Genomic DNA, 65,000 nt, shown 5'->3' with positions numbered 1-65,000 from the left:
CTGCAGCAGCATCATCTGCAGCAGCATCATCTGCAGCAGCATCATCTGCAGCAGCATCATCTGCAGCAGCATCATCTGCAGCAGCATCATCTGCAGCAGCATCATCTGCAGCAGCATCATCTGCAGCAGCATCATCTGCAGCAGCATCATCTGCAGCAGCATCATCTGCAGCAGCATCATCTGCAGCAGCATCATCTGCAGCAGCATCATCTGCAGCAGCATCATCTGCAGCAGCATCATCTGCAGCAGCATCATCTGCAGCAGCATCATCTGCAGCAGCATCATCTGCAGCAGCATCATCTGCAGCAGCATCATCTGCAGCAGCATCATCTGCAGCAGCATCATCTGCAGCAGCATCATCTGCAGCAGCATCATCTGCAGCAGCATCATCTGCAGCAGCATCATCTGCAGCAGCATCATCTGCAGCAGCATCATCTGCAGCAGCATCATCTGCAGCAGCATCATCTGCAGCAGCATCATCTGCAGCAGCATCATCTGCAGCAGCATCATCTGCAGCAGCATCATCTGCAGCAGCATCATCTGCAGCAGCATCATCTGCAGCAGCATCATCTGCAGCAGCATCATCTGCAGCAGCATCATCTGCAGCAGCATCATCTGCAGCAGCATCATCTGCAGCAGCATCATCTGCAGCAGCATCATCTGCAGCAGCATCATCTGCAGCAGCATCATCTGCAGCAGCATCATCTGCAGCAGCATCATCTGCAGCAGCATCATCTGCAGCAGCATCATCTGCAGCAGCATCATCTGCAGCAGCATCATCTGCAGCAGCATCATCTGCAGCAGCATCATCTGCAGCAGCATCATCTGCAGCAGCATCATCTGCAGCAGCATCATCTGCAGCAGCATCATCTGCAGCAGCATCATCTGCAGCAGCATCATCTGCAGCAGCATCATCTGCAGCAGCATCATCTGCAGCAGCATCATCTGCAGCAGCATCATCTGCAGCAGCATCATCTGCAGCAGCATCATCTGCAGCAGCATCATCTGCAGCAGCATCATCTGCAGCAGCATCATCTGCAGCAGCATCATCTGCAGCAGCATCATCTGCAGCAGCATCATCTGCAGCAGCATCATCTGCAGCAGCATCATCTGCAGCAGCATCATCTGCAGCAGCATCATCTGCAGCAGCATCATCTGCAGCAGCATCATCTGCAGCAGCATCATCTGCAGCAGCATCATCTGCAGCAGCATCATCTGCAGCAGCATCATCTGCAGCAGCATCATCTGCAGCAGCATCATCTGCAGCAGCATCATCTGCAGCAGCATCATCTGCAGCAGCATCATCTGCAGCAGCATCATCTGCAGCAGCATCATCTGCAGCAGCATCATCTGCAGCAGCATCATCTGCAGCAGCATCATCTGCAGCAGCATCATCTGCAGCAGCATCATCTGCAGCAGCATCATCTGCAGCAGCATCATCTGCAGCAGCATCATCTGCAGCAGCATCATCTGCAGCAGCATCATCTGCAGCAGCATCATCTGCAGCAGCATCATCTGCAGCAGCATCATCTGCAGCAGCATCATCTGCAGCAGCATCATCTGCAGCAGCATCATCTGCAGCAGCATCATCTGCAGCAGCATCATCTGCAGCAGCATCATCTGCAGCAGCATCATCTGCAGCAGCATCATCTGCAGCAGCATCATCTGCAGCAGCATCATCTGCAGCAGCATCATCTGCAGCAGCATCATCTGCAGCAGCATCATCTGCAGCAGCATCATCTGCAGCAGCATCATCTGCAGCAGCATCATCTGCAGCAGCATCATCTGCAGCAGCATCATCTGCAGCAGCATCATCTGCAGCAGCATCATCTGCAGCAGCATCATCTGCAGCAGCATCATCTGCAGCAGCATCATCTGCAGCAGCATCATCTGCAGCAGCATCATCTGCAGCAGCATCATCTGCAGCAGCATCATCTGCAGCAGCATCATCTGCAGCAGCATCATCTGCAGCAGCATCATCTGCAGCAGCATCATCTGCAGCAGCATCATCTGCAGCAGCATCATCTGCAGCAGCATCATCTGCAGCAGCATCATCTGCAGCAGCATCATCTGCAGCAGCATCATCTGCAGCAGCATCATCTGCAGCAGCATCATCTGCAGCAGCATCATCTGCAGCAGCATCATCTGCAGCAGCATCATCTGCAGCAGCATCATCTGCAGCAGCATCATCTGCAGCAGCATCATCTGCAGCAGCATCATCTGCAGCAGCATCATCTGCAGCAGCATCATCTGCAGCAGCATCATCTGCAGCAGCATCATCTGCAGCAGCATCATCTGCAGCAGCATCATCTGCAGCAGCATCATCTGCAGCAGCATCATCTGCAGCAGCATCATCTGCAGCAGCATCATCTGCAGCAGCATCATCTGCAGCAGCATCATCTGCAGCAGCATCATCTGCAGCAGCATCATCTGCAGCAGCATCATCTGCAGCAGCATCATCTGCAGCAGCATCATCTGCAGCAGCATCATCTGCAGCAGCATCATCTGCAGCAGCATCATCTGCAGCAGCATCATCTGCAGCAGCATCATCTGCAGCAGCATCATCTGCAGCAGCATCATCTGCAGCAGCATCATCTGCAGCAGCATCATCTGCAGCAGCATCATCTGCAGCAGCATCATCTGCAGCAGCATCATCTGCAGCAGCATCATCTGCAGCAGCATCATCTGCAGCAGCATCATCTGCAGCAGCATCATCTGCAGCAGCATCATCTGCAGCAGCATCATCTGCAGCAGCATCATCTGCAGCAGCATCATCTGCAGCAGCATCATCTGCAGCAGCATCATCTGCAGCAGCATCATCTGCAGCAGCATCATCTGCAGCAGCATCATCTGCAGCAGCATCATCTGCAGCAGCATCATCTGCAGCAGCATCATCTGCAGCAGCATCATCTGCAGCAGCATCATCTGCAGCAGCATCATCTGCAGCAGCATCATCTGCAGCAGCATCATCTGCAGCAGCATCATCTGCAGCAGCATCATCTGCAGCAGCATCATCTGCAGCAGCATCATCTGCAGCAGCATCATCTGCAGCAGCATCATCTGCAGCAGCATCATCTGCAGCAGCATCATCTGCAGCAGCATCATCTGCAGCAGCATCATCTGCAGCAGCATCATCTGCAGCAGCATCATCTGCAGCAGCATCATCTGCAGCAGCATCATCTGCAGCAGCATCATCTGCAGCAGCATCATCTGCAGCAGCATCATCTGCAGCAGCATCATCTGCAGCAGCATCATCTGCAGCAGCATCATCTGCAGCAGCATCATCTGCAGCAGCATCATCTGCAGCAGCATCATCTGCAGCAGCATCATCTGCAGCAGCATCATCTGCAGCAGCATCATCTGCAGCAGCATCATCTGCAGCAGCATCATCTGCAGCAGCATCATCTGCAGCAGCATCATCTGCAGCAGCATCATCTGCAGCAGCATCATCTGCAGCAGCATCATCTGCAGCAGCATCATCTGCAGCAGCATCATCTGCAGCAGCATCATCTGCAGCAGCATCATCTGCAGCAGCATCATCTGCAGCAGCATCATCTGCAGCAGCATCATCTGCAGCAGCATCATCTGCAGCAGCATCATCTGCAGCAGCATCATCTGCAGCAGCATCATCTGCAGCAGCATCATCTGCAGCAGCATCATCTGCAGCAGCATCATCTGCAGCAGCATCATCTGCAGCAGCATCATCTGCAGCAGCATCATCTGCAGCAGCATCATCTGCAGCAGCATCATCTGCAGCAGCATCATCTGCAGCAGCATCATCTGCAGCAGCATCATCTGCAGCAGCATCATCTGCAGCAGCATCATCTGCAGCAGCATCATCTGCAGCAGCATCATCTGCAGCAGCATCATCTGCAGCAGCATCATCTGCAGCAGCATCATCTGCAGCAGCATCATCTGCAGCAGCATCATCTGCAGCAGCATCATCTGCAGCAGCATCATCTGCAGCAGCATCATCTGCAGCAGCATCATCTGCAGCAGCATCATCTGCAGCAGCATCATCTGCAGCAGCATCATCTGCAGCAGCATCATCTGCAGCAGCATCATCTGCAGCAGCATCATCTGCAGCAGCATCATCTGCAGCAGCATCATCTGCAGCAGCATCATCTGCAGCAGCATCATCTGCAGCAGCATCATCTGCAGCAGCATCATCTGCAGCAGCATCATCTGCAGCAGCATCATCTGCAGCAGCATCATCTGCAGCAGCATCATCTGCAGCAGCATCATCTGCAGCAGCATCATCTGCAGCAGCATCATCTGCAGCACATCACTGCAGCAGCATCATCTGCAGCAGCATCATCTGCAGCAGCATCATCTGCAGCAGCATCATCTGCAGCAGCATCATCTGCAGCAGCATCATCTGCAGCAGCATCATCTGCAGCAGCATCATCTGCAGCAGCATCATCTGCAGCAGCATCATCTGCAGCAGCATCATCTGCAGCAGCATCATCTGCAGCAGCATCATCTGCAGCAGCATCATCTGCAGCAGCATCATCTGCAGCAGCATCATCTGCAGCAGCATCATCTGCAGCAGCATCATCTGCAGCAGCATCATCTGCAGCAGCATCATCTGCAGCAGCATCATCTGCAGCAGCATCATCTGCAGCAGCATCTGCAGCAGCAGCTGCAGAATCAGCAGCTGCAGAATCAGCAGCTGCAGAATCAGCAGCTGCAGAATCAGCAGCTGCAGAATCAGCAGCTGCAGAATCAGCAGCTGCAGAATCAGCAGCTGCAGAATCAGCAGCTGCAGAATCAGCAGCTGCAGAATCAGCAGCTGCAGAATCAGCAGCTGCAGAATCAGCAGCTGCAGAATCAGCAGCTGCAGAATCAGCAGCTGCAGAATCAGCAGCTGCAGAATCAGCAGCTGCAGAATCAGCAGCTGCAGAATCAGCAGCTGCAGAATCAGCAGCTGCAGAATCAGCAGCTGCAGAATCAGCAGCTGCAGAATCAGCAGCTGCAGAATCAGCAGCTGCAGAATCAGCAGCTGCAGAATCAGCAGCTGCAGAATCAGCAGAAGCTGCAGAATCAGCAGCTGCAGAATCAGCAGCTGCAGAATCAGCAGCTGCAGAATCAGCAGCTGCAGAATCAGCAGCTGCAGAATCAGCAGCTGCAGAATCAGCAGCTGCAGAATCAGCAGCTGCAGAATCAGCAGCTGCAGAATCAGCAGCTGCAGAATCAGCAGCTGCAGAATCAGCAGCTGCAGAATCAGCAGCTGCAGAATCAGCAGCTGCAGAATCAGCAGCTGCAGAATCAGCAGCTGCAGAATCAGCAGCTGCAGAATCAGCAGCTGCAGAATCAGCAGCTGCAGAATCAGCAGCTGCAGAATCAGCAGCTGCAGAATCAGCAGCTGCAGAATCAGCAGCTGCAGAATCAGCAGCTGCAGAATCAGCAGCTGCAGAATCAGCAGCTGCAGAATCAGCAGCTGCAGAATCAGCAGCTGCAGAATCAGCAGCTGCAGAATCAGCAGCTGCAGAATCAGCAGCTGCAGAATCAGCAGCTGCAGAATCAGCAGCTGCAGAATCAGCAGCTGCAGAATCAGCAGCTGCAGAATCAGCAGCTGCAGAATCAGCAGCTGCAGAATCAGCAGCTGCAGAATCAGCAGCTGCAGAATCAGCAGCTGCAGAATCAGCAGCTGCAGAATCAGCAGCTGCAGAATCAGCAGCTGCAGAATCAGCAGCTGCAGAATCAGCAGCTGCAGAATCAGCAGCTGCAGAATCAGCAGCTGCAGAATCAGCAGCTGCAGAATCAGCAGCTGCAGAATCAGCAGCTGCAGAATCAGCAGCTGCAGAATCAGCAGCTGCAGAATCAGCAGCTGCAGAATCAGCAGCTGCAGAATCAGCAGCTGCAGAATCAGCAGCTGCAGAATCAGCAGCTGCAGAATCAGCAGCTGCAGAATCAGCAGCTGCAGAATCAGCAGCTGCAGAATCAGCAGCTGCAGAATCAGCAGCTGCAGAATCAGCAGCTGCAGAATCAGCAGCTGCAGAATCAGCAGCTGCAGAATCAGCAGCTGCAGAATCAGCAGCTGCAGAATCAGCAGCTGCAGAATCAGCAGCTGCAGAATCAGCAGCTGCAGAATCAGCAGCTGCAGAATCAGCAGCTGCAGAATCAGCAGCTGCAGAATCAGCAGCTGCAGAATCAGCAGCTGCAGAATCAGCAGCTGCAGAATCAGCAGCTGCAGAATCAGCAGCTGCAGAATCAGCAGCTGCAGAATCAGCAGCTGCAGAATCAGCAGCTGCAGAATCAGCAGCTGCAGAATCAGCAGCTGCAGAATCAGCAGCTGCAGAATCAGCAGCTGCAGAATCAGCAGCTGCAGAATCAGCAGCTGCAGAATCAGCAGCTGCAGAATCAGCAGCTGCAGAATCAGCAGCTGCAGAATCAGCAGCTGCAGAATCAGCAGCTGCAGAATCAGCAGCTGCAGAATCAGCAGCTGCAGAATCAGCAGCTGCAGAATCAGCAGCTGCAGAATCAGCAGCTGCAGAATCAGCAGCTGCAGAATCAGCAGCTGCAGAATCAGCAGCTGCAGAATCAGCAGCTGCAGAATCAGCAGCTGCAGAATCAGCAGCTGCAGAATCAGCAGCTGCAGAATCAGCAGCTGCAGAATCAGCAGCTGCAGAATCAGCAGCTGCAGAATCAGCAGCTGCAGAATCAGCAGCTGCAGAATCAGCAGCTGCAGAATCAGCAGCTGCAGAATCAGCAGCTGCAGAATCAGCAGCTGCAGAATCAGCAGCTGCAGAATCAGCAGCTGCAGAATCAGCAGCTGCAGAATCAGCAGCTGCAGAATCAGCAGCTGCAGAATCAGCAGCTGCAGAATCAGCAGCTGCAGAATCAGCAGCTGCAGAATCAGCAGCTGCAGAATCAGCAGCTGCAGAATCAGCAGCTGCAGAATCAGCAGCTGCAGAATCAGCAGCTGCAGAATCAGCAGCTGCAGAATCAGCAGCTGCAGAATCAGCAGCTGCAGAATCAGCAGCTGCAGAATCAGCAGCTGCAGAATCAGCAGCTGCAGAATCAGCAGCTGCAGAATCAGCAGCTGCAGAATCAGCAGCTGCAGAATCAGCAGCTGCAGAATCAGCAGCTGCAGAATCAGCAGCTGCAGAATCAGCAGCTGCAGAATCAGCAGCTGCAGAATCAGCAGCTGCAGAATCAGCAGCTGCAGAATCAGCAGCTGCAGAATCAGCAGCTGCAGAATCAGCAGCTGCAGAATCAGCAGCTGCAGAATCAGCAGCTGCAGAATCAGCAGCTGCAGAATCAGCAGCTGCAGAATCAGCAGCTGCAGAATCAGCAGCTGCAGAATCAGCAGCTGCAGAATCAGCAGCTGCAGAATCAGCAGCTGCAGAATCAGCAGCTGCAGAATCAGCAGCTGCAGAATCAGCAGCTGCAGAATCAGCAGCTGCAGAATCAGCAGCTGCAGAATCAGCAGCTGCAGAATCAGCAGCTGCAGAATCAGCAGCTGCAGAATCAGCAGCTGCAGAATCAGCAGCTGCAGAATCAGCAGCTGCAGAATCAGCAGCTGCAGAATCAGCAGCTGCAGAATCAGCAGCTGCAGAATCAGCAGCTGCAGAATCAGCAGCTGCAGAATCAGCAGCTGCAGAATCAGCAGCTGCAGAATCAGCAGCTGCAGAATCAGCAGCTGCAGAATCAGCAGCTGCAGAATCAGCAGCTGCAGAATCAGCAGCTGCAGAATCAGCAGCTGCAGAATCAGCAGCTGCAGAATCAGCAGCTGCAGAATCAGCAGCTGCAGAATCAGCAGCTGCAGAATCAGCAGCTGCAGAATCAGCAGCTGCAGAATCAGCAGCTGCAGAATCAGCAGCTGCAGAATCAGCAGCTGCAGAATCAGCAGCTGCAGAATCAGCAGCTGCAGAATCAGCAGCTGCAGAATCAGCAGCTGCAGAATCAGCAGCTGCAGAATCAGCAGCTGCAGAATCAGCAGCTGCAGAATCAGCAGCTGCAGAATCAGCAGCTGCAGAATCAGCAGCTGCAGAATCAGCAGCTGCAGAATCAGCAGCTGCAGAATCAGCAGCTGCAGAATCAGCAGCTGCAGAATCAGCAGCTGCAGAATCAGCAGCTGCAGAATCAGCAGCTGCAGAATCAGCAGCTGCAGAATCAGCAGCTGCAGAATCAGCAGCTGCAGAATCAGCAGCTGCAGAATCAGCAGCTGCAGAATCAGCAGCTGCAGAATCAGCAGCTGCAGAATCAGCAGCTGCAGAATCAGCAGCTGCAGAATCAGCAGCTGCAGAATCAGCAGCTGCAGAATCAGCAGCTGCAGAATCAGCAGCTGCAGAATCAGCAGCTGCAGAATCAGCAGCTGCAGAATCAGCAGCTGCAGAATCAGCAGCTGCAGAATCAGCAGCTGCAGAATCAGCAGCTGCAGAATCAGCAGCTGCAGAATCAGCAGCTGCAGAATCAGCAGCTGCAGAATCAGCAGCTGCAGAATCAGCAGCTGCAGAATCAGCAGCTGCAGAATCAGCAGCTGCAGAATCAGCAGCTGCAGAATCAGCAGCTGCAGAATCAGCAGCTGCAGAATCAGCAGCTGCAGAATCAGCAGCTGCAGAATCAGCAGCTGCAGAATCAGCAGCTGCAGAATCAGCAGCTGCAGAATCAGCAGCTGCAGAATCAGCAGCTGCAGAATCAGCAGCTGCAGAATCAGCAGCTGCAGAATCAGCAGCTGCAGAATCAGCAGCTGCAGAATCAGCAGCTGCAGAATCAGCAGCTGCAGAATCAGCAGCTGCAGAATCAGCAGCTGCAGAATCAGCAGCTGCAGAATCAGCAGCTGCAGAATCAGCAGCTGCAGAATCAGCAGCTGCAGAATCAGCAGCTGCAGAATCAGCAGCTGCAGAATCAGCAGCTGCAGAATCAGCAGCTGCAGAATCAGCAGCTGCAGAATCAGCAGCTGCAGAATCAGCAGCTGCAGAATCAGCAGCTGCAGAATCAGCAGCTGCAGAATCAGCAGCTGCAGAATCAGCAGCTGCAGAATCAGCAGCTGCAGAATCAGCAGCTGCAGAATCAGCAGCTGCAGAATCAGCAGCTGCAGAATCAGCAGCTGCAGAATCAGCAGCTGCAGAATCAGCAGCTGCAGAATCAGCAGCTGCAGAATCAGCAGCTGCAGAATCAGCAGCTGCAGAATCAGCAGCTGCAGAATCAGCAGCTGCAGAATCAGCAGCTGCAGAATCAGCAGCTGCAGAATCAGCAGCTGCAGAATCAGCAGCTGCAGAATCAGCAGCTGCAGAATCAGCAGCTGCAGAATCAGCAGCTGCAGAATCAGCAGCTGCAGAATCAGCAGCTGCAGAATCAGCAGCTGCAGAATCAGCAGCTGCAGAATCAGCAGCTGCAGAATCAGCAGCTGCAGAATCAGCAGCTGCAGAATCAGCAGCTGCAGAATCAGCAGCTGCAGAATCAGCAGCTGCAGAATCAGCAGCTGCAGAATCAGCAGCTGCAGAATCAGCAGCTGCAGAATCAGCAGCTGCAGAATCAGCAGCTGCAGAATCAGCAGCTGCAGAATCAGCAGCTGCAGAATCAGCAGCTGCAGAATCAGCAGCTGCAGAATCAGCAGCTGCAGAATCAGCAGCTGCAGAATCAGCAGCTGCAGAATCAGCAGCTGCAGAATCAGCAGCTGCAGAATCAGCAGCTGCAGAATCAGCAGCTGCAGAATCAGCAGCTGCAGAATCAGCAGCTGCAGAATCAGCAGCTGCAGAATCAGCAGCTGCAGAATCAGCAGCTGCAGAATCAGCAGCTGCAGAATCAGCAGCTGCAGAATCAGCAGCTGCAGAATCAGCAGCTGCAGAATCAGCAGCTGCAGAATCAGCAGCTGCAGAATCAGCAGCTGCAGAATCAGCAGCTGCAGAATCAGCAGCTGCAGAATCAGCAGCTGCAGAATCAGCAGCTGCAGAATCAGCAGCTGCAGAATCAGCAGCTGCAGAATCAGCAGCTGCAGAATCAGCAGCTGCAGAATCAGCAGCTGCAGAATCAGCAGCTGCAGAATCAGCAGCTGCAGAATCAGCAGCTGCAGAATCAGCAGCTGCAGAATCAGCAGCTGCAGAATCAGCAGCTGCAGAATCAGCAGCTGCAGAATCAGCAGCTGCAGAATCAGCAGCTGCAGAATCAGCAGCTGCAGAATCAGCAGCTGCAGAATCAGCAGCTGCAGAATCAGCAGCTGCAGAATCAGCAGCTGCAGAATCAGCAGCTGCAGAATCAGCAGCTGCAGAATCAGCAGCTGCAGAATCAGCAGCTGCAGAATCAGCAGCTGCAGAATCAGCAGCTGCAGAATCAGCAGCTGCAGAATCAGCAGCTGCAGAATCAGCAGCTGCAGAATCAGCAGCTGCAGAATCAGCAGCTGCAGAATCAGCAGCTGCAGAATCAGCAGCTGCAGAATCAGCAGCTGCAGAATCAGCAGCTGCAGAATCAGCAGCTGCAGAATCAGCAGCTGCAGAATCAGCAGCTGCAGAATCAGCAGCTGCAGAATCAGCAGCTGCAGAATCAGCAGCTGCAGAATCAGCAGCTGCAGAATCAGCAGCTGCAGAATCAGCAGCTGCAGAATCAGCAGCTGCAGAATCAGCAGCTGCAGAATCAGCAGCTGCAGAATCAGCAGCTGCAGAATCAGCAGCTGCAGAATCAGCAGCTGCAGAATCAGCAGCTGCAGAATCAGCAGCTGCAGAATCAGCAGCTGCAGAATCAGCAGCTGCAGAATCAGCAGCTGCAGAATCAGCAGCTGCAGAATCAGCAGCTGCAGAATCAGCAGCTGCAGAATCAGCAGCTGCAGAATCAGCAGCTGCAGAATCAGCAGCTGCAGAATCAGCAGCTGCAGAATCAGCAGCTGCAGAATCAGCAGCTGCAGAATCAGCAGCTGCAGAATCAGCAGCTGCAGAATCAGCAGCTGCAGAATCAGCAGCTGCAGAATCAGCAGCTGCAGAATCAGCAGCTGCAGAATCAGCAGCTGCAGAATCAGCAGCTGCAGAATCAGCAGCTGCAGAATCAGCAGCTGCAGAATCAGCAGCTGCAGAATCAGCAGCTGCAGAATCAGCAGCTGCAGAATCAGCAGCTGCAGAATCAGCAGCTGCAGAATCAGCAGCTGCAGAATCAGCAGCTGCAGAATCAGCAGCTGCAGAATCAGCAGCTGCAGAATCAGCAGCTGCAGAATCAGCAGCTGCAGAATCAGCAGCTGCATCAGTATCAGCTGCTACACCTGCTGCATTAGCAGCTGATGCTGCGATATTAAATTAGAATTTGGCGCCAATCGTGGCTTCACGCGCTCTCAGCCAATCAGAGCTCGACGGCAAATACCTCCGTTTCAACACTTGGGAGCAGCCGCCACCACCACCACCACCCCATTCATTGCAGCGATCGAAACGTGGCGAGTTTTACCCGTAGCTCGTGAGCACTTGCTTGTTCACGATGACGATGAGGAACGAGCAGAGGCCGTAGAACACGGCGGCGAGCAGCCGCGACACCCAGTGCCGCTCGGTGCTCGGAGTCGTCATGTCGACGGCAGCCTCGCCTAGGAAACCCCGCGGGAAGCCTGAGTTAGGCCTCCGGCTGAGGCGATCTCTCGCGCGGTCCCGGCGTTGTTTTTTAATTTCGTTGACTTCGTTACGAATCCATCGCTCCGAGTCTTGAGAAGGCGGGCATGTTTGGTATTATGCGGAAAGGATAGGTTTCTAAGGCCGTCAAGTCGCGTACACGGACAAAAACAAGATCGACGCTGTTTGCGGAGAACGCGAAGCTATTAGTAGTGCGAGACGTGGCCCCTTTAAAAACTTCGGGGGCGGGGAATCGATTCGATGGTTATCGATTACTGTACAAAGCGAAACTCATCGATTTTCGCGTTAAGATTCGTACATCGATCGATTCGGCGATTCTGTTGCTCGATTTTCCCTTCACGAATTGTTTCTTGACAAGTTGAAACCTCTCAAAGTTAAATATGAAGCCCTACGTGTTAAACTTTTAAATTAAATCTTGATAACTTTGTAACGTGAATTTGTACAAGGAAATCAAATAGCTTCACGTGCTTTGGTGAAAGTATTTCCTTGTCCCGACTCCCCTTCTGGTGTGCACTTACTTTCTCCATGCCAACTTGGTGTAGCTGTCCAACGTTGCTAAATTATTTAGCACGATTGTACAATCTTGATTTGAAGCTTTCGTGACTGCTTGTGTTGCGATCGAAACGTCGTGATTTATTTTATTTTAGACCTACGTGACTTTACCGAAAGAACCAAAGAGTACGATTGTACATGTTATGGCTTTGCTGTCCAACACAATTGTGTGCTGTACTAGTAACGAATTGGCATTAATTCTAGAGATTTGAAGCTTTCGTGACTGCAAGGATTCATACTCTTATGCTTTTTCGGTAAAGTCACGTAGGTAAAAAATAAAATTAATAGAAGTAATAATAGAAATAAAATAATAAATCACGTTTCGGAGGCAACACAAGTCTCCGTCATCAGGTGGGACCGTCACAGCAAAAATTACTGATTTTATTCCTACAATTACTACCAGCGAATTACTTCTCTTGGAGCCCCGTTGTCTTGCACATGACGACGTTGACCAATTTCTCTTGTAGCCCCGCCCACCACCCCCACGTGCCATTCCCTGGTTACCACATTCAGATAAGCCCCTCCCCCCTTAACTTGTATTTAAGGGCTGGTCTTTTGGAATTTTCCTCACTTGATGCAGTAATCTTAGCTGTGACGGTCCCACCTGATGACGGAGACTTGTGTTGCCTCCGAAACGTCGTGATTTATTATTTTATTTCTATTATTATTATTACTTCTATTAATTGAATTTTTTACCTACGTGACTTTACCGAAAAAGCCTAAGAGCACGAATTGGCATGTTTAACGATACATTTATGTATCATGTGACCTCCTTTGCCAGTGTCAAAACATGAGAATAGGGTTTCCCCTTTTTTCTGGCAACAAAACAGGTGTTAAGATGTTAAAATACCAAACTGAAACCTTCTGCAAAGAATCATGTCTGTATTAACCACAGATTACTTGTGGTGAAAATACAAACAAAAAACATGCTCTGACACAAGTATCCGTGGTTATTGCAGACATGATTCCTTGAAAAAGGTTTCAGTTTAGTGTTTTAACATCTTAACACAGCTGTTTTGTTGCCAGAAAAAATAGGGGAAAACCTATTCTTATATTTTGGTATTGGCAAAGGAGGTCCCATGATGGAGCTGCTCACCCCGAGCTCTCAATGCCCTGATAGTGGCATTGTCTTTGTGCTGTTCGCCTTTTGGCGTCGTCCTCTGGTCTAACACCGTTTGAGACGAGGCTCTAAAGAAAGCTGTCTCTGGTGTGGACCAATCAGTTTCAAAGACAATGCACATACTGTCAGAGTATGTTTTTTGTTTGTATTTTCACAAGTATCCGTGGTTATTGCAGACATGATTCCTTGAAAAATGTTTCAGTTTGGTGTTTTAGCATCTAAATACCTGTTTTGTTGCCAGAAAAAAAGTGAAAACCGATACATTTATATATGTACGCGATCTAACCCAAAAAGCCTGTATCATGAGCGTGGTTAATGTATGTACATATATTCAGCAGTGGCTATATCATTACATGCTGCTGATACCGATGAAGATAATACATACCGTGTCAACCCATACGGTGTACCCGTGTTCTTGTACAGGGAAATTGAGTTTTCAGGTCCACATGGCGTACAGCCGTTTCAATAGGGACACCTTTTTTTGTCTGTTTGTGTTTCTCCCTTATGATGGGACTTTGAAGGATGAAAGTTGAGATTTATAAGGTCAAGGGGTGACCAATATGATCTGAATTAGTCTGTAATAAGGTAGGCGCTGATAAGGGGTTGACAGGTATGATACTACACAAGTTGGAGTCGCAGGGATAACAGTATAGGAGACATACTCTTAGGTTTTTTTCAGGAAAAGTCACGTAGGTAAAAAATAAAATTAAAAATAATAAAATAATAGAAATAAAATAATACAAATCGTGATTTTTTTACCTACGTGACTTTACCGAAAAAACCTAAGAGTATGAATCCTTGCAATCACGAAAGCTTCAAATCTAGAATTAAAGTATAGGAGACATTCAAAATGCAGTAGTGTCTTGTGAAAAAATAAATTACACTACTCCCACCTGTATATTCCTATGTTAATTTGGTGACGTCAAGGTTTCACCTTTGGATGTGGGTTTGCTATCATTCTCAGCAAGGTGCTCCCTCTGCGAAAATGGTATAAACCAATACTGTACTGACCCCGGCCATGGGAATGTGGAACGCAAACACTGGCTCAGGCGCTGCAAAAGGAAATGAGTGCTACACCAACTCTCGCTTGAGTCGACACGCCCTGACTTTGACAACGTTTACAGTTCATCTTGAAGGAAATAAATTTTATTTCCATGAAATGTTCAATGTAAATTTTGACGTGGGGCGACCGTTGATGATCTGTAAACTGGAAATCTGTGAAAGAGCTTTACAACTCATCGGATTCCACCAGTATGAATCAATATTCTGATCATCGTCCTTTCTTCAAAACATGGAGGGAAAGGATCAGGATGCTGTGTCAGGAAAAGTGTGGTGTTACTTTCAACAAGTCCAAAAGATAAATACAACTACATTTGCTTTTATAATGCGATATGCACACACAGCATCGTAGGGCTTGTCAGAATACAGTACATATAACTCCTGAAAAGGAACATTTCTCATTGAACTGCAGCTCAAAAATAGGCTAAATGAATCAAAAGAGTATTTACATGTAATTAAAAAAAAATTTCTTACTCTTGATGTGACTTGTAATAGAGTTACAGAGGCCGGGAACATGGCATCCGAAGGTCCTTGCCCGCTCCTAAATGTAGACGACTTTTAGGAACTAACAAAAGTCCAACATTTACTGAGCTGAAGATGCGATTACGAGCATAAGGTGTCAGCAGTTCACGTCAATACAGATTTGATGAAAGTGTGGACTACAAAATGGTAAATCTTTACCGCACACAGGGATTACCCGCCTCTTTATAAAGGCGGCGAAAAGACAATCAAACCAATTAACGTTTCACAAAATATACAGGGTTCGCCTTTATTAGCCACACACAAATACAGCAATTTTTTTTCAATAATCTGTTTTTGATAAATTACTTTTACACTATACACAGTGGTACCGTAATATTGTTTCCTGTACACTTCCGAGGCGAGACGAAACGCGTCCTCTTTCCTACTCGCACATCAAATAATTTACAGGTGACCTATCATCTTAAAAGAGCGTTTCCTGTCAACAGTGGCACGGGGACTCATCGTCGTCAGAAACATCAGCAGTCATTCGTCACCGACATGTAGCAGACCGCCGCACAGCAGGTCGCAATAACCAACTCGGGTGAGATTCTCGTGGTTAATCTAAAAAAAAAATTTCACTTTCGGTGTTTTGCTTTCACGCAATCAGCGGCCGCAGATTCACAACTTGTTGACATTTCCAGATCGCGCATCCCCCCCAGATAATAAAATGTTACCGACGGTGATGGAGACGCGAGTGTGCATTCCCCCGCCATTCTACCCCCCCCACATCCCGAAAGTTTTAACGACAGGCGTTTCAGTTGGATGAATGTTGTAAGTGAACAACTGCCTAGGCTGGATGGTCTCTCTTTCAATAGAGATCGTGAAACAGCAGATGGGCACCTGCCTGGTTAAAAAGTGTACAATTCCCGTCCACGTGTGAAAAGGTGGTAAAATATGGTCAAGGCGCAGCCCTGCAATCGCTTGCTCACGCCACTGCTGGCGGATGGGGCCTCCACTAGGAGCTCGACAGAGCGCCCCGCCGCATCAGACTTACTCCACGCAGGGTCAGGCGTCTTGGAAGAGCTGCGAGTTCCCACACTTTACCCCACCGCACTCAACCTGCCGATCGACTCGTTAACAATTGGCACAACTTACGTCATCGAAACGCACGTGTACAGTACACTCGTTTTCTTTTCCTCTCAGGATAACCGGCTACACGAGATTACCATTTCTCGTAAATGGATTGCAAGGTCAACTCCATACAAGCGCTAAAAGGGACTGCGTTGACAGTGACAGACAAGCAATTAGTTTTTTTTCTGTGTTTAAATTCACGGTATTCATCATCAACACCTCATCCCTCGCCCAGCGGCAGCTGATTCGCCGCTTGTGGCAGAAGCCCGCGGTTCGAATCGAGCGGCAGCCCCGATTATGACTGTGCGCGGAATAATCTTAATGCCCCGCTTAACGTCATCGACAAGAGTGGGGCTTCCATTGGGATTGTACGGCGTAGCGATCATTGCCCCTGACTGGCAAAGTGATGCCCCAAGGTCACTCTTGCAAAAAAGACGCATGCTGGTCCCTTGAGTTATCACTTGCGGGAAAAAAACTAAACTATTCATCATCAGACATGATCAATTGACTGCCGGGTGAAGAACTCTCCCCTGAAGCCAATTACCGTTTAACGTTTGCCGTTATTAGTTTGCGCGGCGAATGTGGCGATGATTTTACTTGTGTTCATGTAAGCCATTTTCGTCTCATATTTATCAAACTGCCAAAATAAATTGTCCGAAAACAATTGTTTTGGTGTAAGAAAAAGTGCCTCCGTACATCCAATAATCCAACGAATGCCATTGACACGGAACATTCTGTTTTAAATGGTGACTGCTACAGGAGTTGGTATTTGCACGCACGCATTTTCTTCTTCTTCATATCTACCCTGACCTTGATGCCAACCTTTTGCTGTCTATTGTGAATCCTAACAATATACACTTTATATTGCGCGTGTGACGTGTGTTCGCTTCCCAGGACAAAAACAGAACCCCCCCACCAGAATAAAACGTAATTTTAAAATATAATTAGGTGCATGACATTAACGAAAACAAAGCGCCATCGACTGTGATAATAATTAAGAGCAAGGTTCATGAGGAGCGTTCAAGAAGATAAAAAGACTAATCGGAGCAATTCAGAAAAGGCAAAACGTGTGGATCGAGCACATTCCCAAGAGGCGGGAGGTGGATGAAGACAGTTCTTGAACGAATGATGTTGGTAAAGATGCCAAGAGGCACAAACAGTAAAATGCTGCTTGGCGATTGATAGAAGGATGGAGCCACTGGGGGAGCCCCCTCCCTCCCCCTCCTCAAGAGTGAAGTGGAGATGAAAGCTCAAGACTGGCCAAGATTGAGGGAGCTTGAGCCAAACACCTGCGCAATTGGGCAGCGGCTTAAAAGGAATTCGAAACTGTGGTCCAGTGTCATGGAATGCAACGAAACGTCGAACAGAGCGAGCGTCCACGCGGAGGCCTTCCAAACACGGAATGTAACGCCCGTACGCACGCGTGTAAACACTGCAACGTTGTGCAAAAAGAAAAAAAAAACAACCTGCCCCCCCTCCCCTCCCCACAAGTAAATAGCCACCAGTCCCGGGAGAACAAAAACTCCCAACTGATGTTGTGAAATGAAGTGGAAGGGACACGCTCAGAGGCAAAACGTGCGCATGTGCGCAAAAGCACTCACCCTACATATAAAAAAACAACAAAAAAAGCCCGTATAGCCTTACCAGACTGTTGGGGCAAGTGCTGTTAGCGAGCACCTATGAAGGCCGGTACGGTATACGAGGGGGTGGATGGCCAACACCACGCCCGGCCGCCTTTGTCTCTCTAGTGGCGATGTTTCACACTGCACTAGATACTCATTTGATGCCGAGTCGACCTAGGGGAGGCCCAGGACGAGTTCAAATAATCACCGGTGTTGGCGGGAATCGAATCCGGGTGGCCCGGGTTCGTAGCACAGCGTAGCGCTAACCGCTACACTACCGCTCTCCACATATACACACACACATGCAGAGATATGAAAACAAATATATTCTATATCACGCCAAAGGACAACTTGGAGATCGGTCCTGTGGACCATTTCATTCCACTTGAACTGTCAGTCTATTATCCAGAGACGTCAATAGAACATAAGCCAGCCCCATATCTTGTCTGGGTACTCCATATGAAACCAGTCTCTCAGTCTGTTGTCTACAAATCCAACCATTGACCAGTCTAAAGCCCAGAGAACCCATTCAAGATCAGTGTCAGTTTTGTTTTGTACAGATACTCCGCCTATTATCTAGAAAACCCATCAGAGACCAGTGTTTAATCTAGAAACCCCACCAGACACCAGTAAGGTCTATATTTTGGATACTCTGTCAGAGACCAGTCTCGAGACCCAATCAACAACATTCTAATGGCAACAGAAAAAACGATTTATCAAACATGATTAAGTAGCACCCGACGCAATTTCATTTCTTCGCGGAAATAACCACTTTACAATCACGTGATGCCGACTTCCCAAAATAACATCCATTGCTCCGGCCCCCTGTGCATACTGTGATGATATCTGCACCAAAATGCATTGGTGTGGCTAGGATTTCTCACTCCGGAGTGGCTCAAACCATTTTGCAAGCTGCCCCGTGTAATTCTTTCAGAAAATGCAATCCTAAGTGCGATTAAATGTATGGCATTCACCGGTGGCCAGCCAAAACCTGCGAGTTGCGTAGACGCCCAATAAAATACAGGTTTCCCTTGCTTTGTGCGGGTTTGGTTTGTACGATTTTGCAAAAATTCTGCTAACCTATTTCCAGCCCGAATAATCGACATGCCGTTTGATTCACTCGAAATGCGGCTATGCGGTTCGACGTGGCACAACACCGTGTGTGTACTGTGTGCGCTTTACATTCGTGTGGTGCATTGTGGGTTGGGCGACTGGGTTCGTTTTATGCGGCTCAAGCTTTGTGCGCCCCCCCCCTCTCCCTCTTTGTTTGGAACGCATCTACTACCGCACGAAGGGTAACCCGCACCGCATTCTACAACGCTCACCGATTCGCGCGCCACGCGTAAAAGCGAACCCGGCTTATGCGCGCACCACGCGCTTATGCACATCACAGGGCACCCCCCCCCCACTCCTCCTTATTGAAAAAAAAACATCTCACGGTTCGCTCAGAGAGACAAACAGCTGCAGGTTTTTTCTCTCCCCTCCCCGTGGAGATGTTACGATCCGGGACTGATGGGGGTCCATTAAACGACAACAAAAATAATTCGTCAAACATCTTTAGTGGGTGGGGTTGGTGCGAACGATAAAAGGCGTGGGCTGACACATCAATATCGAATTTCGTTCTCAACACTGGCGGAGCCAGTAGGGTGGGGTGGCACGTGCCCCCCCAATTGGGGTTTATTAGTAATAAATCGGCATTTTGCGACCCCCACTGCTACTGTGTAGCATATTATTATTATGTGCCAGGGACTCTGAGATGATAGGCCAATAGTCTGAGCCCATAACTGGCAATAAGTAACGGCAAAGCGGTTATAAGTGACTCAGAATTGTGCGCAGTTGCGAATACAGTCCACCTTCAGCGAGCGCGATGCCGATCACACAACGTGGTTCGAATTCGCCGCACACGTGTCGAATAAAAATCAAGGGACAAGTCCTTACTTACTAACAAGTCCTATCTCATTTTTCATTTCTGGAGGGGTTGCACCCCTCTACCTTAAAATCCTGGCTCTGCTATTGAGAACAACCTAACGTAAGATCATCGAATATATATCATTTCTTTCTGCCTTGCCTTTTGTAGCGCCAACAACCAACTGTATTAACTGAATCAAACATGTGGGGGGGTTGGGGTACGATGACGGGAGGCTAAACGAGTCGGGGTGCATATTTGAAACAGGTCTGACTGCTTCACGGTTCACCATGTCACATGCTTGCCAAATTCATGATGTATAAATCCCCCACCCCATAATATATTTGACTGCAGGCATACGGGTGAAGTTGTGAAAGCACTCGACTCACAACCGCAACCACACGAGTTCAAATCCCAGTTGGTTGGTCGACTCACACAGTATAATCGTAATTGTCATCATCATCATCCCTCTGGGGCCAATGTGATTAGGACCACTTTGCGAGAAGCCAAGAACGCTTGTGCCACCCCCCTTTGAACTTGGCCCCCATCATAGGAATGTGGAATTTACACCACTGGCGCAGGACTGCCGACTCCCCACGTCGTAAAAATAATTATCACCACAAAGGCAGCACAGTCTCGTTGCAGAAGTCATAAACCGATAGTGCCCAATATATTGATATTGGGGTCTCGTAAAAAAAAAAATCTCGGCAGAAATGAGCGCTGCCCTGCTTCACCGCGTAGGTCCACACTAAAGTGAACAACATTTATATTTGGAGTTTGCGTGCTCGCGTGGTCCAGCTAAGTCGTGAATGTACACCACTTGGGGCGCCGCGGTGGCAGAGATGTTAACTACCTCGCCGGGTATGCAGCTGGATGTGGGTTTGATCCCGACCCTGAAGCCTGCTGTATATATGGAGTTTGCGTCTTCTCTCTCTCTCTGCACATAGTCGCGTGGATTCTGGGTTCTCCGGTTTTTCCTTCCACATTTAGAATTAACATCACATATTTAGACGACTTAGATTATTTTGCTGCTATAAATGTCCAAATCAGAAGCCATTTTGTTGAGCTATCATTTGTGGCCAGGTCGCTTCTGAAATACCTCAGTGGGCTTTGCCTGGTAGGATGGGGATGGTTTACTTGTATGTGTTTGGGTGATTTGTTTACCTTGATTGTACTTTGCACTACTATGTTTTTGTATTGTTTGTCGTTGTAACGTTCTTATCCGCCCCGACAGGTGCGAAAAAGAGCTTTATAGCTCATCGGATTCCTCCAGTATAAATAAATAATCTTATTTGTTTACAATTCCGAGCTTTGTAGAGGCTCGGAGTGCTCACAAGACGGCAGCCAGGCCTGTTCGGAATCCAAATACTCCGCTGAAAAGTTTGCGGAAGCTCACACCCCTTGCTTGCCTGCACCGTTTAGACAAAAAAAAATTAAAATCTTTCTATTGGTGATCCTCAAGTGATTATCGTGATATGAATGCAAGGAGCGTGGATCTCGGACGTGTTTTCGGATTTGTATTGTGCGTCGTTCGGTGTGACGTCCAACGTTTCACTCCCGAGTGCTGAGACAGCTACTTCTTCAATTACATTCCTGGGAAGCTCCCAGCGAAAAGTTGGACATCAGGCCGAGCAGCACAACCCCGAAAACACATCACGGGGTGAATACAGCACAAGCGCAAAAACCTACAGAGCAACGTAAAGAGTTGTTTTTTGTTGTTGTTTAAATTTCATATTTATCCCATCACCCCAATCTGATCAGCGTTCTAAGGAAGCATTCCTTTAGAACGCAAGGCAACTTCAACAAGGTTTCTACTTTACCGAGTCTCATCAGCAATATCGTGGCTTTATCAGCTCATGGCCAAACGAGGTGTCCAACCCTAAAATGGACAAACAGAAGCTGGATCTTTGCCACTGCTCTGTGCCTTCTTTTCTCTCGCCAGCTGCATGCCGAATCCCAGCACTTGCGAGATCCACACAAACGAATGTTGGAACCATCGATCCGACTTTCGAGACGGCGCAAATCTTTTGTTTAGTTTCGGACTGATTGGAATCGTGCCGCCACGGGTAACGATGTTGCATCCCGTACAACTCCCGCTGAATGCGACGTCGCGTGGCATTGGACGCCATCACGACTGTCGGCACGGAGATGTTGTGATACTCGTGCGCAACGGCGAACGATCCGAAAATCCACATGACGATCCGAAACTGACCTTAAAACTCCACGACGTTTAAAATCTGAAGCCCATCTGTGATCGTGCACCTGTGTTGCGAGACGCTTAACCAAACATTGGGACACAATCGGAGAAAGCGGGGGGGGGGGGGGGGGGGAGAGCAAGCGACTAATATTGGAGCAGCCCGTACCCCCAAGGTAAAGCTACGTAAGGGTGGACCACGGAGTGTCGACTGAGATGTGGCAGCAGGAAAGAAGCGATGGGGTCGTGCAGTGTCATCGTAGGCATCGGCCGTAATGAATGCTTGAGCGACTGCTCAGCCACCCAGAGGATCGACCTCTCAAAGTGGACACAGGGGGGGGCATTGCTGTAAATTAGGGGGGGCACATGTCCCCCCACCCCAAGACCCCCTAGAGAGACGCTACCACCCATTTTGCTCGAGGGGTAATAAAATAAAGGTCGCAGTGTGACAACAGCAACCTTATTAAGCAAACAAACATACCGGTCTTTTACTTATTTTGCTCGTGGGTGATAATCCTTTGCCGCAGGTGGTGGAGTTTATAGAGAACAAAAAAAATGCATGTCCGGGGGCTTTGAGGTAGGTACGCAGGTGAAGCAGAGGTGGCTAGCCACGTGGCTCAAGAGGGTCTCAATGGCCACGTCAGAGCACTAAGCCAACGACAAATGAGAGCCTAGGTTCGAATCCGGGTTTCCAGTCACAGTGAAACCGGGCCACTCGGTGAGCGAGCTGCGAGTGAATTAATTCCCTTGATTCTGTGCGGCAATCGCTGCGCTTAAAAGAAACTCCCAACGTTGAATTTGGTTTTGGCTCGGTTCAGCTTATGCCAGCTCTGAGCACCAAACTTTATCTGTGGACGTATGTTGAACTTCTTTCGCGCCGTACGTAGTCAACCGTTCTAATCGGGGGTGCAGACCGCCTGCCATGACAAGACGCCAACAACAACAATAATAATAACACACCAGGAGATTTTAAACCGAAAGTCAGGTGTACAGTGAAACTACCTTTGTTACCCAGCAGCAGTGGGAGCAGGGGGGCTAATTCTGTAACGTCCCCTGAGCCGGTTTAAGTCTGACGATAAAACTCACGTGATAGTGAGAACTAAAACAACAAACGTCCCACAGACTTCTTCGCAACCGGGAGGTGGGGCGGCTCAGGAGACCGGACAGCGATAACGCACACACGCACACACACAAGCAAACATTTACACTTCGTACAAATGTACAGCTTATAAAACAACACAGCTGCCTTTTTTTTTACCATCCCAAAACGCGTTGTCGGCTTTCATTGCTTGGCGCCCCCAATGAAACACGGGACCCTCGGCGGGCGGGTGGGCGGGATCGCCGACCCGTCGTTCCATCTCCTGGCACGTCTCCCCGCCCCGCCTCCCATCGATGAATTTCCCCCGCGCCACGAACAAGACGGCGATTTCTCCGCAGTTCAATTCGGCGACGCTCACGACGACGACAACGACGCACGGCAGCCTCCTCCTCGCGTCAAGTTTTTTTTTCTTCTCTTTGTTGTTTTGTTTTTTTCCTTCTTCCCAAAACACACAAAAAAAAACACGAGTAGATTTTTGTTGTTGTTTTGTTCGCCCGTTGTCTTTGTTGTTGTTTTTAAGACGCCTGCCGGCTGGGGCACGGCGGGACGTGTCGGCACAGTGTCGCCTCTCCTGAAAGAAGGCACAAATTCAGGTCGATTAAATTATTGTTCGGCCCTTTCCCCCCGCGGGTTTGATAATCCACTGAAGCGTTCAATGGCATTATGGATGAGACGTTCCCTACCCATGATAATGCGGGCATTTTTATTTGTGCTTATTTAATACAGTTGTTGTTTCAAGTACCTCACCATATTAATTTATTGACAGATGATTTTGCTTGTGTACATTTAAAGAGCCTTCGAGAGCTTCCCCGAGGCTTGAATATGCATATTTTCTGGAGATTTCTGCTAGATTTTCTGTCGTCGCCTCCGTGACACGAATACAAACATGGATATTTAAATTAGAGGTGGCTTCTAAGTCCCCGTGTTAACCAGGATTTTGTGCTGCCCTCTGTCCGCTCGAAACCATTCCGCGCCGAGGGACGGAAAAGACGACGCAATTTGGATGACGGTTCGGTGGGTGGCGTTCTACCCTTGAGCACACGAGAGAACGTGTGTTTGATTATTTTAAACGCAGTTTCTGAGCACAGGCCCAAAGGTCCAAAGTGTATAGTTTGTTGTTGTAACATTGTGACCCCGTGCCCCTACTGGGCATCTGTGAAAAATAGATTTATAGCTCATCGGATTCCTCCAGTATAAATATTCAGATTCTGACTGTGTCAAGCAGCCTGCAACAAACAGCACTGTTGTCACAGCTGCAACAGATGAGAGGTCACACGATGACCAACTGCTCATGTTTTACGGTGACTATAAAGCAAACGCCTCTCGAAACAATAACCTTGAATCCAAGGCCGTAGCCATGGAGTCAACATTGGGGGGGACCAAATCTTCCAGGGTGTCTGGGGGTCCCAACCCAGAAAAAATATCTAAATTTGAAAACGAATTTCCTGCCTAAAATATTAAAAAATTCTCTAACGCACGGGATGGACTTTTTATTTATTTTTTATAATAATGTCTAAGAGTGTATTGTATTACATTGTTCTGTTTGTACTTTTTTACCTTTTCTTGTTTCATTGTATGTAATGGCGGAAATTATGGATTCATAAAGTACAACCATAACCACAATCATATTTATATGAAGACAAGTCCAGTTATTGTGGCCAAGGTTTAGCAAATTGTTGTTTTTATTATGATTTTTTTATAGCAATATATTGGGGGGAACATTTTGAGCATATTTGAATATTGGGGGGGGGGGGGGGTGTCACCCCCCCCCCCCAATATATATTATAATTACAACCTTGCTTCAATCCATACAGCGTCACATGTACTCGCATCTCAAGAGACTTTGCAGGAAAGAAGGGAGAAGCCCTCACCCAGCAGTGGATTTACAAACGGGCTGCACACGTACGTGTGCGTGCGTGCATACGTACGAGTAGTGTAGTGGTTAGCGCTACGCTGCACTACGAACCCGGCGACCCGAGTTCGATTCCCGCTCACGGCCAATGCCAGTGACGATTATCTGAACCGGCCCTGGGTCTCCCCTAGGTAGACTCGGCCTCAAATGAGTACCTAGTGCAGTGTGTTAACATCGCCACCGGGGAGACAAAGGCGGCCGGGGCGTGGCGTTGGCCACACACCCCCTCGCGTGCCGCATTCCGTCTTTCATAGATGCTACTCGCTAACAGCACTCGCCCCAACAGTCTGTTCAAGCCACACGGGAGGGGGGGGGGGGGGAATCTTTGTCTTTGTACGTACGTGTGGACGCGCGTGCGCACGCGCGCATCTCCCCCCTCTCGGCTCACACGGGGCTGTCCTGCAGCAGCGGCTCCTCGCCCTCCGTCACGGGCGGCGAGTGCGCGTGGCCCCCCGCGTGGCCCCCCGCGTGGCCCCCCGCGTGGCCCCCCGCGTGCCTCCTGTACGCGGGCGCCAGGCCCGTGTGCTCGGGGATGAACAGCGCCACGAGCAGCGCCAGCAGCACCAGGAAGGCGCCGAACAGGAACGGTGGCCCCGGGATGATGGTCTGCTGCGAGGGGGAGCGGGGTGGGGGTGTCAAGAGTCAACGTCGACGAGGTGACCGGCGGCTCGCTCGCCGAGAGCTCGGAGCCACCAGCCGGCGCCGCCCAGATCCTGAGTTCAAACGCGGGCAGCCGCCCCGTGGTGAAACCGGGGTTTCTCAAGCGCGGTGGAGCAACGGCGCTCTCCGTTTCGGCAGAAGAGTCTGCAGCGGGAGTGGGGGTCACAGGTCAGGGGTACCATTCAAGGTTAAAGGTATCATATCGACTAGAGCAGGTGTGGCCAAATTGTATCAAGAACCAAGAGCCAAAAGAAGTACCCGTGAGTTCTGCAAATTTCAAAGTGTGTATATATTGACAGTTATCGACACAGCACGGGAGACGTTCAAGATGGCAGTTGGCCAGCACTGGACTACAGGGTCAGAATACTAGATCTTACTCAACCCTCACCACCCCCGGTAGTTTAACCCTCACCGTCCGATTCTGATCACAGTGGGCAGTGGGGGGGGGGGGGGGGAAGGAGTAGGAGCAGCAGTGGGTAAAGTAATATTGTTGTAATAGTATTGTAATCCAGGGTTGGAATCATACATGGCATTCTCACCCTTGCCGATCTCGTATAGGAGCATAAACCATCACGTGAACTCCGGTCATCCTCGCAGCGGCTGTTGGCTGGCCATCGAACAAGGATGGTCACCGCATCGGGGTGCTTTCAGATGTACTTCTGCGGCCGTCTGGAATGCTCTTCCTTCCGATCTTAGGAAGCCACTGGAGTTGTGCACTTTTAAATAATTTAGAATGGAAACTAATTTGCCTATAACTGCTTTTTGTGTTTAGTTTGTTCTTCCCCGGTGCCTATGATTAGCACGGGTGACTATGTACGGTGCGAAAGAAGTTTAACAGAAATATGTTTGGGGTGCCGCCATGGCGAGATGTTAACTACCTGGCCCGGTGTACAGGAGGTCGTGGGTTCGATCCCAACCCCGACACCTGCTGTATATTTTGAGTTTGCATGCCTCTCTCTCTTCTCGTGGTCGCGTGGATTTTTCTCCAGGTCCTCTGGTTTTTCCCTCCACATTTTGAATCAACGTGCATTCGTAGTATTTGGCTGCAATAAATTGCTAAATAATAAGCCACTTCGTTGAGCGATCATTTCCTATACATAGCTCAGTGCGCCTTACCTGGTAGAAAAAAACAAGTTATAACCCCAAACTACCCCCGTCACCTGCGTGGAGGGCCGGTGCGGCGTGCGAGGCTCGCCCTGGGGGGCGGCGCTATCGCCCATGGCCGGTAGCTCGTCCAGCTCCACGTGGAAGAGGTAGAAGATGAAGCCGTAGAGTGCGGGGCCCAGGCCGTTGCACAGCCCCCGGATCCCCGTCACCATGCCCTGCACCACGCCTGGGGAGCCGCCGCAAGAGGGCCGGCGCACGGGGGAGACACGCAGGTGAGACACGCGCGTGAGACGGGGGAGACGCACTGGTGATACAGGAGGAAGACAGGGGTGACACAGCGGAGACAGGAGGGAGACAGTGGGGAGACAAGGGAGAGAGCAAAGACGGGTGAGACAAGGGGGGAGGACGAGGGAGACGCGAGGGAGAGAAGAGAGGGAAGACATGGGTGTGACAGGGTGTGACAGGGGGAGACACGAGAGATGGCGGGGAGACAGGAGAGAGATGGGAGGAGACAGGAGGGAGACAGGAGGGAGGCAGGGGGAGGTAGAAGGGAGAGGGGAGAGACAGGGTTGAGACAGCGGGAAGAAAGTAGAGGGGATGGAAAAGGAAGGAAAGGAAGAGATGGAGAAGTGGGGATGGAATGTGATGTGAAGGATCGAACGCAATGGGACAGGAGGGATAGGATGAAACAGCAGGGATAAGATGAAACGGGAAGAGGTGAGATGAGAAGAAACAGGATGAGATGGGAAGTATTGGACAGGATGAGAGAGATGGAATGCAATAACATGTCAGTAATGGGACAGCAGGAGATGGGATGGGATAAGGAGATAGCATGGGGTGGAATGGGAAATGATGGGATAAGACAGGAAGAGGTGGGATGGGACAGGAGATGGTATGGCACAAGGTGAGTGAGGGAGCTAGGGAGTCCAGCAGAGACAGAGAGAGAAGCGTGGCACACCGACCAGATAACTCAACCAACGTCATTGGTTCATCAGGGTTGGTCAGGTGGCTCAGATGGCAAATACTCTTTCAAAGCACACAGCGTTGGTGTACGGTGATTTTTTTCTGCAATATTTTGCTGTCTTTTCTTGGATTTTCTGTTTGCACTTAGTCACATATTCACTTTAAGATTTTTTTGTTCATGTTTTAGTTTTTTGTTTGTTGCGGTTGCACCCGATTCAAGAGCCGAATGGCTCACAGGGCTATACCAAATAAATAAACTTGAACTTGAAATGAACTTGAGCTGGCACCGCTGAGACCCTGGGCTCTATTCAGGGTCTCAGCTGCCCATGACTACATCGGGTTCTCAAGAGTTAAGGAGTTGGTCTCTGCCCGATAACCAATGACTGCAGAAAAAAAGCATCTATTACATTAAAATGAGTCTCATCACTGAATTTGTATTGGACATTAAAATAAACTCACAGAGATAAGATATTGGAACTCGAAATGTATTGCTACAGAAGGATACCACATGTAAGCTGGACCCAAAGAGTGACCAACGTAGATGGAAGAATAAGTAATATTAAAAAAGTTTTTTAAAAACGCTTTAATGAAATGTACCGTACGAGTAATGGCAGAACTCCACGACTCCAAGAAGTGGCCCCAAAGCTTGCCATAACGTAAGGGACCGTGGTGATTTACAGCCAACGTCAGTTGAGCGTGGACAATTAGACCCAAGTCGAAACATAACATATAACAATAAACGTTATTTTTTTTTATGATAGAATATAGTATTGTCATCAGTATGACATAAGTATACCAAGTTTGCAGTCGATACCACATTGGAAAGTGGGTTAAAATTGAGTTACAAGATTTGAGGATATGACAACAACAGACAGAGTGAGTTAAATAAAAACGTGTAAAAAGGTTGCACACAGAAGAAGACAACCTGATGATGCAGGCAGTGATGAGAAGGAAACTGGCACTATTTGAACACATGTGTAGGAATGGATAACAACAGGAAAATTAAAAGTGTGCTGTTCGGTAAAAATGGATGGGACCATCACAAGAGGAAGACCAAACAGAAAATGGCTTGTCGATGACAAAAGAGACTGGTGCCATCAAGATGTGCGCACTACTTTAGCATGTGTTCTGATTTAGCGTGCTGATCTTAAAGGTGCATTGAAAAATTGTTGATACTCCGACTGATGCTCCTGCTGTTGTGGAGTGACTCATGCAGCCAGCTATGGCTGCAGGGTCTGGTGGTATATGTTGTTTATGTCGTTTATTGTGAAAATTCGGTCACAGTTCCTATGATCACTGTTACATTGAATTTATGGCTTTATTTTGGTGATTTCGAAAACGTTGTTTTGGTTTGGCCATCTTTGTTTGTTGTAGTACAGAGTTAGACTGATGGCCTTAATCTAAGTTGTCTTGTGGTTGTTGTTGTTGTTTGACTTGAACATCACTGGGATTTGTGCACACAGCGTTGGTGTACGGTGCTTTTTCTGCAATATTTTGCTGTCTTTTCTTGGATTTTCTGTTTGCACTTAGTCACATAGTCACTTTAAGATATTTTCTTGTTCATGTTTTTGTTTTTTGTTTGTTGCGGTTCAAGTTCATTTCTTTGGTATAGCCCTGTGAGCCATTCGGCTCTTGAATCGGGTGCAACCGCAACAAACAAAAAACAAAAACACGAACAAGAAAACATCTTAAAGTGAATATGTGACTAAGTGCAAACAGAAAATCCAAGAAAAGACAGCAAAATATTGCATAAAAAGCACCGTACACCAACGCTGTGTGCAAGCACCCGATTCAAGATCCGAATGGCTCACAGGGCTATACCAAATAAATGAAACTGAAAACTGAATATTGGCACAAGACAAAGGAAAGTGAAAACAAATGACGAAATGTGTGGTCGACACCAATGGGCTATCTGCCCATGAATCGTGATGACAATGATGATGATGAACCGAGTACTAAACATGTTCCGATTGCCATACGACAAACACCGCTTTGACAGCGCTGGGGCGACTGCCGGAGCGAGTGCCGGGGCGATTGTTACCCTGCTGATCAGCGTCGGCGTTCCGCGACACGAGCGCCGACACGGCGGGGAATGTGATGCTGGACATGGCGGCCACGGCGCCTGACGCCCACATCATCCTGTAAAGACAAAGACCCCCCACATAGCGTTAACAGACCGATGGGGCAAGTGCCGATAGCGAGCGGGGATGGGTTAGCCAGCAGCCCACGACCGGCCGGCCGCCTTTGTCTCCCGAGCAGCGATGTTTACACACCGCACAAGGTACTCGTTTGAGGCTGAGTTGACCGAGAGGAGGGCCCAGGATTGGTCACTGGTGTTGGCCGTGAGCGCAAATTGAACTCGGGTCGCCGGGTTCGTAGTGCAGCGCACTAACCACTACGTTACCGCTCCCCGCTATATTTCGCCGCTTGTGCGCACACACACTCACACGTGTGTATATGTATTTAGAAACAAATGCAAACACGTACATGCAAGTTCAAGTCAAGTTAATTTGTTTAACGAGGTGAGAACGAGGAGGCTCATTTATAGGAGTGACCTGGTAAAAGCATAACCAACAAAGAAAATAACAGCAACGAAACAAAAGAATAATCATGGCAAACACAACCGTGTCACATGAAAAGCTAGCATATTGCACAACACATAAATCAATGTTAAATAATGCATTCCCTGTAGCATCAGCCGGTAATACGCTTGTACGCATGCACAAGTACACCCCACAGCCACAACAACAACCGCCATTCGCCCCTAAGTGTCGGTAACGTCACCACGGCACTTGCGCCAGGTTATGTACACTTTAAGGCCACGTAAAGTGTCAAAGGCTCGCTGCTGGCAGGAGGTCATGGGACAGACCCAGGTGCCATGGGTTGCCTCGCTGAGAGGACTGGCAGATGCACCACCTGTGCTGCCCACTGTGACAATTGGCTGCATTTTAACTGCCCGGCGCTGTGCCTGTTATTGTGTGCGTCGCTCATAAAACAACATTAATACACATATGTACTCATCTGCATGCAAGTACACAAAAAAAGATCCCCCATATAGCCTGTAACAGAATGTAGGGGCAAGTGCTGTTAGCGAGCACCTATGAAGGTCGGCACGACACGCAAGGGGGTGGGTGGCCAACACCACGCCCGGCCGCCTTTGTCTCCCTAGTGGCGATGTTTACACATCGCACCAGGTACTCATTTGGGGCTGAGTCGACCTAGGGGAGGTCCAGGACCGGTTCAGATAATCGTCACTGGTGTTGGGCGTGAGCGGGTATCGAACCCGGGTCACCAGGTTCGTAGCGCAGCGCGCTAACCGCTACAATACCGCTCTCCACAAGCAAATACAAAGTACACACACACATTCTTAGGTTTTTTCCGGTAAAGTCACGTAGGTAAAACATTAAAATTAATAAAAGTAAAATAAAATAAAAATCACGACGTTTCGGAGGCAACACAAGCCTCCGTCTTCAGGTGCCTCTGAAACGTCGTGATTTTTATTTAAATTTTATTTTACTTTTATTAATTTTAATGTTTTACCTACGTGACTTTACCGAAAAAACCTAAGAATATGAATCCTTGCAGTCACGAAAGCTTCAAATCTAGAATACACACACACACATGCACACCTACGTCCACAAACAGGTTGAATGGAACTGAAGACTTTGATAAGGTATCATTTAATTGAAACTCACATTTCAGTTGTGAAACTAAGGTGAAAAGATATTTGTAGGCAACTCAGTTGGCAGCCGACTACTCAACTCCTTCACTCACACAATAAGTAACGCAGACAATCAATACTTAGTCCTGCCACCCAACTACCAATGACCTGCCACAGCCTCTCACCCAACCACCTAATACCTAACCAAACCACACATTAAACACATTGTAACAAACCCAGCTACAAATTAAACCAGTCCTAACACTTTCGGTAAATGATGAGACGCTCATCGGACAGATCTATGCATGCCAGAGTAATAATCAAAATCCTACACGCAGAATGTTATATCGTGACAACATAATTGGTCCTCCCTTCATGACTTGTAATGATGCGTGTAAAGTGACACCAGTATACCGCGTGGTGTAGTGCTAAGCCGTGCATTAGACCACCAAGATTTCAAATGGTGGCCATATTATTTGACACGACAGCAGAATACAGGCACAACTGCACAATCACCGATTTCATCCTTGTTAGGAATCATCGGTAGAGTTTCGCCTTCAGGGCGTTATGTTGACAAGCCACTCAGTATCCCAAACATGTGCATGTCCTAAAGAATTGTTATTATCTCAACCAGATGTTCACGCTGTCACCCACTCTCTCATCTCAGACATTCACCCAACCACAGATAACCCCCCCGCCCCCCCCCTTTTTCGATTGCCACATCAGAGCCGAGCCAGAGTGGGGCCCCTCATGGTACTAGCGGATCTCCACTTGCCACTTGATGTGCCGGGCCGAAACCAAACCTTGCTGCGCTGGCCTCAGTATCTCCAAATCAGGGCGAGGAGCTAACAAATGAATCAATCATTGCATGTGACGTCAGTCGGCACACGGTGTGCACAGGGCATCAAAGCGTCATCTACATCCGTCTCGACTCGTTCACCACGCGCGACGTAAGTGGCACGGTTCTGCTTCTGCAGTGGAAAAACAACAGCGTGCCTCCTGAGGTGCGCTGGGCTGGCTCGGCACAGTCATGGAGCAGTTCGGTTTGTGAAGTGAAAGAGAAATAAGACGGCAACTCACCAGGGCTGGGAGCCAAACCCGTACCACGTGAGCTGCAGCATCTGGAAGCCGAGTCCCAGGAGGATGGTGTTTCTGTTCCCGATCGACCGCATTAGCACGCTCAGCACAAGCGTCTGCGGCACCGTGACAGGTCAGAGGTCACGCAATAACGGGTTAGAGGTCAGGTAATAAAGTAAAAACGTTCTGCTGCATGCACACACACACACACCCGGGAGTCAGGTCCCCCAGAGGTCAGGGTTTTGAGGTCATACTGCTGAGAACCTTGGTTCCAATCTAGATAGCTCCCTGTGATTAAAAAGGGTTCTCAAGTGTATTGAATTGCTGGTCTCAGCCTAGTCATCATTGCATTCAATTTGGTTCAGCAGTTACTTTAGCCAATTTACAGCTCTAAGAATGCAAAATGTGTTGTTGTCATGTGACAAACATGACTTTTATGTGTCATGTGGCGAGTGGGAAAGTTCTGCCCCCCCCAGCTATGTGTACCAGACATCACTTGAAGGGGTCTCAGAGGTAGCTCTGTGTTATCCGTTTCTGTGGACCATTCCCTAACATGCAGGGCAGCACTGTTCTGTGAGAGTTCTGAGAGTAACACTAATAGCACAATAATAATTCAGAAAAAATACGAAACTTAAAAAAAATAAAGCTCACAATGCGCTTGTAGATTAACAGACGTGTTTACGTTGTTCGTCATCATCATCATACTCATCATCAGATACGATTATTCTACGAGCCATCGCCGTCTCTCACAATCATGCTATGTATTCTATGGTTCTTTCGGTAAAGTCACGTAGATAGGAAAAAAAATAACAACAATAAAATAATAAAAAATAAAGTGAGTAAAAATATCACGACGTTTCGATCGCAACACAAGCGGTCGTCATCAGGAACTATCTACATGACTTTACCGAAAGAACCATAGAAGATGAATTCTTGCAGTCGCAAAAGTTTTAAGTCAAAATCATCTTCTGTATTCTGTATTGAAGATACACTGCAATTATCTTTTAGATACACAACTATGCTGTGTGTTCCTCGCTGTCTGCTTGAAAGAGGAATATGATATTAACATTGCGGTCAACTGTGCCACTATAGTGGAAACCCATACCTTCTAATACAGCTTGAATGCAGTGCCATCACTAATTCCCTGTGGCTCGTGGGGCAGCAAAGGACAAACAACCCATGCATGTATTTGTAACATAATAGATCACAATTGTACAGGATGGCCTAACAGTCAGGACACAGGGTTATTTTGTTTAACACTGGCATTAATGCATTTTAGTTGTTTATTATTTATGTAAAAATGTAATCCATTGCCATTATTGATATTTAGTGTACTTCTTTATTTTCAGATGACTTTGACAAAACTCGACCAAAAACCCCGAATGAATTTAGACAATACATAATTGATGAATGTTCAAAGATTATACCTGCAATCTTAAAAAAAATATTCCTACATTTATTTCAAAGGGGAATTCATGCATCATGAATTGATGTTAATGGAAGTCAGTTTGAACATTTGTTAAAATAAATTAAATAACCCTATGTGATTTGCTACAATATCATAACCGTGTGTCTTTACTTTTGGGCCACCCTGTATATTCCGGTACAGAGGGCTCGTTAAGATATTACTCGTCGCTGATGCAAGCCGTAGCCAAGAAATACATTTGAGTTTCTGGGTTCATAGGTCAGTGCGCTAACTACCGTGCCACCGTTCCATCCCAGCTACGTATTTAGCATAAATAACTTTTATGTTGTGTTGTAAAATTAAAATGTTGTGATGAATAATTTATATTCGCGACTGCAAACATAATTTCACGATTCGTTCATTGCAGTACAATTTTCTAAATTCAATTTCATTATTTGCTCATTTTCTGAGTGTTAATTTGTCACGTTACAGCAGCTGATGCGAGTGAATCGCTGTGAAAAGTATTTGCTGTTGGCAATGTGAAGCATGGTTGGAGGACTGAATGCATGTCTTACCTGTGCCAGAATTGATAAAACTCCGAGCTCAGCAATGAACGCAGCAACACTGCCAGCTGAAAATCCCATGATCTAACCGCACACAAAAAAGACAAAGGTCCCCCTCCATATAGGCATGTAGACCGCTGGGTCAAGTGCTGTTGTAAGCAAGCACCTTTTAGGCCTGCATAGTGCATCCACATTGACGCACGCACACAAATACACACCCGATGTAGACCCTAACATACAAGACAACTGCTATCAATGGCAGAGCCTGGATTTTCAGGTGGGGGGGGGGGCAACCCCTCCAGCAATGAAAAATGATAGAGGAGTTGTTAGTAAGTAAGGAGCTTTTTATTCGACGCGTGTGCGGCGATGGCGTAGCCATCGATCGAGGGTCGAATTCGAACCGTGTGTGATCGGCATCGCGCTCGCTGAAGGCGAATGCCTTCAGGGAAGTCGTGGACTGTATACGCAACTGCGCACAATTCTGTGAGTCACTTATACCTGCTTTGCCGTTACTTATTGCCAACTATTGTCCTATCATCTCATAGAGTCCCTGGTACATAATAATATGCTATACAGTGGCAGTGGGGGTCGCAAAATGCCGATTCATTACTAATAAACCCCAATGATTCGAAATTAGAGATTTCGATCAGATCATTGGGGGGGCATGTGCCACCCCACCCCCTGGCTCCACCAGTGACTGCTATTCACCACTAAGTGGCAGTGATGGAACCACAACGATTGTACCACACAAAAGACAAAGATCTCACATATAGCCTTTAACCGACTGCTGGGACAAGTGCTATTAGCGAGTACTCATTCAGGCCCGCAAGACACACAAGTGTTATGGTCGTCTTTGTCTCCCCCGTGCTGATGGTTACACACCCACAGTCTGAGGTCAACGAGTTTGTGACGTAAATTGCTAATCACTGTACCACTCCATATACACAGACTCTTACAAACACACACATGCACAAAATATACACAAATACACACCCAGATACAACAGACGTCATTCACCACTAAGTGGTCGGGTCATGAACCCAGCTCTTATGCCAAACTAACAAACAAATGCACATCCAGATAAATACACAATTACATTCACGCAAATACACAACAACAGCCGCCATTCTCCACTAAGTGACAGTGACGTCACCATAGCACATGTGCCAGGCTAGGTGAACGTTGGTAAGGCCACGTGAAGTGTGGAAGGCACGCAGCTGGCAGGTTACGGGAGAGACCCAGGTGTTATGGATTAACTGAGCGAGATGAATGGGTGAGGCACCAAACAACAACAGCCATCATTCGTCACTGCACGACTGGATGTCACTACTCTTGTGCCAGGCTCGGTGCATTTTGAAGCGACGTGAAGTCTCGAAGGCTCGCTGGCAGGAGGTCACGTGACAGAAGCATTTGTTATGGGTTAGCAGAGATGACTGGCAGATGCAGGGAAAAAAACCACACACACAAACACGTACGTACATACGTATACTCACGCGAGTCTGGCCTCTTGCCTGCCCCCTCGCCCCATCTTGGTGGCGAGATGTTAACTGCCTCGCCTGGCATGCAGGAGGTCGCGAGTTCAATCCCGACCCTTATACCTGTATATTTTGGAGTTTGCATGTTCTCCCCATGGTGGAGTGCATTTTTCTCCGGTTCGTCCGGTATTTTCCCTCCACATTTAGAATCGACGTGTGGGTAGAGGATTCGGCTGCTGCTATAATTTCCACGCCACGGTAAGCCGCTTCATTGCGTGGCCAGGTCGCTTCTGAAAAAGAGGCTATATAGCTCAGTGAGCCTTACCTGGTAAAGAAATAAAAATGTGGTTAGCACTCTCACCTGGCGCAGGTAGAGGAAGAAGCTGGAGTACTGCCCGGCCTCGGGCAGGTAGGACAAGAACACCGTGATGCAGATCAGCAGCACTGTCGAGTCCTGGCCAACCTTACGCAGAGACTGTGCACAGCCACACACACACACACACAAGGCCATGGCAGGGACAACACAAAGATCCCCCGTCGTGTAGCCTCAAGATATCGTCTTGGTTGTTTCGGTAAAGTCACGTAGAATGGACGGCTGCTTGCGTTGTGGCCGAAACGTCGTGAGAATGATTTTATTAAGTTTTTATTTTATTTTATTATTTCCATTCTACGTGACTTTACCGAAAGAACCAAGAAGATGAAACCGAAAGCTTTAAATCGAAAGCCTCAAGATAATTTTAGGGAACGTATGAAGGCCGGCATGGCACACAATGGGGTGGGAGGCAAGCACCATGCCAGGATGCCTTTGCCACCCTGGTGGTGATGTTTAGACACCGTACCAGGTACGCATTTGAGGCTGAGATGACCTAGGGCATGTCCTAGGACTGGCTCAGATAATCGTCACTGATGTTGGACATGAGAGGGAATCGAACTCGGGTCGCTAGGCTCATAGTGCAGCGCGCAAACAGCTGCGCTCTTGCTCCCCACTGTGGCGGGGGACACACACAAAACTCTTCGGACAATTTAATTTCAATACAAATCTCCCTTCTTTCGCATCTGTGATATACAGCCACATCTCTAGATGTTTTACTATGTTCTTGTTAGATACATTTTTTGACTAATAGCCGGTATTCAATGTGTAAAAAAAAAAAAGATGATAAAAAATGCGCTGTTTAACATGAACAAAAAACTCACACTGGTCAACGACACTGCCTTAAAAGAACAAAAATATACAGAATTGGCACTGTTTCAGGCGGTTGCTGTTCTTCATAGCACATAGCACGTGCATGTATTTGTGTGAGCGTTCAACATCCAACGCCACCCCCCCCCCCCCCCCCCTTCTGCCCTACCCAACGTTGCCCGTATCTCCTGGCCGCATTCATTCGTCCACTCACAGCGAAGGGGTCGGCCTGCTCCCAAGAGATGGGCGCCCCCCACGAGGCCGGCCGCATCTTCTCGGGCAGCGACTCGGGCACCGCGACGAGAATGAAGGCGATGTCCAGCAGGGCCACGCCGGTGGCCAGCGCCACCACCAGCCCATCGCCGTAGGCCGTGCTCAGGTACGCGCCGATCGCCGGGCTGGTCACCAGGCTGGCCGCGAACGTTGCCGACACCTGCTCAAACACGCGCGCGCACACGAACGCACGGGCACAAACGCACGCGCACTGCTACAGCGGAGGGTCGTCTTGCCAAGTGAAAATTGAGAGGCACTAGGATGGTCTCAAATATTGTATATGTAGATTAAAAACTCAAGTGCTCTTTTTGTGTGTAGTTTGTAGTCCTTCCCCCACGTACCCCCGATTAGCACGCTTGGCTACGTACGGTGCGAAAGAAGTTCACAACATATTGGGGGGGGGGGGCGATTGGCACGGCTCACCAGGCCATATGCGGAGCTGCGCTCGTGCTCGGGCGTCACGTCGGCCACGTAGGCGAACACCACGGAGAAGGTGACCGAGAAGATCCCCGACACGGAGATGATGGCAAAGTACCACCTGTGCGAACACACACACACACACACAACGACACACGCACACACACGCACACAACGACACACGCACACACACACACAGATACACACACACGCGCACACACACACCACACACGCACACACACGCACAACACACACGCACACACAATACAATCTATACAGTGTACATAGCGTCTACATGCACCCATATCCGAAGATGCTGTGCAGAAACAGTGAGCATATTTACATTAGAGTGAGACAGGCAGTCAGTTACATGTCTCTGTAAGAGTCTATAGATATCTGTGTGAGCTTTTGAGTTTCTGTGCGAGTCTCAAGGTCTGTGTGCGAGTCTATAGGTCATCAACTGAGACATGATGGGATCGGGCACATAAGATGCCCAACACAATGGATTGTGCTGCACTACTTCTCTGCTGCCTACGATTTAGCCCCGCAACCATCTACGACACCTGTTATACACGTTGTAGTCATCCATCCAAACACTATCCAGGCTAAAGTCCTGCTTAGCTTCTGAGCTATGATGAGATGGGGTGCATTCTGGGCGATCGGGACATGTATACCAATATATTTGGTTAGATCGTGATTTGAAGCTTTCGTGACTGCAGGAATCCATACTCTTTGGTTCTTTCGGTAAAGTCACGTAGGTATTTATTTTATACCTACGTGACTTTACCGAAAGAACCAAAGAGTATTTGGTTATATGTTTGTCCGCATTTACATGAATATGACTATTAGTATATGCTCAGACAATCGTTTAGCAACTGGAAGTGTTGGCAAGCATGAGCCCTCCTCACCAGGGACTGATCCTCATGAGCGGGATGGGTGCGCAGGTGAAGAAGACAGTGAGCAGCAGGAAGGACTTGCGACCCCAGACGTCGGAGAGCGCGCCAATGAGAGGCGCGCTGAGAAACGACAGCAAGCCCTGCTCGCGTGCAAAAACCACGGGGACGCACACGCGCGCACACTTGTACACGAGTGACACGACATAATTGCACAACTCACGTCAACAAACGTCGCAAATAACAGCCATTCCATGTCAACATGACAGCACCCACACGCATCACACAAACACTCGGCAGCTCATGTCACAACACAGATCACAACACAGATCACAACACAGATCAATCGTTACACAACTCCCATCAACAAACATGTGCACCTCCACGCACGCACATCACACCACACTTCAGCTCATTTGTAAAACCAGTACAAAGATCCCCCGGATCGCCTAAACACTGTTGTTCACGAGTACCTATGAAGGTTGGCACAACACATCAGGGGGTGGGTGGCCAGCACCACGCCCGATTACCTTTATCTCCCTACTGGCTATGTTTACTCATCGCAACAGGTACTCATTTTGGGTTGAGCGCACCAAGGGGAGGCCCAGGACGGGTTCAGATCATCGTCACCGGTGTTGGCCGTGACCAGGAATCGAACTCGGGTCGCCGGGTTCTTAGTGCAGCGTGCTAACCGCTGCACGACCGCTATTCACATGTGACAACAGACGCCTTGCACACACACACATCACACGATCACTGTATATCTCATTGCATCACTGTCGTTAGAGCTGTATGAAACATATTCTTGGTTAGAACTGTGGATTTCGCACCTGATGATGATTGCTTGTGGTGCAGTCGAAACGTCGTGAGAATTTTGATTGTTTTTTTATATATTATTTTATTATTTCCCTTCTACGTGACTTTACCGAAAGAACCAAGAATATGAATCCCTGCAGTCACGAAAGCTTTAAATCTAAATTTGTATGAAACATAGACAAATATTTTCAATTACTCTATAGCATCAAAGCACCACCAGACAACGCTGAAAATCTGACAGGACCCTCAGCCATATTTTAATCCGCAACTTCAAGCATTCTACCACACCTGGCCTCTGCATTCTTGAGATTTGATCGTGATTAGCAGAATTATTTGTGGGACAAAAACGTGACCGATTACCCACACGGGGCTGTGTCTAGCACCCTGGGTTCTCAATCGGACCGGCCCCAAGGAGATCCTCGCTGGATTGGACGGGACAGCGGATGCGGTGACGTGGCCTGTTGCACAGCCCCGCGATTTGAGCCCAGCGGCCACCCTGGTTAATACTGTGGTGCGTATTAACGATAAAATATGCGTCATCCGTTTCATGGTGAATGTTACAGACACTTTGACGTTCTTAAAAAAACAACAGTACGCAAATGCGTGCAGGCATCGCGGTCCAAATTGAATAAATTACTTGAAAAATTACTATATATAATTGGCAATATCGCCACCTTCTGGAAGACGAATGCTCACTCGAAGGCCTATGCTGTGATCACCTTGTACAGCACAGGGCCAGCTGCCACGGTGGGGTGCTCATTTTGGCTACGATGTGGCAGAGGGCCTCAAAGCTGCATGGCGCGAGAGGCGCGGTGTAAATATTCAGCGGTGACGATGAGCGGCTCGTACCTTGACACCCTGTATGAGGCCGTTCATGAGGAACGTGTGCTGGGGAAAGGTCTCGTGCAGCACCTGCACACGACACACAGCGAGGTCAGCACGGTCTTGGCACGCAAAACCACCCACCCCCTCCCTCCAACCGACACCCCGAGTAGGCGTCGATACAGCGGAGTAGCTATCGCATGTGTAGCAAGTGCAGCTGCACCGGAGCACTGGGGCTCAAGAGGTTCAATTGCCGGAGGGACACAGACGCCAGGAAAAAATAGAGCCGGAAAGTTGAACACAAGGGACGCCGTTAATTCCTTGAATCAGGGCCCATGCCAACCACGCTGCGCACCAGCATCAACTGTAGACATGCGGTGATTTTACTGATACAAGGGACAATTGAAAGGTGTGTGCCCTCACACCAAACCATAATGAGTGGCCTTGATGGAGCTGTATTGTGTCTCAGTGTTCTTAATTGCAAGGCCCGTGGGCCACTGGCGGCCCCTGGTGGCCTTTAGTGCGGCCCTCGACACAACACAACACGTGACAACACCACCTTGCAGGCGGTGTGGCGGCCCTCACACCGATGTCTTATTGGTGAAAATGGCCCACCTCTGAAAATTAGTGACGAAAACGGCTCTACATGGTCCACATCGAGTGCAATGAACCAGGTCCATTATCATCATCAATGTCCCAAGGTTTTAATCTCCACCCAGAATAACTATTCTTCTCACCCATCAAACCACTTGCTCACAGCACAAGTCACTATAAAATTGTTATCCTGCCGTGTGATTCCATAATTGTGAAAATGTGTCGCAGCCGTGGTGGCTACATGTTAACTTTCTCGCCTGGTGGAGGGTTCGATCCCGACCCTAACGCCTGCTGTATATTTGGAGTTTGCATATCCTCTCTCCCCCTGGTCGCGTGGATTTTTCTCCGGGTCCTCCAGTTTCTCCTCCACATATAGAATCAACATCATACGTTTAGAGTTTTGGCTGCTATACATTTCCACGCAACAAGCCACTTCGTTGAGCTATCATTTGTGGCCAGGTCGCTCCTGAAAAAGAGCTATTGACCTCAGTGGGCTTTACCTGGTAAAATACAAAAATAGTTCATAGATGCGGACAAAGTCGTAAGTTTCACATATATAAGAACGAAGTGATAATAAAGCCTAAAGCCTGCAGTGTAACAGGGCCATATGGAAGGCATGAGTATGACGATTGCTGGAATGTGATTGCGAACAAAAAGAGGAAGTGTTTCACACAGGCAGCCACAAAGAAAGCCACGGAAACCGCTTTCTCATTGAGCATGTCGCCATTAAGTGCAAGAGGGCGAAAGCGGGGGGAGAAGGGTGTGTTTTGCCATTGCCCGAATAAGTCGTGGAGGAGCAGCGACGTTTCTGGGAACTATCGCGGCCAGATGTGTTTCTCCGCTCCGTTGATTTTGACGAAGCGAAAGCGAGCGAATGACACATTTGTGTCGATGTGTACAGTGTGTCCTCAAAATAAACGCCGGAATTCTTCAAGGGCGCGGTCTCGTTTTATTAACAAAACCCCCGTTATTTCCATTATAATGAAGGAAAGCCAAGAAACCAAAACAATTGAAAAAACCACAGGCCTGAAAATCAATGTGTGCGTACGTTTGTGTGCGTGTCAATCCCAAATTTGATTGCCGCTCATGGTCAACACCAGTGACGATTATCTGAACCAGTCCTGGGCCTCCCCTAGGTCGACTCAGCCTCATATGAGTACATATACCTGTTGTGATGTGTAAACATCGCCACTGGGGAGACAAAGGCGGCCTGTCGTGGTGCTGGCCACCGACCCCCTCATGTGCTGTGCCGGCCTTCATAGTTTGCTCGCAAATAACACGTGCCCCAACAGTCTGTTAAGGCTATAGGCGGATCTGCCATTCCACATGTGTGTGTTTGCGCGCACGTACGGTCAGCGTGGGTGCAGTGAGAAGCCCCCATGCGAAGAACTCGAGGAAGATGACGAAGGCTGCGTGGTAGACGCTCGGCTGGCCAATTCCACGAGGCTGCGGAAAAATGAAGGACAACGATGCTACTCATCACCACGATGCCGTCGTGGTCACTGTGCTTGGCACAAGCGGCACCGGCCAGCCACCGCCGCTGCCACCGGTCAAGCAAAAGCTCACCGCTGGCAGCGTAAGATTTGCAGTTGTTTTGTAAAATACCGTACATTTCATCACTACCATCATCAGCTACAATGAACCCACGGATAGATCGAAGCGTTCACAAACCGTCGTCATCCCTCATGGTCCCACGACGCACGATTTGTGGTGGTGGTGGTAGGTGAGATGTTTTTTTGGTTAAGGGTACTTGTGTGTGTTGAGGTGTTTACTGTGATTCCATGTTTAGTCAACAGCAGGCATCTGAACTCTATTACTGATTATAATTTCCTGTTAACATTCATGCATGTCTGTATGTATGTTGAACGTCTTTCACAACATACGTAGCCCACTGCGCTAATCGAAGGTGCAGGGTAAGGGCAATGCAGTAACAGTAATATCCTGAATAGCTCACATTCACTAGCCATGATCCATTCACTGCTGGACGAATGCCTCCCCAAGCCTTTGCCATCCATCGTAGTCTCGTGATCCAACAAACCACGTGCTTCCTCTGCATGCGAGTTGATTTCATCGCTCTACCTCTATGGACAACCTTCTCTCGGCGTGTTGCCTTATTTGGCTGCCACTCTCTATTCAGTCTCCACCAGCAGCCATCAAATGCTTCCAGCGAAGTGTCCTGCGCAAGCCCACTTACTTCTCTATACTGAGCCTCTGACTTGCTTACATTTTCGATACTGGTGTTCCTCTTCCAAAGCATGCCACTCTCCATCCTTCTCTGCATATTTTTCAGTTTCTGTTCCCTATTCACCACCAGCTTCCATGTTTCATATGCACATGTCATGGTGCTTATTTTCAGCGAACACTGAATTGGGATGGCAGACAACAGTGCAGCACCACTTCTGCACTCCGCAAAAGCAATTCACTATTCATTGGTAATGAAGTCATTTCCGAGTCTGTGCCAGGCGTATACACAAAGGCATACATTTCCCCATTAGCCTTATAGAAGTGCTGGAGCTAGTACAGTTGGCAAGCATCTATTAAGGCTGGAATAAAGAACGAGTGGTGTGGTCAGTAGTGCACTCAGTCACCACGCCAGCTACTTGGCCCATAATGAGTACAGTGCACTTACAATTGCACCATTTCTCACTATAAACGGAAAGATACATATCCCTTGCAGAGTCTTACAAACTGTTAAGGTAAGTACTGTTAAAAAACACCTATTAAAGCGGGGATGGTTTATGAGAGGGTGGTGTGACCAAGACTACACCATGCCACCTTTGCATCTCTATTGTTGTTAACACAACACTATATAAACAAATACACGTGCTCACTTACACAAGGAAACAACGATAAAAAATGCCCTGTATAGCCTTCACAGACTATTGGGACAGTCCAGCACGGTAGACCTAGGGGGTGGGTGGCCAGCACCACGCCCGGCCTTTTTGTCTCCCCAGTGGCGATGTTTACACATCGCACCAGGTACTCATTTAAGGCCGAGTCGACCTAGGGGAGGGCCAGGACTGGTTCAGATAATCGTCACTGATGTTGGCCATGAGCGGGAATCGATCTTTGGTAGCCGGGTTCGTAGCACAGCGCGCTAACCGCTACACCACCACTCCCCACTGCTCACACACACACATGCATGCGTGTAAATATTCCCTAACAACACCAAGTCATAGTTACGCAAAAGTAGGTTAATATTAAGGCATCTAGATTGTTTAACAGTAAATCCACAAGGCAAATTAGTGACGCTGCTCACTGCCATAATTGACATGCTGATGTGTTGACTTTCTCTCTGTGATTATCAAGGCCACAGTGTCAGTTGACTTATGATGGCAGCTTCCTGATAGCACGACAAACATACTATGTCTCGAAACATGACACGTGCTTGTGTGCAGACCTCAATATATGTTCGCTAACGGGACTGGCGCCAGCAGGCTAAAATGAGGGGGTCTTGTTGCCTATAATAAAAAATAAATTGACAGGCTCTATGTGAAAAAACCAGCTAAAAGGATTACTCATCGTAATATTATCATAACAATGTTAATTCCAGCATTAACCTATCACATCAACTCATCATGGTATGAACATCGTCTGGTCTTCATAACACAGTATCAGTAGAATGTTTTATGCTAAATGTACAGTATTGAATCAGCAACTTCATCAAATTCATTACAATTTTACTCCAATTTCACCACCACGTGCTATGCCTGCGAGGGTAGGATTTCACTTCTGCTCCATTTCGAATTTCCCTGTCGCTTCACAGCGATATAAACGTATATTCTGAATATTCTCACTGAGTTTCAAGACTCTTTTTCTAAGGAGGGTCCTGCATTGGGATGTTTGGGTCATTCCTTCTTTCGGAATGCTTTGAATGTGGGAGGAAAATAGAGTACACATCATGGAAACCCATTATGCTTGAGATGGGAGAACACTTATAGGGTCCACAGAAACGGGTTCACCGACCCACACTTTGTTCTGGCCACCTTACAGCCCAACAGTTTTCACTCATCTGTGTGTGATCCACTAACCCTTGCCTCTACACCACTAAATCACAGGTGTGAGCCACCACACTTGGCTGTGAATAAAAAATCCATGTTGTCAATATTTCATACGAATTAACGATAACTGGATTTGAAAAAGGGTTTTCAACCATTGATCACACTCAATTTACAAAGGATTAATGAACTTCAAATACCCTTATTCATGGTTTTGTGTATTATGAAAATGCATTTGATTCAATGGACAGACTGTCATCCCAGCTGTCATAAACAAGGCTTCAATAAAACATCCGTTAACTTCTGAAAACCATTTACAAATATGGGAGATACACTTAGGTTGCATGGAGAAAGTGATACGTTACAGCAACCTTAAAAGATGTTTTCTAAAAAGTGTATTGGGGCAATAAAAGGCATAAATACAAAAATAGAATGGATTAACCATTTAAGGTTTGCTGATGACAAAATAATTTAATCAAATAATGGAAGTAAATTGTAAATTAAAGAATTAAACAATGAAGGCTGCAAAGTTAGGCTCAAAATATTTAGAACTATCTTAATTTAGGAGCTTTCGTGACTGCAGGAATTATTCTTTGGTTCTTTTCGGTTAAGTCACGTCTAAAAATAAAATAATAAATTAAAATAACATATTACGACGTTTCGATTGTGTTGCAATCGAAACGTCGTAATATGTTATTTTAATTTATTATTTTATTTTTAGACGTGACTTAACCGAAAAGAACCAAAGAATATTTAGAGCTGTACAAAAGTCACGTACAGAAAGAATAATTTATACTGGAGGGCCGCAACTGGAAATCACAGAAATGTGTAACTACGGCTCTCACCAACAGTAGCTCTGGGTCCAAATGATGACATAAGAGGCGGGTGATATCAGTATGGGGTGCGTTTGTAAAAAAAAAATCATAACTAAAAACAACATACGACTGTGCTTGAAAACCCAAAGGTTTCAATCAACAAAATAACCTCAGCACATTTGTAAATAAGACTGCACGTAAATAAAAATATATAATAGGCGATGCTCCAGGTAATGGCCCTTCTTCATAGCAAATACATCGTGCTATGTACGTGCTTGTGCACCATTGTCAATGCAACATCACCAAATCATATATTTTGGTTACAAAACGTGTATATTACCGTCCATGACATATCAATCAGTAGCACGTACACTGACATAACTAAAACTAATAAATACACAAAAACGGAAAAGTATGGATACATTCATACTTAGAATTACACAGAGAGACAGAGGGCAACACATGGCTCGGATAACAAATCATTATCCGAAAAACATTAACCGCTAAGAAATGTAACTGGGATTGATGAGTAGGGCACATTAACAGATGGATTGATGGCCAAAGGACAATACAGGACTGGTGATGGAACGTCGTACAAAGGAGAAGAAGCAACAGCAACGGGGAGATGGAGCAATGGGAGATGGAGCAATGGGATCTTCTAATTTGCAGCAGGGAGTGGACTCTGTCATCACGGAACTGCGTGGGGTGGGAATGGTCTGTAAGAGGCCTTCATCCAGCAGTGGATAGTTTGATGAAGTATTGCTGTATTATTTTATTTAAAGCTTTCGTGACTCCAGGGATTCATATTCTTGGTTATTTCGGTAAAAGTCACGTGACTTTACCGAAATAACCAAGAGCATGGCTGTATTGTCATAAATATAAGATCTTACCAACTACATCTTTAACGTAACAATATTTAGCAGGCTAACGTTTCAGGCAATGGTCCCTCTTCAGTTTCGATAGTGATATAGTTTCTGTTTTAATGGCAGTCGACGTTCCAAGCGCAGGAAATTGACGGGGGGGGGGGGGGGATACCTAAAACATGTGCTACGGCCCCGCCACGCCGGATCAGCCTTGAGGATTATTTCACCAAAATTCACGCCGAGCCCGTGCGAGTTGGTGAAAGCGTTAAGCATATCTATGGGAACATAGAAGTAAAGTACAATGGGGTTTTCCCTCTTCTGCCCCAAGGCCCAATTGACACCTTGTGCATGGTGGTACCCATTGCAACACTATCCAGGCACAACCCTGCTGAACGTCTGAGATCCGACGAGATCGAGCGAAATTACGTGTGATTTGATCAAAGGCTGATACGAAATAAATCAAGGGGAATGAGAAATATTTCACGCAATATGGGTTCGTTCGGCTATTACTGGTTTGTTGTTCGCTATTAACAATACATGAGAATCAATAACTAAGTCCAGTACGCATCGCTCCTATAGACGAAAACATATGGAATCACAGTACACATCTGCACATGATTACCCTTGAATCAAAACAGCACGACAACCTACCCGCCACCACAAATCGCGCATGAGCGCATTAAACATATCCACTATTATCACCATCGTCAGACATGCTCAATCCACTGCTGGATGAATGTTTCCCATAAGTCGTCATCTGTCACGGTGCTGCGACGCATCATATCACCGAGTAACTGCACACGAGCGGATTTCACCGCTCCATCTCCCACGGTGGTCACCCTCTATCACAACCACAATAAAAAAAAATCACACATTTACACCAATTTCTATCGCCCCTCGTTCCGCGACCGATGCGGCCTGGGGTTCCCTCGCCGCTCAAGTCCCACTGTCACCGGGCGGAGAATCTAGCCTAGACCGTTGTCTCTCTTGCGGCCTACTCGGCAGACCCGAACACTCCATCGAAAACTCACCGCGCCGCCCTCCTTGATGATGAGTTTTTTGGCGAGCATCACGCTGCGATTTACCCTCTTCTTTTTCTTGCCCTGCGTCATATTATCATCATCTTCAGCGGCGGATAAAATCAATACCCGCTACCTCCTGCCCGCCTCCGCTATTGTAAGCGAACTTCTCCGTTTGGGCCGGCGGCGTGACGTCACCCGCGCGTGTTGACGCCTCACCTCCGCGTTGGAGAAAATTACGTCATCGCCGCTGTTTTTGTTGTGTGACGTTTTTGCATAAAAAAATACCCCGTGTTGCGGGATGACGTCACTAATCTGATCCACCAAACCGTTGACGATTATACTTCTGCGGTGACGTCATATCGCGCGAGTTGGCGTGTTGCGCGTGACGTCACGGGGGTTGCCTGCGGGTGACGTAATTCGAATGTTGCCTAGCAACGCTGGGACGCCGACCCCCCCCTGCCCCCACCCCCCACAGCACGCGGCCCCGCCCCTCGCATCCACCGTCGACTGCGTAAAAAGATTGGGTCGTGAGAAAAATTGGCGTTTATTATAATTGTATTTGTTTAATATAACATTTGTGGGCAACTATAAAGGTTTTATTTTTGAAAGTAGCACAAGCAGGGCGAGCGGTAAAACGAAAGAGCTCATTAAAGGTAATGTTTGAACTGTTTAGCGAAATTTTCTATCTGTATTTGCCTGTCACGCATAAATTAATATTATTATCTGGTAATTTATATATTATCTGTTGAACTCTTGAGGTAATCTAATTGTAGAATTTGTATGAGAGTTACAACTCGTAATTTCGACCGTGTATTTGAATGCTTGCTTTGTACTGTGTTTGTAAACTGTATTGTGATAAACTCTTGGTTCTTTCGATAAAGTCACGTATAAAGATAAAATAATGAATTAAATAATAGCATACGACGTTTCGATTGCAACACAAGCAATCATCATCAGGTATAAATGAAATAGCAACAAAAATCTAACCAGAAAACTAGACAGACATATAAGCAGATTGTGATAGTTTTGAGGGCTGCTGGTATAACAACATCTAACCTATAAAAGGCATTTTTTTTCTTTTATAAAGATATCTTACAGATCTTGTCAAACCACACGGTTTGCCCCGTATTCTTGTACAGGAAATTTAGTTTTTAGGGGCATGCGGTGTGCAGTCGTTACAATAAGATCTTTGTAGGATGAACGTTGATATTTATAAGGGCACGGGGTAACCAATAAGGTTTGAATGGATCTGTCATAAGGGGTTGACAGATACGGTATAATGTGACGTCACATCAAAATGTGCAACTTTAAATACATATAGACAACACGTTCTACTTAATAAAATAGACTTTTTAATAAATGTTTTCTCCTACAACATCAGAGTGCAGCGCCACATTAAATACGCACTACAATGACAATAGTTTAAAGCGATTTGAAACATGTTTTATTTGGGGGGGGGGGGAGCAGAGCTTTGTGACGTCATATTTGAGGGGGGGGTCTGACTTTTTATGACGCCGTGTGACGATGGGGAGGGGGGGTCAAAAATCGTACAAAATCGCGTGACGTCATTTATGGACGGCCCCTTACACTAATTGTCAAACGGGTTTTCTTTACAATATAAGCTTAATTCAGTGACACATTATCGGTTAAAGACCTTGTGTAAAATAGTCTTTGGTGCTGTTGATGAGCGTGATGGATGTTGCCGAAGTGGCGGTTGAGCATCGTTTATTAGGACGCTGTCCCATCGGATTAAATGGGGGGGGGCACCAGTTACTTTATCGCCACGTGGTTGGGGTAAAGTGTGGGGACTCTCACACCGTTCCACGACATCTGGCCAATGACCTCCTGCCAGTGGGGTCCTTCGGCACTTCACGTGACAGCCTCGATGTGCACCTAGCCTGGCACGAAGCGCCGCGGTGACGTCAGCGCCACTTAAGCAGCGAATGTTGTTGTTTGGCGTTAAATACCAGTGTCATTGTGAGCAAAATAAACACAGCAATGTGCAGGAGAGAAGAGTTAATTCCTGACAAGGAGGCTTATTGTAACTCTTAGAGAGGCACCATTGTATCATTGTTTTAGAGTAGCGTATCCTATTGTAAGATGCCCCGTATAGACTCGTACCAGATAAATTAAGGGGTTATCCATTAAGTAGGTACGCACAAAATCCGTCAAAACTTAACCCCTCTCCCCCGAATCCTACAGAACGGCCAATATTTAATCCACGCAGAAACGATCAAGGATTCATAATATTAACGTGTTTAAGCAAAAAGATAGTCCATCGTCGGACTATCTAATTAATTTGAAGGCCAATGGAGACAAATTATTATCGAGGCTTCACCCCCCCCCCCCCCCCGTTTCCTATGCGTACATTGTCAGTAGACCCCCCCATACGCAAGCGTACGCATTTGGGTTAACCCCCCCAGCGTATGGACTAAATGGATGGCCCCTAATGTGTAATTTCCACCACTGGCTTGGAAACGATGTGCCATGCAGAAGGACCAAAGCGTAATGTCGCCTTTGATGAATAGTTTTGCTTTCAAGGCACTTATATATTCTTTCTTTCTACAAGACGGCAGCCTTATGTTCTGGAGTTTTATTCCAATGTTTGCATGTATATGTGTTGAACTTCTTTCGCATCGTACGTAGCCAACCGTGCTAATCGGAGATGCGTACCATCTGCGCATTGCAATCGTTGCGTTAATGTCTAAAATCACCTGTGGAAATGATGGTCGGTCCCTTTCATAACGGGTTAACGGTTATGGTCTTAACAATCCTAATTTATATGGAAGTGCTGCTTATATCATAGAATGTCTTCTACATCGGGGATTACGAGCGGGTTGATTAAATATGACGGTAACTTGAATGTTAATATTTAATCATATGTATGGCCAGCACATTACATCATGCTGCGTTGCATAACGAGTGATTTCCCTTGTGTGTTTTATATATATGTGTCGTGTGCAGACGTACCAATTGTGCCTGAAGTAGCAAGTCGTTAATTGGTGCATATCATCTTAAATGGCTAAGACATCCATTTATTCATCATCATTTTTTGTCTTTTTAAATCCTTTATATTAAGTTCACTTGCTTGCGCGCTTACGACCGTGCAAATCTTTTGGTCGTTTTTTAACCCACTTCCTGTGATCCAATCGAGCTGACATTTTGCATACAGACTCGTTGTGCGTGACAATTGATTTTCGTGAAAAAAAATTCCAAAATTTTACACTTTTTAGGAAAAAATTAATTATATTTAATTACCAATTGCTTAATGGTGGCAGGCAATCATCTGACCCATAGGTGGCAGCCATCTCAAGCCAGAGGACGAGAGGACTCTAGCCGCCACGCATATAAAGGATTTATAGTGAAAAACTTAGTTTTTACGGGTTAATTTTTTCGCTTGCACAGAGCCCGAGCCCAACGATGGCACTGGTGAGCGGCCAGTGGATTGAGCAGGAAGTCAAAGGGTCACCACCGAGTGCCCGACACGGCCACGCCACCGCTGTCGTGGGTGACATCGCCTTCACGTTTGGAGGCTGCAGCATGGAGGTGCCTGCGTAACCGTGTCTCCCAACTCTGTCTGTCCAGCCTCACACCCTTCACGAGCTGCCACTCATTGTAATGCATTCCTACGGAAGTGTGTGTAGCGCAAGGTGGCCTTGGGGCCCACAGGGATTCCCCCACTGAAATGTATTTAGCAACTGTCGCACTCAAACAAGACAAAGATCCCCCTTAACAAACTGTTGGGGCAATTGCTGTTAGCAAGCACCTAAGAAGGCTGGCACGGCACACGAGGAGGTGGGTGGCCAATACCACGCTCGGCCGCCTTTGTCTCCCAAGTGGCGACGTTTACACACCGCACACTCATTTGAGGCCGAGTCGAGCTAGCAGAGGCCCAGGAACCGGTTCAAATAATCGTCACTGGTGTCCGCCCATGAGCGGGAATCGAACTCGGGCCACCGGGTTCATAGCGCCGTGCGCAAACCGCTACGCTACCGCTCCCCGACAGAGACTATAAAACCTCTCGAAGCCAGGCTCGGCTACAGAGTACAAGGTCTCCCACAAGCGGAGCACGTGATGGGACTGACTGTTGGTGACTCCGTGCCCTTGGGCGTGTGTCACCTTGTTTGCTGCTCGACAAAGCGGAGACCTTGCGCGCTCTCTCTCTCTCGTTTTCAGACGTAATTCTTTTCGATAAATAGTTTTTAATATAATATATTTTTTTAATATATATTTACTCCACGAACAATGTTATTTTAAAACTGGGTGTAGTAATGAGCTGAAGGGCTCGGCGTGTCTCTCTTCTGTATGTGCGTTTGCATTTCTTCGTACAGTCAAAATTCTATAACAAAAAAAATGCGGGCTCTCTTCTTATTCGACTGCCTTGCCAGCTTTTTTCCACTTTGACAACAGTAAATCCAATCCCGCTTTGATACACGTGGCTACTCCGTGGCACAGTGTTCGTTTCAACATCAAAGACCGTTCTTTTGGCTTTGCCACCACCGCTACTCTGCACCTTTCAGTTTTTAGCGTTAAAATGCCAACACGGAAGAGGCCGAAATATCCCAAGTTGGATTCTCTCCAGCATCTTTCAGCAAAACTCACGATTCACATTTCAGTGGACATGCCTAAAACTCACAGAGTCAAACTAAGATACCCATGAGAAGAAGAATTAAAAATATATCGAAATAATAATATGTACACATACATGGACAGCCCTTTAGGTAATCCACTGCTGGATGATGGCCTCCCCAGGTGATATGGGTCATGTTTTTTTTGTTTAAACATACTTCGGGTTGGCGAAGATGGGGAGAACAGATGGTAGGACCATATAAGACCAGTAAAATATTTGATTCTGCTGCACTTATCTCTGCTGCCCATAACATAACGTGGTGATTGCCCATCCAAACACTATCCAGGCTCAACCCTGCTTGCCTTTCAAGATCCTACAAGATTGTGTGATTTTGTGACAGGCATAATAAGGATATATATGACACAAAGCACGAAAAGGTAAACGAAACACAATGAGACTCATTTGAAGCTTGCCTGGTTTAATTGCAGCCACTTTGCTTCATTGGAAGACAGAGTCTGAATGACACATTCAGACTCTCATTCAGACGACGTTTCGGCCACAACGCAAGCAGCCGTCCTCATTCAGACTCTGTCTTCTCGACAGACCTGTTCTCCACCTGAGGACGGCTGCTTGCGTTGTGGCCGAAACGTCGTGAGAATTAATTGATAATGGTTTATTTTTATTATTTTATTATTTCCATTCTACGTGACTTTACCGAAAGAACCAAGAAGATGAATCCCTGCAGTCACGAAAGCTTTAAATCGAAATTTCAGTGACTCTTTCTCAGCATTGTTCCATCCACGAATGCATTGCACAGGTACAGTTCTTTTGTAAATCCACTACTGGATGAAGGCCGATTCCCATGCCATGTGACCAGCGAACCCGTTCATATGTCCACAGTGACCCCTACAGAACTATCGTGGGAGGAGGTCCCTCACAGTGGACACCTGCCTTGTGCCCGATTTGGTCACTCTCTTTGGTGAGTGGCCTCCCCTTGTCTCTCGCACCCTTCCACAATGTGAGAGGTACATTGTGTCGTGGAAGTAGCGTGGCTAGATATAATATGTATGTTGAACTTCTTTTGCATCGTACGTAGCCAACGGTGCGAATCAGAGATATGGGGAAAGGACAACAAACTAAACACAAAAATCAGTTTTACAGAAATTAGTTTTCTATCGAGATTTAAAAGTGCATAGCTCTAGTGGCTTCCTGATATCGGAAGGAAGAGCTTTCCAGACGGTCGCGGAAGTGCATCTGAAAGCGTGCGATGCGGTGACTGTCTTTGTTCGATGGTTATCCAAAAGCTGCTACGAGGATGACCAGAGTTCACGTGATGATTTATGCTTCTTGATGAGATCAGCAAGGTATCCGTGGTTCATTTGTAGCAAGCACTTTGTGTATAATGAGTGCGACCTTATTATGCATTTGTTCGGAAACCGAAAAGCATATACCGGTCCAACATGGGACATGTTTTTTGGGGAGATCCCTTTAAAAATATTCAGAAACTGGGAATTAAACTCCTGAAGCTCAAAAAATTGGACCGTGTCACATATCCACCTGTACAACTCGGACCTCGCACCTCCTGGATTTCAGATTTCTTCACGAAGACACTGGTGTAACCATCAACCACATGAGAACATCAACAGGTCGATGCGCAACATCTCCTTCATGAATGTAAAATTAAGGAAAAACCACAGCAGTGCGACTGTGACCATGCCACCAAAACTATGGACTGCAGTAAATCATTGTAGTTTGCGCTCCTTCAACGGAGGAGCAATAGAAAAAACTCGAAAAAAGACTTCCTGAAGCCCTCTCGTTGTGGCGATTGGGTATTCAACTCCTGAACACATTTCCACACCATTGAGAATAGTACAGAACTATAATGCACGCAACAATATACTGCAAAGAATAAATTTACGAATGTCTCTATATGACAACAGCTGCCCCTTGTACTCCTGCAATACCGTGCACAATGTTGTATTGATGGAAGGCTGTAATTATAATATATATTCAAATATGCTCAAAATGTCCCCCCCAATATATTTCTATAAATAGATGTATGTTTATATGATTGTGGTTATGGTTGTACTTTATTAATCCCTAATCTCTGCCATTACATACAATGAAACAATAAATACACTATGAGACATTATTGTAAAAAAAAAAAAGTCCATCTAATGTGTTAGTGAATTTTTTAATATTTTAGGCAGGAAATTCGTTTTCAAATTTCGATTTTTTTTCTGGTGGGGGACCCCCAACCCCCCAGGAAGATTTTGTCCCCCCCAATGTTGACTCCATGGCTACGGCCTTGTATTGATAGATATGTGAATCGGTCAGGATACGTGAATACCTATAGCAAATTACAGTTTACACTCTGCACAAATAGGTTATAGCACCAAAAATAAAGTGCAAACTGTCGAAACGTCTGGGAAGATAAACTTATTCCGGCTGGGGAAGTATCTTCCCGACAAGCTCTTTTACTCACCTGTCTTCGCTTTGATTGTAAACATGTTCTTTAGACGCAAGCGAATGTATGCAAGATTAAGAATTCACTAAATACATGTCTTGAGGAAATAAGAATAGCTTTTACCCTTCACGGCAATAAAACAGGTGTTAAGATCTTCTTGGTTCTTTCGGTAAAGTCACGTAGAAGGGAAGTAATAAAATAATAAAAATAAAACATAATAAAACAATTCTCACGACGTTTCGGCCACAACGCAAGTAGCCTGAGGACGGCTACTTGCGTTGTGGCCGAAACGTCGTGAGAATTGTTTTATTATGTTTTATTTTTATTATTTTATTATTTCCCTTCTACGTGACTTTACCGAAAGAACCAAGAAGATGAATCCCTGCAGTCACGAAAGCTTTAAATCGAGGTGTTAAGATGTTCAAACACCAAATAGAAACTTTTCGCAACGATTCATGTCTGCATTAACCACACGTACTTGTGGTGAGAACATGCAAAGACAACATGCTCTTGATTATAATATATGCATTGTCTTTGAAACTAATTGTTCTACAACAGAGACAGCTTTCTTTAGGGCCTAGTCCCTAAATACCAGAGGATCAGAGAACGCTAAAATGCGTTCGCTGGTCTGACACTGGTGAGACGAGGAAGAAGGCTGTCTCTGGTGTAGACCAATCAAAAAAGGTCCCATTATGTAACATACATTGCTGTACATGAAAAAGTCGGATTTTGAACATCGATCGCAAATGGCAGTGACACTATGCACATGTACAGCACTGGGTTTGGGTGGCTAACTGGTCAGGCTGGATACGTGACGGTCAGGTATGAGACGTTGTACTGCACCCTACAACCTTACTGCTTTCGAGTCCATCCCAATCCACCTCGCACCCCAACCAACCTGATCAGCCGTGACTCAGAACAGCAAGGCCCTGAGTAAACGGGATCAATACTCTTCTTACTCAACTCGCCGTTTAAACACATTGTCCTGCGGAGGGAGCTGGTAGGAACGTTGGGTTGCTCGGTCAATGGCCAGGGTCAACGGCGGCATGGTGTATTCCGCAAATATGGCCGACTGTGAGGGCGGGCACAAGCCGGCGTGAGTAGGTTAAACGTTGAGTTTTATAAGGGCACCACGGGGTGACCAGCCCTTCCCCTCCCCACCCAGCCCCACCCCTCCCGCCCCCCAGCCCCTCCCCACCCTCCCCACCCAGCCCCTCCCCACCCTCCCCTCCCCACCCAGCCCCTCCCTGCACGACGGACACAATAATCCCCTGTGGGCTGGTGTAACCAGAAGGTTCCTACCAGTATCAATGCATCTCATTAGTATATGACAATATCGTGAGCCATGCCTGTGTGCACGTGTCTGCATCTGTGTGCCTGGTGAGAGGTGGCACAGTGGTTAGCGAACTGCAGTACCACACCCCTGCGATCTAAACCAATCCAACTCCCAACCATGGCTGTAATTATTGCAGAGCGATATTTCAATTGGTGCTGGACATTCCCTATGTTAACTCAGCCTTAAATGAGTACCTGCTGCTGTGTGTAAGCACCGACGCTGGGGAAACAAACGTCGCCAGGTGTAGTCCTGCCCAGCAAGTAAGGCTGCTCCAGCAGCCTCTAAGGCTGAACGTGCGCTCTCTGTGTGCGTGCCTATCTGCAGTGCGGTTCGGGGTGCTCTCTATCTCTTTGGAGGCCAGGCTTCGCTGGTTGCGAGTGAAGCGCTCATCGGGGTTTTCCGCTTCCACTTGGGTGAGCACGTTCACACATGCACACACGTCCATGCACGTGCACGCGCATGCACACACCTACGTGAAAACAAAGATCTCTGGGGAGATATTGCTAAAGTCACGTCAACAATGTCCGGATCATCACAGCCAATGACATTAATGCCACCACACTTCACTACCGCAACAGCAATGAGATCACGCAGATGAAAGGAAGCGGAGTCAACTCCTGACCTCCAATGACCCGCTCTCACAGTCTCATCATTATCACCAACCATCTGGCTTTAGGTCTTCCCCTCTGTTGCCGTTCAAGTTCACAGCTTGACAAGCTGAAAATTAAAATGACAAAGTACCTGTGCATTGCTGTGCATAGGACGACACCCCCCGTGTTCCAAAGTGTGGCTTGCACGCCGTTAGCACAGCGAGGCCGCGCTAACGCCTCCACCTCCGCCTCTTGCCCCGTGTGTCTCTTGCGAGCAGATTCCCTGAGTTGGGAGAAGGTGTGCGGGGGCGGCTTGGCCCCCCGTGCCCTCTGCCCGGCCGTGGCAGCGCTGGGAGACGACATCTACGTTATGGGAGGTGTGCGGGGAGGCCAGGCGTGCAACGACGTGTTCCAGTTCAACACGGGTACGTGTGAGTGCACGCAAGGGGGACCCCCCCCCCCACCCCCGTGGTAGCTATCCCTATGTTTGCACATTGGTGAACGCAGCACTGGCCTGCAAAGGGGGGTGGGGTGTTGCGATTAGGCTTGTGCGTGTCGAGTAAAGATGATCCTTGAAGTGGCTAGTTGGCTCAGAGCACTCAGCTGGTACCGCTGAGCTGCTGGGTTCAAATCCGGGCAGCCGCCTATAAGATTAACACCGCATTCGTAAGCGTAGCGAGGTCATTGTCTCAGCCCGGTCACCAATTACTTTACAAAAAAAACAAAAACTCATTGCATCAAATTTTATTCTTCAGAATTAAAAATATCGGTTCGGCTGTCATGCAATGATCATTATTGTCAGTGACAGAGCGAGTGGGAAAGTCCTGTTGCCTGCGGTGGAGACGAGAGGTTGCTTGAAGGGATCTCAGCGGTAGTGCTGCGGTATCCGCTTCCTTGGGCCGCTCTCTCCCAGAAAGGAGTTGCACTGCTCTGCAACATTCCTGAATGGATACTTCGTCTCATGACATGATGCCGACAACCTAGTCGGGATAAAAGTGTGGAAAAAGACAAAAATATCAGGAAACAAAGTCAAGACTGCTAACAAACGCGGGGGCGATAAGTGTAAGTATCGTTATTTATTCAGCACGGCTAATACCTTAACCGCCACTGCCCTGCCTCCCCCCCTACCCCTGTCCGCTCACCCGACGACAACTCACAACATATGGCAGTGTCTCTCACCTGGACACCCGTGCACACTTTCGGCGTCGCTCCATCCCCAAGGTAACGCCACAACAGTGAAGGCTCGAGGCACCGTGCCACCCCCTTGCCTCTCTCGCAACACCTCCGCCCAACCACCCCGTGTTCTTTCTCACGCAGGGTGTCACCATTGAGACGATGACAGATGCCATGCTTGCAAGGCTAGGCATTGCTAGGCATCGGACGCTGCATTGGTCATTGCATCGCGCGTTTTCAGATGCGCTCCTGCAGCTATCCGAAACGCCCTTCAGTCCGATATTAGGAAGCCACTGGAGCTATGCACTATTGAATATAGATTGAAAACGTATTTCTTAGGGATTGCTTTTTGTGTTTAGTTTGTTTTCCTTGTCCCGCACCTCCGATTAGCACTGTTCGCTACGTACGGTGCGAAAGAAGTTCAACATACACACATTTATATTCTTGGTTCTTTCGGTGTGAAATCCACAGCTGATGATGATTGCTTATGTTGCAGTCGAAACGTCGTGAGAATTTTTATTGTTTTATATTTATATTATTTTATTATTTCCCTTCTACGTGACTTTACCGAAAGAACCAAGAATATGAATCCCTGCAGTCACGAAAGCTTTAAATAAAAAAATACACACGTTTATTTTAGAACTCCTTTTGGTGTTTAGTTTGTTGTCTTTCCCTCCGCACCTCCAATGAGCACAGGTGGCTACGTTAGATGTAAACTAAGTACGTACAATGATCAACGCCTCTCCCCTGCCACCAGCCTTCACAGATTCAGTGAATTGCCACGATTTGGCGGCATGATTCCATTGAAGAATAGATGCTTCCCTGTCTCGTTTCGCTGTCTCACGTGTATGGTCTGCCTCATTCAATCCATTTAACCTGAAGGTAGATTGGCGTATACAGATAGTCCCCGAGTTACGACGGTCCGACTTACGATATTTCGATCTTACGATGGCGATAGCGATACGACAAAATTGTAAAATATTTTAAATTTCGCACGGAAGGCAAACGCAGCAGCGTACGAGGTACGACACTGTACGTTGGGACGCTGCCAGAATGTACGCATCTCCCGCCTTTCTATTAAATTTCAGTTCATATAGGTAGGCTAAGAATTTACCTTGTTTTTTACTTTACATTTTACTGTGCAATACAGTATTGTAATTAATAAATACATACAGTATATAGTTTATACAGTACGGTACTGTAAATTGCTCTGTTTTGCTAAATTATCACCATTCTTTAAGACTCCTGGGTAGGCTAGGCCATCTTCGACTTACGATATTTTTGACTTACGATGGGGTCGTCGTAACGCATCTCCATCGTAAGTAAAGGACTACCTGTAGTTTGAATACGTTTCCAAAACATGTAAATAAGATCCTTACACACACGAGTGGAATGATCGATTTTAAATCGATTTTTACTTGAACCTTCGTGTAAAACTGGGGTGGAAGGCCCAGTGGTTGATGGCTAGACGCGTGCCACAGTATCGGTGATGAAACAGAAGCCTCCACTGCTTATTAATTTACATTTCAATGAACGTCTTGACAATTTTGCAATCGTAGATCACGATTATAGATCGTGTTTTCGGCTCTGAGAAATTAGAATTATGATCGTGGCTGGGATTACTGACCCAGGATGAGTTTGGGCGTGAACTTCAGCAAGTATATATGTAGAGCACAAAGTTGGACGGAATGAGAAACGCAGCCAAAATTGTGCCTTTGCTCAACCACCTCTCCCTCGTGTCCAGTAAATTATTAATCAGCACAAGCGTTTAGAGGGGGAACGTGATAACTCAGTACATGCGCGCGCACACACACAGCACCCATGCAACCACAATAGCTCGTCTCTCACAGGTCCGTTGCTATGTTCACCGAGGGCAGCGAGCGTGTTGCGACTCCTCCTCCGTGTGGCTGATGCTGATGTAGAACAGGGGGTCGGGCAACCTGCGGCTTCGGAGCCGCATGGCGGCTCTTTTAGGACTGTTTTGTGACGTTCACACGCAGTGGCGGATATTTAAATATTGGGGGGGGGGGTTGTTTTTTAGAATTAAAAACAAAAATGGCTCTTCTTGTCATTGTGGTTGCCGACTCCTGATGCAGAGCAACAACTATTATTTTACATCGTGGGTGGTTGAGCCAGACCATTGCGTCCTGAGTAGCACAATGTATCGTGCTCTGATGTCTCTTTCTCCTTCTCCATATTTGAACGTATTGGCGGCCTACACCGATGGTGCGTGGCTTAAAAAAAGCTACTTTTTCGCAACAATTATTTATTTTACCGTGATTCACAACCCCGGTCAGAAAATCTTGCGGGGTGTGCGTCAAAATCAGTTCTTGTGATGTCGAAGAAGTCATAAGATGAACGTTATGAGCAGCTGAACACGAAGCTTCACAGCCAGTTGCCATATAGCAGCACCCAGCCTGATGACGATTGGTTCCATGTTCCAAAGGCAGATTTGTACTCGTGCCCGAGACTTGGTCGAACGGTTCCTCAATTAATTTTCAGAATAATTTCTTGGCGGACGGTGGAATCAAAAGATTACGACTCGTGATGTCACAAGTTCGAATGGGAAAGCAGCTGCTGAATCTTAGTGCAACTTCTGATGGAGAGCCTGCAGCCCACTCAAGGGCAACAGCGACATCAGCAAACTGTTTTATAAAGACCGGTGTGTTACGCTGCACCGGTGTGCTACCAATATGTTCACTTGTATTTGTGAATCGGGCATTGAGTCGCTGTCTGTTCCATGGTCTGTTCTGGGTGGAGCCCACAGTCGCCACACATTTCAACAGTTTTTATTTTTGCATTTTCCATTTTTTGCCATCATGAAGTATCCGCATCTGCCATTGTTTGTGTGTGCGGATGAGGGTTTAGAGTTTGCGGCCCATAAGGAGTGACGGAAGATCGTAGCCAGGGATTGTAGCCATCGGGGGCTCTTAGGAGATGTTTGTTCGTAAACTTCTTGTGAACTCCCTTGGCTTTCCAAGCATCGTCAAGTGTGCTGACTCGCAAGCGCTGTGACTCACTACCACAGAGATATCTTCGACGGTCTACAGCCACGCAGACTGTGTGTGGCACATTAGGAACGGATCACTCTTTTAATTATATCCTTGTGCAGCAAGGGAGTAAAGTGTGGTTCTGTGAAAGTCCTGATGTGCATGTGTGTACAGCAGCATGTGATGACTGAGTTGGGCCTGTAGGTGGCTGGCAGGGTTATTGAATAAATCGCACATGAACACCAGCTACATGGTTAATGGCGACTTGGAAGAATTGCTGTGTGTGACACACGTGCTGTTGCATTTTACAGATTAACCACAATAAATGTGTTTGCCCTCGATTTGGAGCACCTGCCCACGTCCGTCATTTCGAGTGTGCAACATGTGGATGTGGGAGTTGTTACCGAGCGCCTATTAGGGCAGGCAAGGCACACGACAAGGGAGCCGTTGTGGCTGTTGTGATTTACGTCTGGCCACCTTTGCCTCCAAAGCGCTGATGTGCACACAGCGCACCAGGAACTCATTCAAAAGCGTAAACCTCACAGCCCTTTGTCAGTCCACTGCTAGATGGAGGTCTCCCCACATCGCGTGGGTCGTGGGGGTTATTTGACCATACTCTACCATGTTCGTTATGCGAGGAGGGGCCTTGGGAGCATGGAACAGTTCAACAATGGATTGTGCTGCACTTCCTGCTGTTGCCCGCAATGTAGCCACGCAGCAGCCTATAACACCCGGTGGTATGCTGAGTAGACAAAGACCCCCCGTATAGCCTTAACAGACTTGGAGCAAATGCTGTTAGCGAGTACCTACAGTATGAAGGCCGGAATGGTACACGAGGCGGAAGGTGGCCAGCACCATGCCTGACCACCTTTGTATCCCCAGTGGCGATGTTTGTACACACTGCACCAGGTACTCATTTGAAACTGAGTCGACCTAGGGAAGGCCCACGACCATTTTAGATTATCGTTACTGGTGTTGGCCCCGCACCCATCCACACACTTTCCAGGCTCAAGCCTGCTTAGATTCCTTCGCCGATTACCAAATATAATTGAATCGCCCGGAATGCAAAGCGCCTGGTATCCTCCGACCTCACAATCTATGGATATGCTTTAGTCCATATTCACATCTCACACCGCTGACTAAACCCCACCCACGACCGGTGATGGGAGACACTGGTTGATTTTTCACCATGTAATCCGACAAACGGGGACATTCGGGAACACTAGAAGCAGGTTGTTTGTGTAGTGCATACCCGGTCACATGCATCGTTAATGTTGTCAACAAAATTAGTGATACATTTTTTAAAAGTAAGTTCACGTTCACTATGAGTCGATAAAAATCATCAAGTACAACGATGACAACGACCCACTACTATAATTATCATCACCACCATCACCACTAGACTATGACTTCCCACCAAAGACCAATGCGTGACCGTCTGTGAAGAAACGAAATTAACGAGTCCGAATGAAGGTGCAGACTTAAGATAATGTTAGAACGTGATTCGAGACAGCAGTGCACTGAAGATGTTCAACCTTGATAATTGGCTACATGTATATATTAAGATTTACCGAGTTCACTGATTAGCCGGCTTGGTTATAATATTGATATTGGGGGAAATTGCCCAATCCTTGCATCAACATAGATAACATTATTTGGCGATGTAGCTGCATTGGCAGTGCTGCACATGCACAATGAACTTAAAATCACAAAACAACGCAACGCATTTGTCGATAACATCGTGGCCTTAAAAGGAAAAATATATAACGGACGAAGATTCTGGCAATGCGCCTTATTCACAGCACATAAATACAGCAGCCAGAGAGATTATCCACTATGTCTCTGGCCTCTCAGTTCATGTACTAACAAAAGAGTGTTTGACCACTTTAGTCGAGTAGACTAAGAGAATACCTGAATTAAATCCACCGACTTATACTTGACGAATCGTCCACAAATTGTTCTTCATTTAGACCAGGGGTCGGCAACCAAAATAACAAAAATAGCCATTTTTGTAAAAAAAAATAATCTGTAATAAGAGCGCGCAATGCACTTGTTGAATACGAGACGCTGACCCTTAATACATGACTGTCACGAAGCAGCAGTCCTCATTAAAGCGCCGCATGAGTCTCCAGAGCCACAAGCTTGCCGGCCACTGATTTAGACAAAGGCTGTGACCAAAATCAACAATGCTGACTAAATAAAACACCGGGCGGTCGCATGTGCTGGACAGGTGTGACCATGGCATGACAGCTGTCGGCACGCTACTCTACGTATTCGGAGGGATCGGAGGAAGCGACAAAGTGTCCTACAGTGACGTGTACGTCCTCGACACAGGTACGCACGCTACAAACAACACAAAGACAAAGATCTCCCATGTAGACCACATAGCCTGGTGAGGCAAGTGCTGTTTGCGAGTTCTTCCTATCAAGGGCGGCACAGCGTACGAAAGGGTGGCGTGGCCGTGTATCACGGCTGGCCGTCTTTATCTCCCCAGAACTGATTTTTACACGTCACACGAGGTCAGGGGTCGGGCTTCGTGACGTTATTTATTAAGAACCCACCGTCTTGTATTCACATGCACTGCTGTATTGGCAGTACTTTTTTTGACCGAATTCGAAGAATGTCTCTTGTTATTTTGGTTGCCGACCCCTGCACTAGGTATATTAATTTAAGGCTGAGTCGACCTAGGGGGGGGGTGGCCGAAACCAGTTCAGATAATCGCCACTGATGTTATCGATGGCTGGGAATCGAACTCAAGCGGGCGAGTTGGGAGCAAAGCGAGCCAACCACCATGGTGGGGGTGGGTGATGGGGTCAATAACCCCCTGAGCCCCACCCCTGGGTCTGCCACTGATGAGACCTCTTGCAAAGGTCATGGACCGTAATTACAACCACGGCTGTGGGTCAGCACTTCGCAACAGGCACGCTGTGTATCATTTAATTATGCTGATCTTTTAATGTGTATTTTTTAAATCTTAAGCTACGGTATAAATATATGTATTTGATACGAACCTATTTACGAGGCATGCAACAACGCATTGATGATACATTTATTAAAATATATGTTTTTGGCTCAGGATACACAAATTGAATTGTGTTTAATAATTATCCTTGACTTCTTTGTCATATAATTGGCCTACAATAACCCCCGAGAGCCAGTCAAGCCTTGATCCGATAGGGCAATTTCAGAGCAATTGTTGCTGGCAACGATCACCGGCAATGCATTAGCCATGAGTTACTATGGCAACTTGGGTGGGCAGCGGAATGGAATGACAGCAGGAGGTCACCAGCGTGTAGGCAGGGGTTGCTTTGGACCCCCCCCCTCCTGGTGGCCAAAGCTACGATTTGGAGCACTCTTGACAACCACCGTGGTTTTTACAAAGTATACAAGTTAAAATTGCATTAGTACATCAATTCCCAAGCTTGGGGAAGGCAGTAAAAGAACAGCACAAACAGTCCCAGGCCACACCAAGACAACAGACACGTCCCCTTATAAAATGGTACATTGTTAAGAATCAATGATCCAGCACTAATCTTTGTCTTGTTGTTGCTGCTGCTGCTGCTGCAGCCACGCTCTCCTGGAGTGCGTGCGAGGTGCGAGGCGAGCCCCCCTGCGGTCGAGGCTGCCACTCGTTGACATCGCACCACGACAAGGTGTGTGTGTGTGCGCGTGCATGCGTGCGCATACTCCAGCTGACCTACAAGGTGTGTGTGTGTGCACGTGCATGCGTGCGCATACTCCTGTAACGTTCTTGAAGGAGACGAAGATGCTCCCTCACAGCTTGCGAACAGCGAGTAGTTATCACCACTACACTCCAGCTGACCTACAAGGTGTGTGTGTGTGTGCACGTGCATGCGTGCGCATCCTCCAGCTGACCTACAAGGCACTCTCAACGGGTTAGCGCCGCAATATTTCACTATTGCTTTTGGAATTTGATCAGGTAAGGCCCACTGAGCTCCATAGCTATTTTTTGAGAAGCGACCTGGCCACAAATGATAGCCCAGTGAAATGGCTTATCACGTGGACATTTATAGCAGCCAAATACTCTCATCGATTGATGTTGATTTTAAATGTGGAGATAAAAACCACAAGACCCGGAGAAAAATATACATGACCACGGGAGGAGAACACGCAAACTACAAATATACAGGTGTCAGGGTCGGAATCGAACTCATATCCTCCCGTAAACCAGGCGAGGTAGTTAACATCTCGCCACCATGGCACTCAATGGGTTAGGCCCACGATACTTACAGAAATGGATACATTTTGACACTGCAACGAGCTCCCTGAGATCTCCAGATCGCCTCCTTCTAAATACTCCGAGGTCAAGGCTCTGTTCCTGGGGTGATTGGGCTGTTGCCACTGTGCAACTTCCTTGCTAATAAGACAATCCTTAGATGTATGGTTGTGTTTAGTTTGTTGTTCTTCCTCCCCACCTCCGATTAACACGGTTGGCTATGTACGGTGAGGAAGAAGTTCAACAGACTGTACATAGAAACTATGAAAATCTTTGTGTCTCTCTGAGGCTATGGGTCTCTATAGGCCACAGTGGTATAGCCTGGTTGGCATGGGTCCTGGTGCAAGGAATGAAATGCTTCCTGTGGTCCGTGGGTTCTTATGGTCAGTGGCCCCTCTGTAGTTGCACTGCCTGCATACACACGATG

At 47.7% G+C, this 65,000-nt stretch overlaps 2 protein-coding genes across 3 annotated transcripts; one reads left to right on the top strand and one right to left on the bottom strand.

Annotated features, from left to right (window-relative positions):
- Positions 1-14,583: 14,583 nt before the first annotated feature.
- LOC144740901 (hippocampus abundant transcript 1 protein-like) lies at positions 14,584-47,427 on the bottom strand. Of its 2 annotated transcripts, none has more exons than XM_078623603.1 (13): positions 47,220-47,427; positions 41,863-41,958; positions 39,946-40,008; positions 38,296-38,423; positions 37,394-37,508; positions 36,912-37,130; positions 35,879-35,992; positions 34,055-34,126; positions 32,078-32,190; positions 29,378-29,475; positions 26,427-26,599; positions 24,948-25,215; positions 14,584-23,265 (listed from the first exon to the last, which is right to left on the bottom strand). In XM_078623603.1, the coding sequence occupies exons 1-12, from the start codon at positions 47,298-47,300 to the stop codon at positions 24,991-24,993; spliced, it is 1,497 nt and encodes a 498-aa protein (XP_078479729.1). In that variant the 5' UTR covers positions 47,301-47,427; the 3' UTR covers positions 14,584-23,265; positions 24,948-24,990. The 2 variants fall into 2 exon arrangements, with proteins under 2 accessions (XP_078479729.1, XP_078479730.1); XM_078623604.1 differs by having other exon boundaries at positions 24,948-25,212.
- Positions 47,428-52,481: 5,054 nt separating this feature from the next.
- Positions 52,482-64,040, top strand: LOC144740900 (rab9 effector protein with kelch motifs-like; the record flags this gene model as incomplete). Its single annotated transcript, XM_078623601.1, has 6 exons — positions 52,482-52,759; positions 55,908-55,996; positions 56,452-56,598; positions 57,343-57,394; positions 62,567-62,670; positions 63,904-64,040. Coding segments are annotated over exons 1-6 (618 nt in total), but the record flags the coding sequence as incomplete, so codon positions are not given.
- Between the last annotated feature and the right edge of the window lie 960 nt (positions 64,041-65,000).

Source organism: Lampetra planeri, unplaced genomic scaffold, assembly GCF_965212315.1.
Source record: "Lampetra planeri unplaced genomic scaffold, kcLamPlan1.2.h2 scaffold_342, whole genome shotgun sequence".
NCBI classification, from domain to species: domain Eukaryota; kingdom Metazoa; phylum Chordata; class Hyperoartia; order Petromyzontiformes; family Petromyzontidae; genus Lampetra; species Lampetra planeri.
The sequence above is the reverse complement of the archived record's forward strand: the minus strand, read 5'-3'. Positions and strand labels throughout refer to the sequence as shown.

Coding starts and splice junctions, on each gene's coding strand:
- LOC144740901 (XM_078623603.1), bottom strand. CDS start 47,300: ATGACGCAGGGCAAGAAAAAGAAGAGGGTAAATCGCAGCGTGATGCTC. Junction 38,424..39,945: donor GCCTCATACAGGGTGTCAAG/GTACGAGCCGCT, acceptor GCACGCGAGCAG/GGCTTGCTGTCGTTTCTCAG. Junction 26,600..29,377: donor CGCCGACGCTGATCAGCAGG/GTAACAATCGCC, acceptor GCGGCTCCCCAG/GCGTGGTGCAGGGCATGGTG.